Genomic DNA, 72,089 nt, shown 5'->3' on the forward strand with positions numbered 1-72,089 from the left:
ATATGATACTGACTGAGCTATTATTGGAACAACAATACTGTCTCATATGTTCGGTTCAGCCAAGGACAACAGAGATCAGGAAGTCTGGCACCTTTAAAATGAAAGAGAAGACTTGGACGTACCATTACATCAGTCACTGAGTATGTCAACTTTGATAATAAATTATAGATAATTATTACAGCCCTGTCACTGTGTACCAGCTGATACAGTGAACACTATTTATCCAAGCTTCAAGAGTAATAAATAATAATAAATCAGTAACCATCCAGTAACATGCAGGCAGGCAGGGGTGCCGCACCAAATTCTGGGCCCTGGGTACAAGGATTCACTGCGGGCCCCCCATGAATGTTCTTCATCCATTTAGACTGGGAACGCATTATTACGCATTATTTTGTGCTTTAACTATAAAAAATAGCAGCCAAGTGCCGCGCTGCGAGCTTGTAGATCTGCTTTTTTGAAAAATCGTGAAAATGTGTGCAAGTCTTTGAATATTTCAAATCCTTCTGTTTTTATGTCAGTGGTGCTCAAACTTATTCATGTGAAGGACCCCCAAAGTGATATGTATTTGACCACGGATCCCCATCTCAAAATATTTAGTTTCAGGGACCACCCAGAAAAAACATTTGAGTTAAAAAAAAAACTGAATCGAAATTCAAACTGAATCGTATGTACAAAGTGTATTTGCCAAGTTCAGGTGTGGAGTGGCTCCTTTAGCTTTAGAAATGGGCAGACACACAAACACTCCAGCAGATAGCCAGCAGGCACACTATTCTATTGAATCTGAAGCCCATGTCATATTACACTGTGATCGTTACAAGGACTTCCACTCTGAACTGTCTATTCCTTTCAATATCACAACTTTTGTGGAAGAACTTTGTAGAAGTTTTGTAGAACTTTTTAATGATCTTGATGATCATGATAAACGGAATGTAATTTTAGCTGGTAGGCCTACACAATGTGCAATCGAATGTGCCAAAGCATGTCATCTCATCTTAAAAAGAAGATTAGCTTTTCTAAGTACCGGTTTATAAACTGCCCCACTGTTTATTTTGTTTACTCTGTGTATTTGTATTTTAATTTTAATTTTGTATTGCTTCAGTCTTTTTTAAATGTGTAACTGTTTTCATGTGTTTGTACTTATATGTAATGTACGTTTTAATTGATTTTTTTGTCAACTTAAAGGTGTCTCACAACTCCTATAGTGAGTGGTCCTCATACTATGATAAATGGAAATATGCTGTTTGTTTTTTAAAATGTATGGTCTGAGGAGTGACACTTTAATAAAGTTTTCTATCCATCTATCTATCTATCTATCTATCTATCTATCTATCTATCTATCCATGGTAAAAATGTCAGCACTTGCGCAGGACACCGGGCTCAAATCCGGGGGAAGAAGAGTTTGTTCCTGGGGATCCCCAACAAAAATAAGGAACAGTTTCACGTAGGCCAGGGTTCCCCAATAGGCGGCCCGCGGGCCATTTGCGGCCCGTGGGGCCGCTGCTGTTATACGGATGCATACTTTTCAATCAATTGGTTCTTAACTTATTTTGTTTCAACTTTAAGGAGTGCATTTCTCATAATAATTATAATAATGGTGGTACAAGATACACTACACCACTATGATACCCAAGTACCTGTCAAAATACTTTATAAACGTTAAGGATGTCCATAATTACAACACCAGAGGCAGCGCCACAGATCACTTTCAACCCAGAGTCAAAACCAACAAAGGGTCAAACTCGTTCTTCTGCTATACCACCAAAATGTGGAAAGCCTTACCGAAGGCCATAAAGGAGTGTGGATCCCTAGCATCCTTTAAAACTGCCCTGAAAAACCACTTACAGGCTGCAGCCGTTCGCAACTGGTAAAAAGACAAACGTAGCCCAGCCCTACCCCCCTGCCCCTTCTTTGTATATACTTACTGTTTGTTCAGACTTACTGTTTTCTTCTTTTTATCTTTCATTTTATTTTTATTTACATATATACTGCATAGTACTGTGTTCTATTTGTCTGTCATTCAATGTTATATGAGATACTTAAATGGTTTCCTGTGGAAATAAGTTTAGTCTTTTCATGGATCTCCTTTTAGTAGACCTTGTACCAGTGAAATGTACCGTCATGAAACTGTACCTTTTCCTATGCAAACTTCTAATAAAGTCTTCAATCAATCAATCAAGAGCAGCAACAACACTAGTATATCTGAACTGTCGCTTGAGTAGCGGGAACGCCACCGTCAACGCAATGCTGTGGCCCTCGGCTTGGTACCCTATACATAATTCGGCCCTTGGGGAAAACTAACTGGGGAACCCTGACGTACTGTAGGCCAATAATAAGCCCCATTCCCCAAATTAGTGAAAATAGCTAAGCTCACAAAGCACCACACGTCGCTTTGTGAGCTTGTAGATCTGCTATTCTTGAACATCTTTACCAATAATGACATTCCCAAAAAATGGATGCTAGGTTGAAAGGTTAATTTCTTTGTTAATTCACCTGCTAGAACTAGCACAAGGAGAGAATATCTGTAGGCTATAAAATGACTGTTCAGATGTTTCACTCTCACCACTGTTATCTCCCACAGACACGCAGAGAATGTTAGAGAGGCAGGGGCTGACATTTCTAAAACGGCCTTTTGGTGAACATAATATAGTAGAGCTGTGACTCCTTGTGAGCTTGGAGATCGGCTATTTTTCGGTGCTTGATACCACAACGAACTAAGCATAATCAAGTCAATACTGGAGATGTGGCGTAATGGCATGGATTTCTACACAGAGAGGGCAATTCTTTGAACATAAGGACTGATTTATATAGGTCATGACTCGAGTAGCCTAAAAATGCTGTTTTCCTACATCTCAAAAGATTTTTTTTAAATTAAAATAATTGTATATGTTAAAAAAAAAATCACACCCGTGTGAACTGAGCGGTGGTTGTGTGTGTGTGTGTGTGTGTGTGTGTGTGTGTGTGTGTGTGTGTGTGTGCGTGCGTGCGTGTGTGTGTGCGTGTGTGTGTGTGTGAGAGAGAGAGAGAGAATATTGCAGTTGATGCTCAGACTAGACTCAAGAGCACCCTCTCTGGTCACTGAGTGGTAATTCAGGCTACATACACACATACATACATACATACATACATACATACACGGATACACGGATACACACACGGCCATGAAATAATCTCTCAGTTGAACACATTTTAAATGTGTGAAACTTTTCCACCCATTTTATATGAGTAAATTTATATATGGGATATATGTAGTCCCAAGTCAAATCTACATTCAATGCAATGCATGTTGTTCAATTAGTCCAACTCATTTTCATTAACTTAAGCCAAGTTAATTATATGAACTTAATTAATTTACGTTTGTCCAACTCAAACAAATGTTAACGTAAATGTGTTGGTTCAACTCATTTTTATGGAATTAAGCTAAGATAAATAAAATACTTTTACATTTACATAAGAAGAGTTCGGTTTCAGGTTTTCTTCTGGATGATTTGTTTCAAGTTTTACAATATCAACATACAGATGCATAATGGATATATGCAATAGCAGTGATTATTGAATAATCAGAACATTTAAGAGAAAACCAACGCAATAACCTCAAAGTTACCATGAGTTCTTCTCTTTTAGCCTAGCATGGGGAGGGAGCTCAAGCTTAAACTAGCAGCCTAGCAGTTAGGGTTAGGGTTTAGGCTCAAATACTGACAAATCAAATTCTGACATATGACAGTCATCTTGCCAAGGCAGACACATTGATATGATACATTTAGCATTTTTAGCTCCCGAAAGCTTAAACATTTCCCTGAAAACCTAGAAAAATGCTGTTCCCAGCATGCTTTGCATAACATGTGACCAACTTATTTGACCAATCAAGGGAAAGGGCTGGAGTCACTTCTCAGATCTGTAAAATGTACTTAATAAAATTGAGTTGGATTCAAACAATATTCTCAGAATGATTTCAGCCTTAAAAACTACTCAATAAAATTGGTGAGAGGCGTGGTTTATGGGACTCTGGGAGTTTTCATTGGAACTCATTTTCAATGTGTTTTTAAATTCCATTACTAAGATTTGAGTTACATGAATGTAATATAAATGCATAATGTTAAATGAATAGATTTTGTATAAGCACTATTAATTACATTTGAGTTGGAACAATTTAATAAAAATGCATATATTGTAAATGTATATATTTAAGGTAAGCACGATTAATATTTGTTCAGTTACATCAATTCAATACATTTGCATATATTATAATTAAATACATTTAAATAAAGCCAACATAATGTAAATGTATCACATCTGGCACTATTAATAATATTTGAGTTATATCAATTAAATGTATATGCTTATGCCTTGAAGTGAAGTAATTAAATAAAGCAAACATAATTTATATGTGTCACATTTATAGGGGGGTTGAATCAGTTTTTTGGGTGTGCTATGGAGCGGTCTACCACCGCTCAAAAAGAAATTACATAAATATATAGCGTACTGTATAAAACTAGACCAGGTCAACCTGGTTGTGCCAGACCCCGGTTCTGCCAACCCCTTGTCTGTCATCATCATTTATGACATCATGCCTTTTGTAGGCATGTCATCATCATGTCATCATCATATATACCCTTTATATAGAAAACCCGGACCGACAGACATTTGCTTATGTAGGCCTACCCATTTCATGGGTCTGGCAAAAACTAAAAACAATTAAGAAGTAGTGAAAATAGGCGATCTACAAGCAGCGACACGTGTCTGGTCTCGACCTGAAAGGTTTGGGAACCACTGATCTAAACCATAGAATTCTGTTCTAGATCTAATCTGGCAACAATAGCCTAGTCTTTTGGGGGGTCCCTGGCACAAAATCTTTTCAAATGCAAAATGTGTTAGCTTACTACAGCATCATTTGCGCTAGAAGAGGGGCATGTGAGAAATCAGGGGCAGAGGTTGCGAGTTGCGACGGTGCCGGAGATAAGAGTATAGGGCCAAAAGTGTGGTGTGACGTGACGTGGCGTGACGGACAGACGGACTGAAGGACTGACTGAAGGACTGACGGACAGCCGGTGGAGGTTTTCATAGAAACTGCAACCTGACCGTCGCAATACTTATAAACACTTTATCCATTTATATAATGGCTATTCTTTAATACAAATTTTGTCTTTTGGGGGTCCCTGGCACACAACATTTTCAGGTGGGGGTCCTCGGCCAAATATAGCCTATGGGCTTCATGCAACATAGAACACTGACTGATGGAGTCAAAGACTGTGACTGATTGGACACCTGTTGTTGTCATGGGAAGAAGAAGGCGCCACATCCGAGCAAATGACCAAATGTTACGTAGCCTATTGTGGGTCACATCAATCAAACGCGTGTGACATCACGAGCAGCATGGTGGCACCCTTTGTGTGTCGCGCTGCAGCAGCGCAGCCAGGGACACAAAGGGTTGTTTGTTGTGTAACTTAATTGAGTCTCTTTTTAGTGTTGCTCAAATAGGCTACGCATTATATATAGAGGACCGGTTTGTGTGGCGCGTTCATTAAGACATTCTTGCAGGGATTGGGGCGAGAGAGAGAGAGAGAGAGAGAGAGAGAGAGAGAGAGAGAGAGAGAGAGAGAGAGAGAGAGATCGACAAAGGGGGAAAGAGGGGGGGAGAGAGAGAGAGAGAGAGAGAGAGAGAGAGAGAGAGAGAGAGAGAGAGCGCTAGAGAGAGCGCTAGAGAGAGATGTAGAGGCTTTACATAATGACATCCATGCTTTTCACGTGAAATGCCCCTTTAAAAGCGCTGATCTTTCTTAGGTCACACCGAGGCACATTCATCATCAGCAGCGAGTGGATATAGGAGCTGGTCTGCGGTGGTTCCTAGACCCTAGTACACTTTAACGGAGTCTATAGATCGCCTTCATCCACCAGGATGGTTCAGATTTCCTCGTACCCTTTACCGGAGGGCTTCACGGAGTTCGATGTGTTCTCGCTGGGATCGTGTCTGCTCGTGGAGGGTGAGTGAGTGCTGGATGGAATGGAATCCGTCATCCACTGTTGTTAACCTTTGACTATACTGCACTGGACCTGTAATCTGTCTGTCTGCAGACTGACTCTGCACAGCTGTGTAGTGTGTGACAGTTGGGAGGATAAGGCATCCGCACTATTTCTGCACACAGCGTGCAGAAATACAATCACTTTCGATAATAATGTCAACAAAAATGAATGAACGGGACATGCACGTTGCGCAAGCATCGCTGCATGCGCGCACCGAGTCTATATCATGCCCATATTTTCCTACCTACTGTGTAAAATTAATTTTCATTTTACACAGGTAATCATCTTGGGTTTTCATTTGTCTATCTAAGGTCTTCTTGGGTTCCTCCTAAACGCGGTCACGGTCGTTGCTTTCTTCAAGATCAGAGAGCTGAGAACGCCCAGCAATTTCCTCGTGTTCAGCCTGGCCCTGGCTGATATGGGCATCTCTGGGAACGCGACCATCGCCGCTTTCTCCAGCTTTCTGAGGTGATGTAACCTATATTGTAGCGGTGTGATAAACACATGATGCATGCTTGCTGGTATGCTGTGTAGACAAAACAAGGTATCCAAAATTAAATAGACATGGAAATCATCAATCATTTCTCTTTGAGTTGACAGTTGTAAGGTGATGAATTGAATAGGACCACAGGACTACTGTTATTGTGTTATTACGTGCTGTTTACATTTCTGAGCTTGACTATTAAAGTATTCAATCAATCAAAGGCAATGCAATCAAACATGTTTACATTTTACTGTCAATAATGCAGTGGTTCTGCCAACAGTTTATTTTCAAGGACTCCTCATAATTCTGAGGGTGTACAAATCTGCTCTATTACTAAAGACCACTTTTCAAACCTTTTTTTAAACATTTTGCACAAAATAGAAAGTTATAGGTGCCACTCTCCTTGTATCCTCCACATCGTCAACATAACACATGTGCAAAATGTAAGATGATGTTGTATGTTGGTTTTCATGAATTCAAGGAGTTACAGTTCAACAGGGTGTTGGCCGCAGTGAGAGACAGATCCTGCTCCCATGCCTATCTCTAAAACGGATCATTGCGTGTTCTGATTAATCATGCAAAGATGAATACATTAACTGATTGAAGGTGAATCCTTTCTAACTGCAGGTACTGGCCGTACGGCTCAGATGGATGCCAAATGCACGGATTTCAGGGTTTCCTCACAGCTCTTGCTAGCCTCCACTTCATCGCCGCCGTCGCATGGGACAGATACCACCAGTACTGCACTAGTAAGTGTCCAGATACCACCAGAACTGCACTAATAAGTGTCCAGATACCATACTGTACTGGTAAGTGTCCAAATACTACCAGTACTGCACTAGTTAGTGTCCAGACACCATCAGTACTGCAGTAGTAAGTGGGCACCTATACCATTGACTAGATAGATACCATCACTACTGTACTTTATTTAGATAATTCAGCTCAGGATTAACCATTAACTATTCATTCAGGAATAACCATTTATTGCAATGATATTGCATATAGTTTGGCGGTATGGCTCTGGTGTGATATTACAGATGACCTGAGACAGAATCTGATCACAAACCCCCCCAGAGCAACGCATAATATACAGTTATTACATGCACATACCATTGAACCTTCAGTTGCATGATTTAAGATATTACTTAAAATAATCAATCCCTGGAAACACAGTACAATCCACAAATCAACACATGTAACTACATTCCATAGGGAGGAGGCCGGGGAGGTGGAGGGAATTCTTACCACTGACAGCTGTACAACCAGTAGAGACAGCTAAACATAAGAATGACTGTAGAATATAGGACTGCTTAAACAAACCGATTGAGATGTACTGTGAGTAAGCGGGCGTATATGAGGTAGCTTGTAGGGAATGTGAATGAACGTGAAGTGACAGACTGTATTTGTGGGAGTATGAATGAATTAACTTGTTAGCGAAATATAACGCTTTGCTGGATTAGTAAGTGACTAGATAGATACCATCACTACTGTACTATTAAGTGACTAGATAGGTGGTAGTGGGTCAGGTGTAGCACATGGATTAAAGCAAAAATACATTCTGAAAATTGACTGAAAAGGTTTGTATGGCCACTTGGAAGGTCCTATTATGTGATTTGTGAAGCAATGTGACAGGACTGTGTGTGTGTGTGTGTGTGTGTGTGTGTGTGTGTGTGTGTGTGTGTGTGTGTGTGTGTGTGTGTGTGTGTGTGTGTGTGTGGGCTTGCAAAGCTATCTTTGTGGGGACCTCATGTCCCCACAAAGATAGTAAAATCCAGGGAAAAAAACGTGTGGGGACAAATTAATACGTCCCCACAAGGTCTTTAGGGGTTAGGTTAAGGGTTAGGGTTAGGGTTAGGGTTTAGGGTTAGGGTTAAAATGAATGGAATGTCCCCACAAAGATAGTAGACTACTGTATGTGTAATGTCCCCACAAAGTAGCAATTGCAAACCTGTGTGTGTGTGTGTGTGTGTGTGTGTGTGTGTGTGTGTGTGTGTGTGTGTGTGTGTGTGTGTGTGTGTGTTAGAGAATGCACCTGTATGTGTGAATGTAAAGCAAAATAGTAAAATGCTTTGTGTAAAAAAGCTTGATATAATTGCACCATTTAGCATTGAAGTGACCAGACAGCTAGCTCGCACTGACCAGTCAGGAATGTAAATGGCCTGCATTTCTATAGCGCCCTTATCCACAGAGCTTTGCATTGACCCATTCACTCACCCCACGCAGGGGAAACCAACCATGTAGGCGTGCAGCAGATAATCAAATTATTTTTTTATTAAACTAGAAGCAGTGCTCTTCCGAGCACAGGTCTCCGCCAGGTCAGGTAGGTTATTGTGGCCTCCTGGTGGCGCTATAAGAGGCCAAAGTGAAAAGGGTGCCATGTCTTCCTCGGCCTTTCACGGCAATCGGACACCGCATTCATGATTTGAGGCATTTTGTTTGAAAAAATTGTTTTGCAAATGTCGACCTACTGGTGGCGCTATAACAGGCCAATGTGAAAAGGGTGGCATTTGTTCCTCGACCTAGTGGAAATGTGCATGCAAAATCTTACAGTAAGCTGCGTTCATGATTTGAGACATTTTGTTCAAAACGGACCAATCCTGCAAACTTAGGAAGCCAATCTTAGCCAATCAGGATGGAATATGAAAAAGCAAAGATATCCATCTTGATCACATGATTATCAAGACATGTGTACCGAGTTGTGTCAAATTTGGCTAACATCTGAAGAAGTAATACAAAGAAATGTGTTTTACATAAGTCGGCCTCCTGGTGATGCTATGAAAGGCAGATTTGAAAAATGCAGTGTAAAGGTTTTTCCTTGGCCTCTAGGGAGTGTGCATACAACGTTTTCACTGATCGGTAGAGTTCTAGGTAAAAAACACAAATCAGCCTGTATTAGCGCCACCATGAGGCTGATTTGAAAATTTTCAAGTGGCATTTCTTCCTCTGCCTAGTGGAAATCTGCATGGAAATCTTCACTGAAATCGCACTCTGTGTTCATGATTTGAGGTATTTTGTTCAAAATGGAGCAGTCCTGCAAACTTTGGAAGACAATCTTAGCCAATCAGGATGGAATCTGAAAAATCTGAAAGAGCCGTTTCGTTTAATGACTATCAGAGATACAGTTGCAACTCTACCATCATGCAAGGCAGAAAGCACGCTGGACACTATTGCTCAAGGGAACATTCTATTTCCCAGAACGCAGAGACGCCCGGGGACAGGCGCGCGGGAACTAATAAATCTTAGGGTGGGCTGGGCTGAGCTTGGAGACATGCACGTGCGGCGCGGCCACGCGAATTTTTTGTGTGGGTTTGGGTGATTTTTATTGCAGTTTTGGGGGACTTTTATTACGGTTTCGGTCGGTGATTTCCCCCCACGCAATGGTATAGCAAGGAGCCACAGACAGACAGGCAACACACACACACACACACACACTACAATGCCCTGTTCTGTTTCACCAACAGTGTGTTTCAAAAATATAAAACCCCCAGCCATGCAGAACAATAAACTACAGCGCAAAGCCCACATCAGAAAAGGGTTAGGGTCTGCACGGCGGCAGACAGTTTTGCAAATATAGGGAGAGATAGAGAGAGAGAGAGAGAGAGAGAGAGAGAGAGAGAGAGAGAGAGAGAGAGCACACATTATAAAGTCAATCTTCTTACCTTGTTAAAACCTCACTTTATCCTTGATAGCGAATGAACTGTCCATGATGTCATGCAATAATCCCTTGGTAAGTGTAAGTGATGTGTTGCAAATTAATGAAGCAAAACACACAGTCCACCATAAAGTAAACATGCCTGCACCGCGCGTTGTGATTGAAACCTGCTTCCAGGTAGATCTGCCGTTTCCCTAGCAACCTAAGCACAACGGTGGGGGCCAGGGTTGGGCAAGGAGGTAGGGAGCGCTTGGTTGTATCTTCTTGGACCGCGCGGAGGTGCCGAAAGTCGGGGGGACGAAGATTTACTATTCTATAACTCGGTAACGGCGCTGAGTCTGCTCATGCGACTGGAGGGGGCTCAGGGGGGGCTGACCAGGCACCAGGGGGGCTGTAGCCCCCGTAGCCCCCCCCCCCCCTTCCCGCGCTACTGCCCGGGGATATGCATGTACCCAACAATGGCAGTGGTTGAAACATCATCAAACACACATAGTCTATCAGGCACGTGCACACATAGACACCAAAGGGGGCTTGAGCCCCTGCCCTTTTATCTGTCTGTAAAAACTGCCCTTTCCAGAACATAAATGCAATTTTTACTATGGTGAAAGAAATGCAAATGCCCTCTTTCCACGCCATACCTGAAGGCAGCATTCAATAGAATTGCCTCCTCAAAACTCTCCTGAACTTGAATGCAGCATCTTATGTTGAAAGAATTGCCCTCTCTGTGTAGAAATCCATGCCATTGTGCCACATCTCCAGTATTGACTTGGTTATGCTTAGTTCAGTGTGGTATCACACACCGAAAATAGCCGACCTCCAAGCTCACAACGCGTCGCAGCGCGACACGTTGTGAGCTTGGAGGTCTGCTATTTGCTTCCACCAAAAGGCCCTTTTGGAAATTCCAGCCCCTGCCTCTCTAACAGTCTCTACACGTCCCTGTAGTCTACATAGACACAACATAGTCAAACCACTGTCTGGAATGCTCTAACCCGAGGCCATTAGCCACGCTGACGCCATTCTATCATTTAGATGACTCTTAAATATGTCCCACAAAGCATTCCTGTAACCTTTTCTTTCATTCATCGTCTTCTGCTCATGGTTCGATTTGTATTCATCTCTCGTCTATTACCTTTGTGAAATTCTTGTTTTTATGTATTCTGTCCTATGTTTGAGCTATAAGTTATTATCATTACTCCTACCATATGCAAGCAAACAGGCACACACACGCTCGCGTGTGTGCGCGCACACACACACACACACACACACACACACACACACACACACACACACACACACACACACACACACACACACACACACACACACACACACACGATAATGTATCTATTATCTAATTAACCCACGTAACCTCTGATCGGTCTACAAACAGTAGCTCCATTCAACATGCTTTCAAACACTGATCTACAGTAAATTCCCAGGTCAAATCACTTGAACCCTACATACTTTTTCAACCAGGGTCACAACGGGCAACACTTTGTGAGCTTGTAAATCAGCTATTTTTCTTTTTCTTTTATTCTTTTGAAATAATTATCCCATTCAGGCCGGGAACACATTTTAGTGTATTACAGTACATGTGGGGGCGGCATAGCTCAGGGGTAGAGAAACCGGTATTAGAGCACAAAGGGATCCCGAAGGGTTCCCAGTTCGAATCCGGGCTCCCCCTGAGTTAATGTCGAAGGGTCGTTGAGCAAAACTCTGAAACCCTAATGGCTCCCGGTGAGCAGGTTGGTGCCTTGCATGGTTTCCTCCGCCACCGGTGTATGCATGTGTGCGTCAATGGGTGAATGTAATGCACATGAATGGGTGAATGTAATGCACAATCTATGTAAAGCGCCTTGGGATAAAAGCGCTATATAAATGCACCATTTACCATGTAGTAACATGTTTGTTTTTGTAGGCAAATTTTTTAATAATATTGTTTTTTTCTGAAAACTTAGGTCAGGCCTTTTTGTTTTGTGGGAAATACATGTAAAACAAACAAACAAAAGAATATATGTATATATTATTTACCATAAAAATGGGTTTGTAACCCAAAAATGGGTCCTGAGTTGACCCATTGTTTGGGAAACACTGGCCTAGTATGACATGCTCAGAAGAGGGACGCTGTGGTTAATGATTATGAGCAGAGAAACAAACAGTGGCTGGAACCTGCCAGGAGGACTGATAGAAACTATTTACACTCTGACAACACAGAGAGAAGCCTTGGAGCGTGTTATGCTGCCCAGGGTGAAATATGTAGGCCATTTCTCCTGTTTATAGTGGGGTTTGTTATTGTAAATGTGGTAGGAAAGGAAAAGGGAAGTGGTGTAATTGCAGCGACCACAACAGCTCACAATTCACATTCGCTGTCGGGTCGAAACCTTATAGGCCTATGTTCCAAAGGCGTTTCTTGTCAGGAAATGGGTTTTCTTTTAACCTGTGTTCCAATGGATCCAATGTAGTTAGTTAGTCACAAGCCCGTAATACTTTTAATGTGTTCAATATTTATAAAAACCCGCAGACACACTTGTCTGTGTCTCAACCATTCTCCCTTTCACTTTGTTTAACCAAAGAAATCTCACTTACACCACTTTTAAGCTTGTACTCCCTACAGTATACTAGTAAGACGCCTAAAGGGCGAGGTCGCGCCACAGGGATGTGGACATCAGGGCTGTGGACATCAGGGATCTCCATATATGGGCATAAAAGGGATTTGTTCCCCTGGCATCACAGGGATCTCCATAATCTCCATATATGGGCATAAAAGGGATTTGTTCCCCCTGGCATCACAGGGATCTCTCTAACAGGGCATCATTAATATTGATGACATCAGGGAACTCCATACAGTATATGGGTATAAAAGGGATTCTGTTAGTTTCAGTGAAGCCAGAACGTGATGTCAGAGCGGCAAACCCATTCTGTTAGAGTGGTTCCCCTGACATCACAGTGACATCAGAGCATGATGTCAGAGCGCCAAACCCATAGACTGTAAAAATGTGTACACGTCTAACAGACGGACGCGGACAAGCTGTGACGTTTCTCATAGTAAAGTGTGACCTTTGGTCGCAATTATGGACTCTATGAGGTATTAAAGCAGAAAATGTGTGTGTTTCTCAGGGACAAAGTTGCAGTGGAGCAGCGCCATCACTCTGACTGTCTTCATCTGGCTGTTCACGGCCTTCTGGGCCGCTATGCCCGTCATCGGCTGGGGAGAGTACGACTACGAACCGCTCAGGACCTGCTGTACCCTGGACATCAGCAAGGGAGACAGGTAACAACACCTACAGCAGTGGTTCTCACACCTAGTCATGTCAAGGTTGCCTGGCTGCAAGCGTCAGACTCTTCACACACTACGTTTCACTTCGTTTTGGGAAAGAGTCTGATCCTTCGGGGGGAGACATTCCACTTCTGGGGGGCGGGCTAAAGCCTATTGACGACACACACACACACACACACACACACACACACACACACACACACACACACACACACACACACACACACACACACACACACACACACGCGCACACGCACACACACACGCTTAGAGCCCCCGACGGCGACGTGGCCTGACATTGCAAAAATATGTTATTTCTTATAACATATTATATGATTGCATGTTTACTAAGGGTGTCGAAAAAAATCGATATGAATCGATTATCGGTTTCAACACTAGCGATACGGCCGCATCGATGCGCGTTTACCCGGATCGGTCCAAATCGCGGCCGTATCGGTCGATGTATCGGTCCTAAAGTAATTAATCGGATTAATCGGATTTTAGCATTAAATAATTAACCTGCTGTGAAATTCTGAACTTACTTACTCATCGTTTACTGTTACAAATCATTACTTCAAAAGTGAGCGCTCTGCTAGCACAGTCAGTGCTGCAGTGAGTGCAACGGAAAGAAAAAAAAGAAAAAGCTGCCTGCTGCTCTGTCCTCCAAATAGAGCTGTGTTTCTACGTACTGCAGTCACTGTCCTGCGGAAAGCCGCAGATCTACAAGCCCACAGGGTGTTGCATGTGGATGGGTTGTAAACTTATAGATCTGCTACTTCCGATGCAGCGTGTATGACGCTCGCATGTGCGACACACAGCGACTTGTAAACAAACCAACAACGTGTTAGTTGAGTTCCATCACTATGGATTCATTATTCCAGTGGAGAAACGCAAGTTTGGATTTTATAAGAATGCGACAGTAATGGATTGGATTATAACACTTTTCCCAGTAGAACCCGGTTCTACTAGAACCATCAGAAGTCCCCGCGCTTGTCGACAGCAAAGGTAATAATCACAGCATCAGCTTTTATGGCAAAGGGCTACTATAGAGTATTGGTTTTCAAAGTGGGGTCCGGGGACCCCCAAGGGTCCTTGAGGGAGTTCTAGGGGGTCCTCGGCGAAATGATAGGAACCAAATGGACCCTTGGGTATGTGTAACTCAGGGGAGTGTACAAATGGAACCAAATGGACCCTAATGAACCCTTGGGTAAACTTAAGACAGCCTGATCCATGTCAAACTGGAGGTCCTTGACATTGACTTTTTTTTAGAACTACTGCAGTAGAGCCATAAGATAACAAGTAGACATGATGTGTGCCAGACTTCAAATGTTGCACTTATAGCCTACTTTATACTGCTGTTGTTACTGTTGTAAAGTGGATCTCTTTGAAATGATCTTATTGACTGAATAACAGCAGGCTCTTTTACTAGTTTTATTTGGTGATCTGATCTGTGGCATTGCTGAGGATTGATCTGATCTGTGGCATTGGTGAGGATGTATTTTAGTTTTTCAGTGTTATTATAGCAGCTTTGCAAAGTACAATTATTGCACTGTACTGAATGAAGCCTGAAGGGCCAGGCCTTTTGTGTGTTTGTTTTATATTTCTCCACCTGACCAACTGTAACTGCTAAAGTGAAGTTCTTAGAAATGGGTGTGTGAGACAGATTTTCAAACCATGTCAGTAGGCTTTGTAGTTTACATTAATTATTTTTTGTATCTACACGTCTGTGTCTATTTTATGATTTGTCATCCATCTTTCTTTACAATTTTCTGTTATTCCATGGTCTTTTATGAGATATCCATTATTTGAAGGTCAGCAATGCTACTTTATAGATTATAGCTTCTTAATTGAATGGAAAATTAATGTTTCATTAAAAATATGTATCAGATCACACCGTATCGCATCGAATCGTATCGAATCGTATCCAATCGAATCGCATAAAATCCACAAAATCGAAATCATATCGAAATTGCACCGTATCGAATCGTATCGAATCGTTCTGTATGTAAGCCGTATCGTTTCCGAATCGAATCGTTAGCCCATGTATCGGATACGTATCGAATCGCCTTGTAGGGGATGGATACACACCCCTAATGTTTACGTTACTGCAAAATGGTATTAAAACGTAATGAAACGGCACTATTGTATAGTTTATTAAAATAATTCGAGTTGAGCAGGCGTCCGGCTGACTCCGCCATGACAGTTTTCACGGACCAATCAGAGTCCACTAGCGACTCACGTGGGCAGAAGAGCATCAATCAGAGTCCACTAGGGACTCTCACGTGGGCAGAAGAGCTCTGAAGGGAGGGGGCTGGGACCGGACCAGCCTTGGGAATCCACCAGACGCCAAACCACGTGCCCCAAGCATACAACCCTGATTGGCCCATTCAAGCCGCCCGCTCCTCGGGCGAGAAGAAATAAAATATTTAATCTCCGGGGTCAGTCCACACTACACACCACCCACCAACAGGGGGTGGTAATGTGCGGACTGATTTATCAGGCTAATGTCAAGGACCTCCAAATCGATAGATATTAGCCCCCATTTGAAAAGATAACCCCATAAGAGAAGATTCTTTATAGCAGTGATCCTCCACCATTTTCATTTCAAGGACGGACACTTTGAAATGCTTTAGGCCACGGACCTCCATTTCTATTCCTGGGACCCCAATCTACCCCGTAAAATCATCTATGCCATCTATTCATTTAACTCTGCGAGCGTACAAATGGAACCAGATGGACCCGTAGGGGTCCATCTGGTTCCATTTGTACATGGTAATAATTTGATAATAGTTGGAATGTATTTCGACACTTAAAATATATTTTTAGTATAATTTTAAACTTGGATTACAACGTTATTTTCAGTCAGTTCTAACCAAAATGACTATTAGCTCAACGTTTTCCTTGCAACATAATCGATAAAATATGCTATAAATAATAATAATGTGCTGGGACTGAAAATTATGAATATAATGTAGGGGTGCCTTGGATGAAAGATACATTTGTAGGGGTGCCTTAATTGAGCCCAAAATGTTTGGGAACCCCTGCCATAGGGAACCACTGCTGATCATCAAATTATTGGCTCATTGGATGAAAGGGATAACTTTAAGGGTCCCTTTGGTTCCTGACTATTTGCTGGGGACCCCCTGGATCCCCTCATGGATCCCTGGGGATCCCGGGACCCCACATTGAGAACCACTGATCTGCAGTATAAAAGGAAGAAAACGGATCGTGCAGAACTGGGCTCCAGTTGAAACATAGTCTTTTTTCCCTCTTCTTTTTATCTGTTGTCTTCCTTTTGTAATTCATTGTGGTTTTTTGCTCAACACCTGCCTATGTTGGGTTTGGAAGTGTGTGTCCCTCCTGCTCGTCAATATCTACAGTATATACACACACAATACAGTTAACAACACACCATTCATACAACACATAGGATAAACAGTATACACTGTACACAATGCAGAGCTTAGGGCACTCTGTCAAATCAGACAAGTGACCTAGATTTATAGGTTTACTAACCCCCCACCGGCCGCCAACACGCACGCACGCACGCACATACGCACACACGCACACACGCACGCACGCACGCACACACACACACTCACTCACTCACTCACTCACAACAATGTGTTATGTTCGATGGCTCCCTTTCAAATATTGAGACACTTCAGTGTGGAATTCCATCAGAGTAGATTCCACTCCTGAGACACAATCGCTGACTCAATAACATGCTTTCAATCTCTTTAAAAGTATTACGCATGACTTATTCTCAATTTATTCATTAAGTTAGTACTTTGAAAATAAAGAATTCTTTTAATAATGCATTTGTTGTTAACCCTTGCTTTATAGTTTTTAATTAATTTCGTTGTCTTGTTATTGCATAAATTGTTTTATAATCCAGTTATAGTCTCCGTAAGGCCGAAGGCACTACAACAGCCCACTTCACGTTTGGCCTCTAACCCCTGAAGCATAGGTCATACAATCAACATCTTTTCCCCCTGGATTCCTTTGATCATGATGCAACTTATAGACCCTGTTTGTGCCAGATGACCTTTTCGAAATATAGGAAGCGAATCATCATTGAGTTGAAAAAAGAAAATGCACATTTTGCCTGTTTCCATTCACTGATAAAATGCGATTCTTAGAAGAATGAAATAAATAAGCTGTCGGACAGGCGCTATTTTTCCAGTCAAGTGAGACACATTATTGAACATTATTGAAGTCAGGGCTCTTCAGCCTATAGATTTCATAAAATAAGAGAAAGAGAGAGAGAAAGAGAGAGAGAGAGAAGAAGAGATCAAGACGCTCCACTCCACATACTATAGCTACTTCAACCCTGCAACAGCATTGCGCACGGTAACAGCTGATATATACTGTACAGGCTCATCACAGCACAGCACTGCAGATGCGATGTGAGCTTGGAGGTCTGCTGTTCTCGGCCGTTCTGTGCAGGTGACGCCGTCGCGGAACGTAGAATAATGACGAATGGTTTTACTTTTGAGCACAGCTTTGAACATAAGCGATTCAATGCATTTTAATTCAAAACATAATTCGCGTAGTGTTTCCATTCACTGATGCGCATTAAGTTTTTTCAATAAAGCCTCAAAATCCACCTCCTCCAAGCGCATAAATGTTTTTGCGAATAATTCAAGTTTATTTGAATTTTGAAGTGTTTCCATATAAAGATTTATGCTCAAAAGCCTTAATGCGCAAAAAACTGCTTTATGTAAACGCAACTAGTGTGTGTTTTCATCAAAACATACTTTGTGCTACTATTCCTACAGATTTTGTCCAAAACTCACAGAAATCGGTACATGCTCAGAAAAAACTAGTTACACCTGCGATAAACACAAATTGCTTTCTTGTAATATGGACCCTTATCCCTATGATCATGTGATCAAAATATACGAGTCAGAATTTTCAGATCCCATTCCAATTGGCTAAGATTCCTTTCCAAAGTTTGGGGGGGGGGGGGGGGGGGGGGGAATGTATTCTCTGCATTTTACCCATCTTATAAGTCTCTTAGGGGTTAATAGACTTGCTCAGAGACACATCGACACATAGCTGCCTGACCGGAAATCATGCCTGCGACAACCAGGGGCTGTGGCTCCCCAGGCATGCTCCCTAACCACTCAGACTTGCACACATTTTCATACCGGTATATAGTTAAAGCAGAAAAGAATGGTTAAAATAATGATACGTACTAATGTGTTCCAGGTGTTAATGGGAACCGTGGTGTGTTTGTGTCCTCAACAGGAACTACGTGTCCTACCTGATCCCCATGGCCGCGTGCAACAGTGCCATGCCCATGTTCGTCGTCCTGACCTCCTACCAGGCCATCGCTGAGAGGTTCAAGAAGACTGGAAACCCCCGGGTAAGAAGAACCACCACACAGTGTCCATTACAGCAGATTAGAACACACAATGGTATATGGTCACTGTCGGGCAGAAACCTTGTATCTCCAAGTTTCAAAATAGCATATCGTCGCTGTCGAGTGAAAACCTTGTATGTCCAAAACCGTTCGTTTTGCATTTACCATTTTAAAAATGATTTAAACTAGTGAAAACAGCCGATCTACAAGCACACAACGCCTCGCACCGCGAGGCGTTGTGTGCTTGTAGATCTGCTGTTTTCACTACTTTTGTGCGACGGCCTTGTATGATGAAGCAGGGCTTTACTTTGCAAAAGAACGTACAAATTTGAAACTTGGAGATACAAGGTTTCCACCCGACAATGACGATATGCTTTCGTAAATTAAAGCCCGCCCTACTTCATCATACAAGAGTGTGGCACAAAAGTAGTGAAAATAGCCGATCTACAAGCACACAACGCCTCTCATCTCGTTTTTAAAATAATATAAAAAAATGGACGGTTTTGGACATACAAGGTTTCCACCCGACAGCGATGATATGCTGTACTACATATCCCTGCTGTCGGGCTGAAACAATGTCCAAAATATTAACTTTCAGAAAAAAAGAAAAAAAAAACATGTTTTAGAACAACAGAATGCTACCTTATCAAAGTCGGTATGGTGACTTTATACAGGTACATTGTCAGATACTCGAATGTGTCCTTATATTATCATCGCTTTACCCAAATACAGCTCAAGGTTTTTTGACCATTAATGTGGAGACAAAAGAGTTATGTGGTTTGACCGACAGTTTTTGAGGATCCAATGGAGTTAAGAGGTTTAGTCACAAGTGCTTTTATTATACTTTTCATTGGTTTATATTTGTAAAACCCACACACAGACGTAAACGGTGTCCAACACAGACATAAAAAGGTAGACGCCTCTTCCGGCTCTCTGGTACCCGTCTCGGATTGATAGGCATTTTTGATTGACAGGCTTGGAATTCTTCTGTGTGCGTAACAGACACGGAAGGTCGGTAGGCAAATCAGAGGCGGGTTTGAATGGAAAAGTCCCGGAAAAGACGCGTTGTGATTGGCCAGTCGTTTTTTTGAGTGGCAGCCTGCCCTCGACACTTCCGCTTTTCTGCCTATCAAGTTGGACGGGTCGCTCCAATCAACTGCAGCGGTGGACGAGGTATCTAGCTTTTTATATCTGTGGTGTCCAATAGCACCAGGCACGTGCACACATAGACATCAAAGGGGACTTGAGCCCCTGCCCTTTTACCCGTCTGTAAAAAGTGCCCTCTTCAGACTATGAATAAGTACAGAAAATAGTCGACCTCCAAGCAAGCTTGGAAGTCTGCTATTTTCAATGTTTTCACCAAAAGGCCCTTTTAGATATTTCAGCCCCTGCCTCTCTAACATTCTCTGCACGTCCCTGAATAGCACTGATGATGCTCGACAGTGACAATATTCTACATGGTCAAAGTAACAAGGACATAAAGTATGTATTTCTTTGATACTCTTCAAAGAAAGGAGTGGAGCTGAGGTGTTCTCCACGTATTGCTTCGTTACATATCTTATCAAAGTAGAAAAACGTGAAGTATTGACAGTACGTGAGAACAACATGAGCCAGGAGTAGCATACATACGATACACACATACATCATGGCTAGAGGGAGGGTGTTTTGTGTTGGTTATGTATGAGGCTACTAGTGAAAAGGTCATTGTACACAATAGACACAATAGATGGATGTCCTCAGGGCCAAAGGCATACTGCTGCACTATACATTGCATAAGGCCCTTACTTACGGTCATCTGGGCTGGCCAGAGACACTTCTAGTCCAAGTACAAAGGCATATATGCTATTATTAGACATTCAGATATACAGCATGTTGTCTATAGTGTTGTTTACTCTTGTTGCACCAGCTTGAAATTGAAGTTAGGATAGCCACTTAAAACCTGCTATACTTGGCTGTCTTTGGTACCCAAATCTCTTGCTCTCCCAAATTTTGTTGAAAATGTTTGTCTTTAAAAATTATCGCGTTAAAGGACAACTTTAGTTTTTTACAACAAGGGTTCATATTTTAGATTGTAATTAGAGAAAAGAAAAGATGGGTGTTAAAATATTTTCATTTACTGCTTTATATTGTTTTAGCGTTTTTAGTATTTTGATTTCAGTGGGTGGGGGCATGCGTACAAGTGGCTAAATATGTCTTTTTAGACACAATAAGCCGGCAATCCTTTTGTTACTATTTACACCAGCCCCCATACGTCACATTTGCCCATGAAAGATGGCGGTGCATCTTGGGAATGGGCTTATTTTCTCTAAAAAGACATACTGTATTAGCCACTTGCACGTGCTGCAACGCGTTGTAAGCTTGGAGGTCTGCTATATTCAATATTTTCACTAAAAAAGGCCCCTTTAGATATTTCAGCCCCTGCCTCTCGAACATTCTCTGCTTTTCCTAGGAGTAGAATGTGAGTATTCTATGAGTTCATAACATTTTGCCCGCCCCCCACCAAACCATTATCCGAGGCTTGTGACCAGCCGTCCATATGCCAGTGAGCCCCGTGACACTGCATATTTCTCTCTCCTTTGCTCCGCTTGCAAAAACCTGCTCTTGCGCGCTGTTGGAATTTGTACATTGTGTCAGTGCAAGAGCTGAGATCCTACTTGCAGCTTGAGAACATTTTAAATGACTGTAAATACATCATTCTTATTTACTAATCTCTCTCCCCCCCATTTTCTCTCCCATCCCCTGTAGTTCAATGCTGGCTCTCCTTTCAAGGCCATGCTGTTCTGTTGGGGTCCCTACGGTGTGCTGGCCTTCTACGCAGCCATCTGGGACTCCAACCTGGTCTCCCCCAAAATAAGGATGGTGAGTTGATGCAGACACGTACCAAGTAGAACAGAACAAATGGAACCAAATGGACCCATTTTGGGTTCCATTTATACACCCTCACAGTTATGGAGTTTCTTGAAATTAAAACGTTTGAGAATGTCTGAAGTAGAAAATGCTCTCCTGTAGGTTGCACGCTGACACACAGGCCATGTTAAATGTTTAAAAACGTAGGAAAGAATGTGGATCTCGGGATCCACATACAGTGGGTCTCCACATTGGGTTTGGGTTTCATCACTATCGCAGCCCCCATTTACTTCGAAAATGTAAGTTAAAAACCTCTTAAGCCCCAGGGGGGTCCAGGGAAAAAATCCGCCTAAAATGTATGCCCAAATTGGAACAGTTGTGGACACAAAACTACCATGATTGTGGCTACTCTTGACTCACCAAATGTCAGCTAACCCCTGAAAATTCACAAATGCAGTTTAAAACATCAACTTTCTCTTACCAAATTGTCCTGCTGTGATCATTTACCTAGGAAAAGATGATTGAAAAAGACCTCCGCCTATGGAAATGTTGCCTTCTGAATGGTGAATGAGCCTCAAGACCTCATTGAAAACATATATAGTGAATGGAGAAATTGTTCACCAAGGTGTCATCAATTGATAGGCAAAATTGTATGAATATATTCCAAACTATGTAAACACTACAGATGTTTTAGTGACAGTAGTGCTGTAATATTAGTAATGTTAAAGTATAGGGTGAAAAATGATAAAAACGAGTAACAATAAGTAGTAATAATACTGTAATATGAGTAATGTATGGATGAAAAGTATGGCAGCTGATTACTATGCTGCAGGACCACTGCAACAATAATCAACAAAGAAATTGTAGTTTGATTTGGTCTCTATTGATTTATTGACATTTATTGACAGCTGTTCAGAGGTCAACACCTTTTGCCCCCGCCGGTGGGGGCAATGGGGTTCAAGAGGTTAACACAGTAACTGCCGTACCAGACTAAAATCGGGATTTCAAATCCAACTGTTGATTGCAAAACCTATATAACGTTTCCTATTGTAAACCGTTGCGTGCGGTATGCGGCACCCGGCACTGATGCAAAAACTCAAATTCCCATAATCCTTCAGGGGATGACTGGATCAGGAAATGAAAACCTCAATGAAAACCTCACACACACTCACACACTGATGGCAGAGGAAACCAATGCAAGGCTCCAACCTGCTCATGAGGAGCAGTTAGGGTTTCAGTGTCTTGCTCAAGGATACTTCGACACCAACCCTAAGGGTAGCCGGGAGAAATCGAACCGGGAATCTTCCGTTTACCAAGTGTCCGCTCTACAGTAGTCAGGGTTAATGTTATTTTAATTATATTCTCATTGTTGACAACCTTGTTGTGCACAAGGTAAATAGGAGGTAAAGACATCCACGCCCCTTTCGCTATCTCGCAATTCCAACCGGCAGATTCGTCGCACCATGGGTGCCAAACTGCAGCCGGAAGTTCGGTGGAAGACTGTGGAGCAGCCTCCCAGCAGCTCATGAAGTCCATGAACAAACACTATTTATGAAAAAGTGAGACCTTTATAACATACTCAGGTCAGGAAAATAAAAGAAGGCATGTCACACATTTTTTTCTGCTGTGTGGATTTTCGATGTGTGCACTGTGTCAATTTATAGCAGTATCTAAAGAACAAAAAGTATGTTTCTAAACGTGCCAAGTATCACGAGACTATCCACCATTTCCTGTCTGGGAACCAAATCTCGCGATACTTCGGAGACAGAAATGATTATTATTTACTGTTATTATTATTATTTCATTATGTACTGTGCACATCGAAAAGCAAGTGATTGTAACAATAGAACAATCCTGAACAGATTATTTGACAAAGGTCTCAGTTCATACCGGTAAATAGTTTTTGTTCCAGGTTTGTTCATGAGCTGATCAAGCCGGCTCCATTCACTGACGCGACCGCGGTTTTCCCAACGACCCTGAGCGCAACGGTGGGGGCGCGGGAGTGTGGGAAGCCTATTGCCCATCGGCGCCCACCGTTGCACTCAGGGTCATTGGGAAAACTGCGGTCGCTTCACTGACATGTATTTTATCGCACTTCCGGTGCGAGTTCTGGCACCCATGGTGAGCTTCATAGCCAGACATGGTGCATCCCCGTTGTCACGTGATATGATATCCCTACCTCCTATTTACCTTGGTTGTGCACCCGTCTCTGCAGATCGCTCCCATCCTGGCTAAGACGTCGCCCACCTTCAACGTGTTCCTGTACTCCCTGGGGAACGAGAACTACAGGGGAGGCATCTGGCAGCTGCTCACCGGGGAGAAGATTAACACGCCTCAAATTGAGAGTCCAAAGTCCAAATAAACTAAGCATGCCATCATAACACACACACACTCTGTCCTGTCCTGGTTTATCCAAGGTACCTACATGTTTGTGTGTGTGTGTGTGTGTGTGTGTGTGTGTGCGTGCGTGCGTGTGTGTGTGTGCGTGTGCGTGCGCGTGTGCGTGCGTGTACATGTGTTGTATCCTGTACAGTGGTAATCATTGTTTCTTAAGTCCCAGATAGTACAGTAGTGTACATTCAACAACCGAACAATATTATTGTCCATTATGACTCTATCAGCCACTGCAGAAGATTCAACAAAATTGTATATGTATAACCTTTCTTTTTCTTTTGTATTGTTTTTGTATTCATGACTACTGGTCAGACTTTCCTTTGAACATTTAAAAGACCATTCAGGTGTCAATTTGTATTATTCACTCACTCCTACAGCAGCGAAATGTCATGGGCAGTTGAATCCTTTCTCCAAGGACTATTCTTTTTACATTATCATGTTTAAAACACATGATAATGTAACTTTGACCCAAAACAGTTTTTTGTGTGGTGGTGGTGGACTATCTACATTTGCTCAAGCTACTGTAGATTTTTCATATATCGTACTGAAATGAATGGAATCTAAAGAACTACAAAATACTTTGGAAAATTGTCAGCTGTCATGTTAGTTATACCTGGAGTTGCAGTCAATGGGCTATTTTGAAAAATAAATCTCGGAATGGCGGGGTTTCGGAATGGCGGGGTTTCGGAATGGAGGCCTGTCCCCGGGCTAAACATGACAGACCACCGGTATGGTCCTTTTTACGTTTTCAAGAAGGCCCTTTAAGTTTTCAAAAAGAAAGTGGGACTGTGGTGCAGTGTCTATATCTTTAAGTGCACTTCTATGGTCACTGTGGAGATTTAGTGTTGTCTTTGTTATAACTGTTATTTATTACTTCCTGTTGACACCATTGTAGCGTTATTTATTGAGTGTAGAAAGTTATTTTGTCACCCAAGAGTCCAAATATTGACAAATATATACAGTTTCAAGGCTGAGACAGAATACCCATATGTACACAAGGCCGGGGAGATTATTTAAGAATATAGTCCTCGCCAACATGTTTTCTAAATGTCATTAGATTATACAGAATGTTGCGTTATTGAAACATTCTTAAATAGAGATACAGTATAATGAAGCATATAAAGTAAATAGAAATCAAATAATGGCTATTTCATAGAGGCAGCCATATGGTCACTGTTCATTGTGTAACAATACATACAGTATACTATACTGTATAACCAATGGTCCTAAGCTGAACTGTGAAAAATGTATAATCCTCAACTTAAGACAAGAGGGGCTTTCATGAAGCACACGGCTGTAAATCCAGGTCTGGTAGATTACTGCGTAATGGGAGGAGATGAATTGGACATGCTGCAAAAAATAAAAGAGAATATTCACTGTTTGAAAGACAGTTGGCTGTCTTTCTTTCTTTGATGTTCCCAATACCTTTGATGTTCCCAAACCTTTTAGTTCAAGACCCAAAAGAGAAATTAGACGTTTGCCCAAACTAGTGAAAGCAGCTGATCTACAAGCTCACAACGCATCGCTTCATGCCACGTTGTGAGCTTGTAGATGCGTTGTAGATGGGATATTTTCACTACTTCCTTCCTAAACATTTGTTTTCTAATTTATGGAATTTCTTAGATTTGTCTTTGATTTCTTCATAAAATTACTGAAAGAAATCATTGAATTTTGTCTTTAATTCATGAAATATTTAGATTTTATAATAATAATAATAATAATAATTAAAAACAAAATAAACTAAAACATTAAGGGACCCATAAAAATGTGTCCTTGAACCACAAATGTCCCGACCCCAGTGCTTGGGAACCAGTGCTATACTATAGGTAGAAGTAATTGCCTATAACTTTATGATCCACTGCAAGATTTGGTGATTTTGGTCTGATATTTAATTGGGTCAAAGTTTGCTTTCATCCAGCCCGTCTTATGACAGCACTGTACTTGCCTCTGAACAACACAAACCCTAGTGTCCCTATTCTGGGTATTTGATAATAGACGTTTGGCAAAAAAAGAAAAAAAAAAAAGATCTATAAGCTCACAATGTGTCACATTGTGAGCTTGTAGACCAGCTTTTTTTTTTTTTTTTTGCCAAAGAGATTTGGTGTAGAAGAGGGCTGACCCCAGGGCGACCCCGGTCAACACAGTATAGGCCTATACGTTTTAACTGTTAAATTCTATGTTTACACTGAATGTGCATTATATCAACATCATGTTACCTCACAGAAATACCTCATAACATAGAATAGTAGCCTAAAATACTTTTCATAAATACTTTCTTAAAGCCTCACTATGTATTTTTTTTGATGAATAAAATGTTAATTTGTCCAATCTGTATGGCAGAGTACGTTAATACAATACAACTTATACGACTTGGGTGGTTGTATTTTGTCTCCCTGCTCTTTGGAGACATTTAGATCGTGTCAAAGGTCATGTCTCACCTATAGACACAGACAGGATCTGACACGGATTGTGACCTGATGGTCAAGATTCAGTTTATCCCGTAAGCAAGCAAGCAGGCTCTATTAGCTGGATGGTAAACATTTTCAGCACTTGCGCAGGAAATCGGGTTCATATTCGGGGTAGAAGAGGAAAGTTACATGGTGCTACTTTAAGATATTGTCTGACCATAGGTCAAACTAACCGTATATTACATAGCCATGGTTATCATATAATCAACACTTACAACATATAGTAGGTTTTAAAAACCAGCCGAGAACAACGTCGCGGCTTTGCATTAACGTGCCCAAGCCAATGAAGAATGTGCTCAAACACAGTGGACTAGGCCTACAGCAATGTACTAACGAGACCACCGTCAATGCTGCTGAGCTGGAACTGAAAGGGGCAACTTTTTTTAGCGCTTATTTTACAAATCCTTCTTTCGACAATCAATGCTGTCGCATGGATGCGATTAGTGACATAATCAAGTGCCCCTTATAGCACAAATACAGGCTTATTGACACGAGTGTGCGCGCACATGCACAAAGTATAGACCTAGTACAGAAACCTCAGTAAACGTGAAAATATTTCCTTTGTGGTTTATGATTTCATCATATCTGCCGTATATTCACGTATATGTGTCTTGTGCAGTGAATTTCCCTTGATAAATCTAATACTCTTTCCAATTTTAATGTTCATGGCTGAAATTCTTGACAATTTGTAATGTTTTTTTTTGTGTGTGTTGAAATTGTTCCCTTTCAAATGACTTAACCATCAACAAAGAGCATTATGTACCGTATGTCGTACCGTATTTATGGAAATCATATCAAATGTATGGAGCCACAGATTCTTATCAATAAATAAATAAAATCATGAAAATGTGTTTATGTGGACAGTCTGGATACAATCTTTTGATTTAATGAGCTCTATGGATGATTAGGTATAAGTGGTCCGTTGGCCTGTTCAACACTGTACCTTTACGATTATTGACTAATAATAATTTTATAAAAGTATTCAAACACATACGGCATCTCAAAAACTACCGCCTGGATGACATTTGATGTTCACCTTCATGGAACCTGGAAGACACCTAAAGATACCTCAAAATCTAACAGGCATATTTGCTATGAAACTTGCTGAGCACCTTCATGTTAAGTGTAGGATGAAGGCTATAGTGCCACACTCAAGCCTAAAATGTCCATTTGGCTGAAATCTCATGATTTAATCAAATAACTGATTTTGGTGTGACCCCATGGCCTTTTCTCTAGCTCCAGCCTTGTACACTACAAGCTGGGTGTAATGAGCAGTACTACAGCCTCAAGTCAAGGATCTGCTTAGATATCAGTTGCCAGAACATTTCCTCGCCGGAACGTTGTTTGGTGTTTTGGGGACTTGCCACACATTGAAAAGGCACATTCCTGGGGTCACTTACAAACCAGCAGTGCACCGCAAATCTACAACGACCACCAGATTGGACCAATCCAGGACAACTGGCGTATAAGTATAAGTGAGGCATTCACTCGTTTAGTGTTTCTCTTTGTACTTCGTCTAGACATGATGTCTCCAAAATATATCGTCTCTGTCTCTGTGAAAACCTCATTATGTCCAAAACTGTTTATTTTCAGGAAAGAATAAATAAAAAATAAAAATTAACAAGCTCCATCCCTACATACTGTACACAGGAGTGCAGAATATAGCCGAAACCAACTCGGGACACCGGCATCCTGCATTGTATGTGTGTACGTATAGATGGCCTCTGTAGATTTCCACGTTTCTGATGATGTGGTCCTCCCATGAAATGTCATCAAGTTCATTTCGCAGCATTCTTGTGCATAGACTCCATCCAGGGCCTGTTCCTGCAGTGCCGCGATGCAGCCATGCCTCGGCCCTCAGCAGAACTGATTCTACTGTTTGAACAGTAGAATCAGAACTCTGAGGCCATCTCGAGGTCATCTCCCATCTCGCATTTCCCCACGTTCCTCATCCCATACAAGGCATTCCAGGCCATTCAAGTGCCCTCCAGACCTCCATTCCAGTACACATTCCACTCCACTTGTGCAATGCATTAACCACTTAAGCCCTATTTTATATATCCACTATTCTATAATAGGCTGAAGTATGAAGCCTGTCCCAGATCTAGAAAGACCAGGGTTCAACGACAACGAATGGTTCTGACGCAACACGGCATGGATAGAATATATTAGACATTCTAGAAGCATTCATATAGCACCCTATATGACTGTGAATACAGGTGCAAGCCCTCCGTTGGTGTTGCTAAGCAGCTTCATTGACGACAGCCTTCCATCCCCAGAAGAACGGATGGTTGCATAAGGTGGTGCGTGCCGTGCAGCACAACACCGAGCCTCACTCTCATCAGCACCATTCTCCTTCATGACAGTCCGAGTCAGTCAACGTACCATATATACTCCCTATCTGTCTCCCTAATTCCTGTCTACCTGCTGTACTATCAATCAGAAAATCCGCAAAGAACATAAGAAAAGGGCAAAAGATCACATTACGACATCAAGTAAAAGTATCAATAGTGCAATGCAGAAATACTCTGTTACAAGTAGAAGTCTGTTATTCAGAATTTACTTGAATAAGAGTATAAAAGTATTGGAATCAAAATGTGCTTAAAGTGCCAAAAGTACTCCTGAAGCAGAAATCTCCCATTTCATGTTTTCAAAATGTATAAAATTACAAAACATACATTGACCACTATTTAAAAATAGCATATCTATAAGCTCACAACACATCGCATTGTGAGATTGTAGATCGGATATTTTCAAATAGTGGTCAATGTATGTTTTGCAATAAGAATGCAGACCACAGATTCCTAGAGGGTGGATTCTGAAGGCTCGTAGGGGCGGATTCTGAAGCGGAGGTGGATCCTGAAGGCTCATACTACCCAATAGAATAATGGCACTAATGTGCACGTTCCAGGTAGGGAGTGCTCCGTTGTGTTCACTTGGACCGTGCAGAGGTGCCAAAAGTCGGGGTGACCAAGATTTACTCTTCTGTCCCCCATGGTTTACACATTCTAATAGCGCTAAGTCTGCTCATGCAACCTTTGCACCGCTCAACACGGCGACTCGCTCACTGCCGCTCGTTCGACGGTGTCTCACAGGGCTAAAGGTCGCCTGAGACGGCGCGCCTCTGTCATGGTCAATAGAAAACAAGCGGCCCTTTACAAGAACCTAACCATACTGGTTTTAGGATTCTTTAGAATCTGGGTCCGTTGAAGGCGGATTCTAAAGAATCTACAGTCCGCCTCCAAGAATCCACCTCCTGCCTGGGTTTCTGTGGTCTGCATTCTGACCAAGGTTATTATAGTAAACGAAAACTAACTAAAAAACGAAAAATAGAATGGAAAAACATTTTAGTAAACGAAAACTAACTGAAACGGTATTGTGTGTTTACAAAACAAACTAAAATAAACTAAAATTATAGAGAAAATCTCCTTAGTTTTCGTCTTTTGTCTTTCGTGGAAATAAAAAATAAAAAACACCAGTTGGTGAGGTCAAAGAGAGAAGTCTAAACATTCCTGCCACTCTCAACAATATGATGTTTGGTTGATTTTCTTTATTAGACAATACTTTTTCCGGAGCTTTTTTAATCTCACCCCTGACAAATACCACATTAAGACTAAAACTAACACTAAAACTAATAAAAACTAAACTAAAACTAAGCATTTTCAAAAAATAAAAACGAAACAAAACTAGCAACCTCACTTTAAAAACTAAACTGTTATTGAAAACAAAACCTCAAAACTAATAAAAATAAAAACAAATGGAAAAATCCAAAATTATAACCTTGATTCAGACAAGTGTGGAGCACGTGGGCCCTGGCCCGCCAGCGTTCGAATCCAACCCGAGGCCCTGCAGAGATGCTATTTGTTACGCAGCTTCTAATTCTTTCTTTTGATGCAATTACAAACAGAAGATGTGAGAAGCAATTGTTCTTCAACCAACCGAACCCTATAGCGTCGCTATTCTGGGGTAAACATTTGGGGAAAAATAGAACTTCTACAAGCTCACAACTTGTGAGCTTGTAGTCACAAGCTTGCGGTCACGGCAGGCCGTGGCAGATGGCCGTCCACCCTAGAGCTTGGTTCTGCCTGACGTTTTCTTCTGCCTGCTTCTGCCTGAACAGGGGCGTCACAAGGGGTAGGAAAGTGGGACTGAGTTACTAGGGCCCAAGGTGGAGGGGCCTTAATTATTTTATACTTTAGCTATTGAAAAATAGCAGATATACAAGCTCACAGCGCGGCACCGAGTGCAGCGCTGCGAGCTTGTAGATCTGCTATTTTTGAAAAGTCGTGAAAATGTGTGCACATTTTTGAATATATGTATTTTTAAGCGAACATTTGTGAATAAGATTTTGCTTCTGGGGGGTCCCTGGAACTAAATATTTTGAGATGGGGGTCCGTGACCAAATACATGTCATCTTGGGGGTCCTTCACATGAAAAGGTTTGAGCTCCACTGACAAACATAGGTTTAAAAAAAAAAAAAAAAAACTCAGAAGAATTTGAAATATTCAAAGATTTTCATGATTTTTCAAAAATAGCAGATCTACAAGCTCGCAGCGCGGCACTCGGTGCCGCGCTGTGAGCTTGTAGATCTGCTATTTTTCAATAGTTAAAGCACGGGGGCCCCGCAGTGAATCCTTGTACCAAGGGCCCAGAATTTGGTGTGACGCTCCTGTGCCTGAATGCTTTCATTCTGGAAAGAATGCTTGCTCGGGTCGGGGCAATGTTGGGCCTTTGTTCTATGTGTAAAGTGTCTTGAGACAACTTGTGATTTGCGACTTGTGATTTGGCACTACAATTACGTTTATTTGAATTTAATTACCATTAGTGCGACAACACATTAAGCTCTATCACTTCATCAAATGCCTGAACACCCGAGTTTCTGCTCGGCTACCATCGGACTACTGAACAAGGCATGAAGGCCGCCTGCATGAGATGGTTTTTAACTATAATATGTGTGGTTTACCTTTTGAGCTGACCTGACTTTTTTTTACATTACCATGCTGCACAAACTGGTCTTTGAAACATCACCTTAAGAAATATTGAACCTGCAATACTACTATAACTAAACAACTTACTCCAATCCAATTCTTTTAAGAATTAATGTGCTATCCAAAACATGCGTTTACCACTTTCACTGTTATATAATGCATTAATGATTGTTGATTGAATATTGACTACATTGTTTAAATGTATTGTCCAAATGAAAAGCACAAAGTAACATCATGTGAGACTCTTTAATCAAGCTTGATGAGCTATGTTGTGTTTTCTACAAAACGATTAAATATTGAATATAATTGCACCCCTGTCATTTACTACTTACTAGAAATGATGTTAAATGTCAGTCGGGTGCTCAGCCATGCCACACATTCTATTCTATCTATACTCCATTGAAGAGAGAGAGAGAGGAGAGAGTATGTTGAAGTTACAGGAAGATCTTTGCTGACCAGAGCTGCCCTCAGAAGAGGCTTTTCAATGAATTCAAGCCAGGAGGAGGCATTGGTCACCAGTCACCACACCACACCACACCACACCACATCACACCATGTACTGCAGTCTGCATGAAACAAATAGAGTTGTTACTAGAAGCAGTGCTCTTCCGAGCACAGGTCTACACCATTGATTGATTGATTGATTGAAGAATTTATTAGAAGTTTGCAATAGAAAAAAGTACAGTTTCATGACAGTACAAATCACTGGTACAAGGTCAACTAAAAGGAGATCCTAGAAAGCCGAGGCTTATTTCCACAGGAACCACACTTTTAAGTATCTCATATAACATTGAAAGACAGACGGATAGAACATAGTACTTTATCTAGGATAATATCAGTTTCAAAAGCATAACATCAAATACAAAGGCAGAAAAAGAGAAAAAAAAAGAAAAGAAAAAAAAAGGGGGGGGGGGAGCATGGGGGCTTATTCTATTTACAAGTCACGGGTAGCAGCTGTCTGAAGGTGACTTTTCATACCAATTTTGAAGGAGGCTAGGGATTTTCTCTCCTTTAGGGCTTGTGGAAGGGCATTCCACATGTTGATGGTGTAGCAGGAGAATGAGTTAGAGCCTTGTTTAGTGTTAAATCTACGTTGATGATGATTAGTGGAGCTGCCTCTGGTGTTGTGATCGTGAACATCCTTGACCTTTAAAGGTCCTACACCATGCATTTAAAAATAATTTATATAACACTGTTTGTGTCCCAAAAACGTTTTTGAAAAGGTTTGAGGCTAAATTACCACTCCTGAATACAGAGCCCCTGTCATTTCTGCCTGGCTTTCAGAGCATTTTCAGCTGCAGTACCACCTTGTCCTGAGTGGGAGGACTGCGCTATTGAGCCAGTTTTGGCCCCACACTCCTCCCCACCTCCTGCTCAGCAGGCCTGCCCACCCCTCCCCAACCCTCTCCCAGCTCCTCCTGCCTCCTTCTCAGGCCTGCCCACCCCTCCCCAACCCTCTCCCAGCTCCTCCTGCCTCCTTCTCAGGCCTTGTGACATCAAAAATCTGACATTTCACAAACAACAATCAGGACCGTTCTGAGACATGCTAACATAGATCTGCCCATAAACTGAGAAAGACACAATGGTCAGAAATAGGACTTTGTGAGGATAGAAGTTGCTGGTGGGACACCAAGAAAATACATAAAAATTGGAAAAATGAAAATTCATGGTGTAGTCCCTTTAAGAAGTAGTTTGTCAGGTACTGTACATGGGAATCTTGGAGGTGTAGTGTATCTTGTACACCAGGCCCATTGTAAGATGCTGTACTCTGTCAGCCACTTTGAGCCATCCCACGCTTTCGTGGTGATGATCGGTAAGGTGGGTCTGAGTTTGTTCAAAACTGACCAATCCTGCAAACTTTGGAAGCCAATTGTAGCCAATCAGGATGGAATATGGAAAATCGGACATATCCATGATGATCACATGACTGTAGAGATACTGTCTACCGATTTGTAGGATGTGTGGACAAAATCTCTAAGAGTAGTGTACAGTGGCATCCAGGGAGTGCGTGTGCTCATTTTGGCAGCAACCGGGCCAACGGCGCCGGAGATTAGCTAGTAACAAACTGGAGGACACACGGACGCACGCACACACGCACAAACGGACGGACAGGGGCGAAAACATACTCTCCCCCATGCCTTCGGCTGGTGGAGACAAAAAGAAAGGAGACTGCGTCTGTCTTTTTAGACCACCCGTGGACATGGGCAGCCATAGACAGTGTTTTAAATCTGGCAGTTAAAGAGTCCAACATCATGTCATCATGTGTTTAATCCTGAAATGGCCGATGAGTGTCCATGCAACAGCCAAGCACCCTGTTGAAGTGTCCTTGAGCAAGGCATTGGGCACCGTTCATTGCTCATTTACTTTGAAGTATAACTCTGGAAGACTGTCTTAAAAATAATAACAGTTCAATGTACAACTTCAATGTGTCTAACTTTTATTTTCCTCCTCAGAAAAAAAAGAAGAAAAAAAAAAGAAAAAACAGAACCAGGATACTGAAGGTATTTTAAGTACATCAGTCCGGACACTTTTACATCAACCCAAGATGTTCAGAAAGGCACGGGTCCAGATCACAGAGAATCAATATCATTTTTGATATTTGCCCTTTGCGCCTCACTGCGTCAATGACAAAACGTGCCTTGTCATTTCTCATTTCTTTCCCAGCGGCCATCTCCAGCTCAGCTTCGGTTAACAGCTTAATTTCAAAGAGTTTGTCGAGGAGAATGTTGAGACTGGCGTCTGAAATGCTGTCAATGAACCTGCTCCGCCCAGGAAACCATGTGTCTTCTGTTTCAAGACTCCGTGTGCACTGACCTTGTTCACTTTGTTGTCTTCTTATAGCGGGAGATGAAAAGTTGATACAGCCTTCCCACGCACAGACAGAGCTGTTATTGCCTCTTAGAAAGAGCTCAACACTCTTAAACCTTTTCTTTAAAGTCACTTCAAAAGTTGAGATGAAATTGGGATAGGATGATTCATCAACTTCAAACTTTGCCTTACAGGTTTTGGGTTCAATCGCAATAGAATCATCTTGAGGGGAAGTGGAGAGGTTATACTCTTTCTTTAGGATTAGTTCACAGGGTGGCTTTGGAATGTAAATCTCTTCTCCATATATTTTCCTCCTTTTGTTTATCACTTCATCCAGCACAACATTCCTAGGTAGCAGCAATACATTCAGAATTGATATGGGTTTATCATCATCATCATCAATCGGTGGTGTATAAAACAGTGACACCAATGCCTGGACAGGACTGGGCCCGAAGAACATATCTTTGATGATACCAAATATAGATAATTTGGTTACATCTATGATGACATGAGTTTCTGTGATCGTATGGGGTTTGATCAGCTCAAAGCCATCATCATCCATAACATGGACAACAGACAAGGATTTGCCTGCACCCGTGGAGAGGATCTCACAATGTGGAAAGTGTAGCTGACACACAGACCCCTGAGAACCATTTATGTCAAACAATGTTCCTGCAGGCCTCTTGTCAAGCTGGGATAGAAGCCTTCGGTGCCATGGGACTGTCCTGTAAGTCACATCTCCCTCTGCCACCATCTTAAACACCAGGTCGGTCAGACTGCATTGGAAATGTCCTGTTTGGGTAGAGTGGAACCTGTAGCTTTCCTGGTTTTCTACAACAATGATATCAGGAGTAATTTTCTGTGTTTTGCCCAGTAGTGTAACATCATTTAAGCTACTACTGAGATCAGTTTCATCTTGGAGCTCCAATGAAGGATGTGGAGAGTACTGTGACTCTGTAACAGGATGTTCTTCCATCTCAACATTCAAAGGAATAGTTCCCTGAAAACAAAGAAAATTAAATATATTCAAGGATATGAAATAAACATAAATAAAGAGTATCAAAATAATTAGGTGTTTAGCAGATGCTCTTTTCCAGAGTGAGATAAATATACTGTACATAGAAGCAGAGAGAGTGTGGGTCCTCAGTATAGGATCACAGGTAAAGAACCTAGGATCAGTTAAACCAGCGGTTCTCAAACTAGGGATCGCCAAATCCAGAAATGTTCTTAAAATGCGCTTTTTTTTACCCATTAAAAAAGGAAAATGCCCAGGGTTTTACCCCCCAAATAAAGTGTTCTATTTACACGCCAGTCTAGGAATAATAATACAACAAATGTTTACTATAAGAAATGTGGTTTTGCATTGAAACGGTATAGAATTCACATATAATCACGCCTGTTATGTAACACAGCTTGCCGCATAACCGCAGCAGCGTGAGCCCTAGTCTCGCAACGTGGATTGTGGAAACGTAATGAACAAACAAATATTCTAAAACAGCTAGTTCCATTCCATTCTGATTGGCTGGTTGCCGTGGTATATGAGACTATAACCACCACCTTGAATCAATTTATATCAAAGCCAGGTCAAGTGCGTTATTTCTTTCCACAGTGCCGTGAGGCTGAACTAGAGAAGCGAGCGTTTGATTTTCTCTCAAATCCTGCCGTGCGGGTGTTTCTAAGCACCGCCAGCATGCGGACAGTGACAGAATGGCACCGGGCGGGGCTCGTAAAGGCGAAAAGCGCCTCTATTCTCCAGGCACATACTCGGAGTCGGCTGTTAGTTTAGGTTGCTAAGCTAGCGTTTTTGATGTGATGTTCACCCACATAAAAGCTAAATCTGGATGAAAATAAACATGTGTATGGATCGAATGTGGTTTTAACATGAGACTCATCTAACACATAAGTGTTGTTTCCCTATTTTTTGGCAAAAAGAATGACGTGACTTTATAAAAACACACTGGCTTCCATTCCTGGGATGCAGGCGGCTGGTAAACAAGGAAATGTCTCTTCCTGGTGGCGGAAAAGTGTACTTTTTTCTTTAAATAATGGAATGCTATGATTTTCATGTTGCAATATTGTGACCGTTTTAGAAAAGCAATAAGCTACGCGAGGCTTGTGGTTACCGGGGTATTATACACCGGCTGACAGGGTCAGAAACACTCGGCTGATGCCTCGTGTTTCCCAACGCCTCTCAGCCGGTGTATACTACCCCGGTAACCACTCGCCTCTTGTGGCTTATTGCTTTAATAAACAACTGTAGACTACAAACAGACTTGCAGTTCACCGTAAACACATGGAGATGGAACCGATAGCTGCCATGTCTGCAAGTGCAGCGTCTGTCGGCAACGGGCATAACCTACTCTGTGTAAATAGGACGGCTGAAGTGTGGATGGCGTGACCGCATCAACACGTAACATTAGCAAGTTTAAGCTCTTCTTTCTTTCTCTTTAAACTGGGTTCAAGTCGACGGGAGACGGACGTGTAAGTTTTGGAAAATCCAATCGGAGGATTGCACTGTTTGTTTCCTGGCGAACCCTTGTCTTGTTATGTCTCTTTGTCAACATATGGTTTGTGCTCTGACGGACTCCTCTGAGAGTCCGAGTCTGTGCTCTGTGCTCTCCACCAGCCAGCACTGACCACACACACATGCACCCTGGCCTGCATGTGTGTGTGGTTCGCGGCCTAACAGGAGCGGAATTGGAGTGTAGGACGGTCCACGCTCAAATGAGCTCTGTGCTGCGCTCGCTTAACCGATAACCAAATTCCTAACGGTTAAACGGTAACGGTTAACTGTTGGCGATCCCTAGTTGCGACCCAAATTGCGTCCGCGGGAAGGTAGCCTGGCATGGCAGAGGGCTTTTTTATTTAAATTTTTTTGCACTGGCAGATTCCTCTGGTTTCCAGGCTAGTGCGTAGTTGGGATTGTGCATTGATAACCATTTTTAAATATATATTTAAATATAAAAAAAAGGAAAAAAAAAGAGAGAGAAAATTAGCCATTTGGGGAAATTGCAAGTGTGGCTGCCCAACTTGTTGGGACGGATAATATTAAGGACGAACGGTAAGGACCATCAAACATTTGGTTGAATATGTTTATCGCATGGGTCCAGAGATCATGTGTACCGATTTCTTTGAGAAAAAAATAAAATGTAGGAAAAGGAGCAAAAAGTGTGTTTTGAAGAAAATTTAAAATGGAGGAAAATCTGGGCGCAGAGAGATTCATCACATCCCAAGGAATCCAGGGAAAAAGACATTTAGATTTTCCGAAATACGGTTCAAGAGTTATAGGGCAAAACTTAAAGTGGTCTGTTAGCGCCACCATGAGGTCGAATTATATATATATTTTAATTACTTAATTTATGTAATTATTATGCTACTAACCTCCCCTCCAAGTTTTGAAACCCTTTCCGAGAGAAAAAAACAGGAGAATTTTCGATTCCCATAAGTCAAAGGGGAAACTTAAGTCACTAATAAATTAATATCAATTAAAATATACAACGTTTCTCTTAGAAAAATGCAAGCACACGATTCACGATGAAGCTGGTCGATTTGACATATGGCTCGAGTGCATGCCGCAAAAAATGTGGGAGGAGTAGTGCACCAAAATAAAGTTTATCTGGAAGAATAAAATCGGACAAGTACTATTAGGACAACCACACTAATAACTAAAAGCAGTGCTCGTCCGAGAACAGGTCTCTGCCAGGTCAGTTAGGTTATTGTGGCCTCCTGGTGGCGCTATAATAGGCCAATATGAAAATGGTGGCATGTGTTCTTCGCCAATCTTAGGCCTTTCACAGCAATTGGATGCATAATTTGAGGCATTGTGTTCCAAAAATGTGTTTTGCTAAAGTCTACCTGCTGGTGGCGCTATAACAGGCATGGCATTTGTTCCTTGACCTATTTTGCATTTCAAATTTTTATGGAGAATGGAGTGTATTTTTGCAGAAACTCGCAAATGGCAAGAAACCACTCCATTCCCATTGAAAAGCAGAATCCACCTTCAAACTTCAAAGTCAGAGAAGGTCATAAAAATAGCAAAAATAGCTGATCTACAAGCTCAATGTTCTGCAAATCCCCTGAAAATTACTGTCTTGCCAATGGCAGGACTTGTGAAGTATTGACTACATCTGTAAGTTGGCCTCCTGGTTACAAAAGGCAAATGTGTAGCCTCGAGGGAGTGCGCATACAAAGTTTTACACTGATCGGTGGAGTCAAAGGTAAATCTGAGGTGGCATTTCTTCCTCTGCCTCGTGGGAAAGTGTGCCCAATTTCACCAAGATTGCACGCTGTGTTCATGATTTGACTCGAGGCATTTTGTGCAAAACTGACCAATCCTGCAATTGTAGCCTATCAGGATGGAATATGGAAAAGAGGACAGATCCATGTCGATCTCATGACTGTAGAGATACTGTCTACCAATTTGCATGATTTGTGGACAAAATCTGTCGGAGTAGTGTCTAATGCTACATTCACACTGAGAGAATTCAAGCTAATGGTTGGCTAGGTAATTCAATGTATTCTCTATGCAAACCAGCTTTAAAAATGTCCAAGCTTTTTTTCCAGCTTGGAAATTTGAAAAGCTGGTTTGCATAGAGAATACATTGAATTACCAAGCAAACCATTTAGCTTGGCTTTTCTGTATGTGAATGAGGCATAAAACTGTGTTTTGCATACATCTGACTATAGAGATACTGTGTACTGATTTTCAGATTACTGATTTACTGATTGGATAAATGTTCCACTTATCAGTAGTTAAAGGTAAAAACACAAATTGGCCTGGTATAGTGCCACCATGAGTCTGATTTGAGAAATTTGAAGTGGTATTTCTTCCTCTGCCTAGTGGGAATGTGTGTGCCCAATTTCACAAAGATTGCATGCTGTGTTCATGATTTGAGGCATTTTCTTCAAAATCCTGCAAACTTTGGAAGCCAATTGTAGGCAATCAGGATGGAACATGGAAAATCAGACAGATCCATGTTGATCACGTGACTGTAGAGATGATGTCTACCGATTTGCATGATTTGTGGACAAAATCTCTAGGAGTAGTGTACATAAATGTGTTTTGCAAACATCAGCCTCATGGTGGCGCTAAAACAGGGCCATGTGAAAAATGGACGGCAGAGGTTTTGAATTGGCATCCACGGAGTGTGTGTGCAGTCTGGCAGAGAACAAGCCAACGGCGCCGGAGATTAGCTAGTAACAAGACGTACGGACGGACAGACGCACAGACGGACGGACCGGGGCGAAAACATACTCTCCCCCATGCCTTCGGCTGGTGGAGACAACCAGTGTAGAAATATGTAGTGAAATGATTTGAATGCTTCATTATACTGAAAGAACAACAACATTGCACATGACATCGTGTGAGCTTTTAGATCTGCTACTTTGGCATGTGACACTGGCCTGCAACAAAGTAGAAACCTACTTCATCTCTCACACTCATCACATCAGAGTCTGCCTGGCTGGGAGCTATACTCATGGTGTCATATCCTGAAGAGGGCGCTATTGGTCCATGATGTTTGGTCAGCCAATCAGAGTCCTTGGCAGGTGACCAGCAGTATAAACTTCCTGTTCCACCACTCACTGCAACAGAAGACAACAGACAGCAAGACATTTACAATGACAATTAAAAACACACCTAGATGTGAAAACATCTCTACATGTCTCTGATAGGTTCGTGTTCAGACAGTCAGAGGCAGTCCCATGTTAACTCATTTAGTGCCCCCAACTCCTCTGATTTCAGTAAGTAGCTTGTGCCAGCCTTTTTTGACCATTTTGGCACTACTTCGCTGAGCCAAAATAGAATTTCAAAATTAGGAATTTATAAGCAAATTTCATTTAGAATAAACATTAGAATGTTTACTTTCAGCTGCAAAAGAGAGCTTGTAAAAATCTTGTATAGATTTTTAGTTAGAAGCCCGGAAAGAAACGCGCGTACCCCCAAAATGTCCCCTGGGAATTAGCTTCAGGAGATACAGCCATTTGAAAAAATAAAGGTTATTTGAAGCTGAAACAGAGGATTCCTGAGGTGTTATCAAACATGCAGCACACGTATAGAAACTGTAAAATGCCTGCTCTTAGCCTGCAAGATATTGAGTTTCGATGTTGTATTATTTTGTCGTGAGATGCAAAAACGTGCGAAGACGTAGGACTTTTTGACCCCACATTTTGCTGCATTCAGTGCAAGTAAAGGGGCCCTATAAAATACAGCAGATGTCACTGTTCACTGTATGCTCTTTATGCTCCTTGTCACTGCTCTGTGTGCAGTCTGTCAGGAGGCCAGCAGGTGGCAGCAACACTTCACTCTCACTCACTCACACACACACACACACACACACACACACACACACACACACACACACACACACACACACACACACACACACACAAAACACCATTACAGAAAGGGCGTGTCGGAGGGGAACAAAGTAAACACATATCACTGTCACATGCACACATGCACACACATGCGCGCACACACACACACACACACACACACACACACACACACACACACACACACACACACACACACACACACACACACACACACACATCCTTTACATTAGGGCAGGCCATTAGACTGTCAAACTTCATTCTCACTGTGACTGAGGCAGAACACAAGCACATGCACACGTGCACACACATGCACACTTATCATCTGCCTCCATCTCACCCTGTCTTGACATATATATATATATATAGAACCAACCACACAAGCCAGGCAACCATGCACATGTCTAAGTGACATGTCATGTATGAACACACATAGTGCAGATATACGTGTGTATCTATTACATATTACAATTTCATGTTCATGACAGACTAGCTCAGTTGATAATGCACTCAGCTCTCATATGCAAGGACGTGGGTTCGAGTCTGGTGAAAACATAATTATACCAATTGTATACTGGGAATTGCTGAGCACGGCTGAATCCAAGAAAGACATGACGGTTTAGCTTACTTAGTTTGGCACAACCCTGTGAGCTAAGCAGTCATTTACGTTATGTATAAAAAAACAAATAATGCAGATCTGTGTTTATCTATTACATATTAGAGTCACATATTTATGACTCATTAGCTCTGTTGATAGTTTCCTTGCCTCTAATATCAGAGGTCATGAGTTCGAGTCTGGTAAAAAATATTATATTGGGCTTGCCTGGCCTCTCCTGAACTTGAATTCAGTACCTCCAAGCTCTTGACAGATTGGAGGTATACAGCTTCTAGAGATGAGCAGAATCATAGAAACTATAGGCTTGTAGAAACTCTGAGTCACTCCAGAGAGACAGTGTACTACATGGTCACACTGACTCATTTTGACCAATGATGAAAAGCTCCCTTACCTACTGGGAGAAATACAACAATGATCAAACAGCAGCAAGATTTGTGAATTGTTGGGATAAAAGGCAGCTAGAAACACAACCACCCTAAGGACTACAAACCATCGATTGACATCTAGGCCTATTGCACGTATGAATATGAAACACAGCTGCTACCTTTATTTCTTAGAAATAATGCTGCCATTTGTTCCAAAAGCTTAGATAGCTATGTTTACACAATGCTGTACCCCCTCCAACTGTATACGGTATATGTTCTCCATTTTCAACTGTTTTTACTTCCTTTGGCAATGTAAACCTGTTTTCTCATGCCAATAAGGCTCATTTGAATTGAAAATTGACTCTTTTTGAAAATGTAAAAGTCACAATGTGCCACAAACCCTAACCCTACAGTACGCACACAAACTGTCCACAATCAAACTATGCTATTCACACACTGAAGGCCTTCATGCCTGAATGCCTTGACAATGCATTCAGACATGAAGGCCTTCAGGTGTTTTCCCTATGAAGTGGACCTACAAAACAAATATAAAACATCCTAGTGTACATTTCACAGCTCATCCTCATCTACTTTTCAGGCCTAGAATCAAGAAAAGCCAAGAACAACAACAAGCACAGACAGAAATATATTTCTACTGCCATTTGGCAGCCACTTTTATTTATAAATAAATATGTATGAGGCCGAACAACCCGTGCAAAAGACAATAAAGTGCAAACCATGGCCTTTGAGAAAGAGATGAAGCAGGGACCACCACAACATTTTCATAGATTCCATATAGCAAGGGTCATCAATGTTTTCAGTCCAAGGACCCCTTAGTTGAGAGAGAGATGAAGCAGAGACTCCCCCACAACCTTTTGCAGATGCCATATAGTTTCATTGTTTGACAGCACAATCATATCAGTGTATTTTGGATTCATGTCAATTTGTGTTTTCAGACATTTAACCACTTGAGCCGTCAATACTTTATAAACCTGACCTAAACCTGACCTTTCACTCTGTGCTTAGTATGCTCTTTTTCCCGTGCCGAAAATAGCCGATCTACAAGCTCACAACGCCTCACAGTGCGAGGCGTTGTGAGCTTGTAGATCTGCTATTTTTGGCTAAAGTTCTCAGAATATGGACTCTTGGGAAATAGGGAAAAAGGTTTCTATCATTCCGTTTTGGAGGACCCCCTGTGGTAACTCTGAGGACCCCCTAGGGGTCCCAGACCCCCTGTTGAAGACCTCCTGTTGAAGAGGCTTGCCTGGCCTCTCCTGAACTTGAATTCAGTACCTCCAAGAGGTATACAGCTTCTAGAGATGAGCAGAATCATAGAAACTATAGGCTTGTAGAAACTCTGAGTCACTCCAGAGAGACAGTGTACTACATGATCACACTGACTCATTTTGACCAATGATGAAAAACTCCCTTACCTACTGGGAGAAATACAACAATGATCAAACAGCAGCAAGATTTGTGAATTGTTGGGATAAAAGGCAGCTAGAAACAAAACCACCCTAAGGACTACAAACCATCGATTGACATCTAGGCCTATTGCACGTATGAATATGAAACACAGCTGCTACCTTTATTTCTTAGAAATAATGCTGCCATTTGTTCCAAAAGCTTAGATAGCTATGTTTACACAATGCTGTACCCCCTCCAACTGTATATGTTCTCCATTTTCAACTGTTTTTACTTCCTTTGGCAATGTAAACATGTTTTCTCATGCCAATAAGGCTCATTTGAATTGAAAATTGACTCTTTTTGAAAATGTAAAAGTCACAATGTGCCACAAACCCTAACCCTACAGTACGCACACAAACTGTCCACAATCAAACTATGCTATTCACACACTGAAGGCCTTCATGCCTGAATGCCTTGACAATGCATTCAGACATGAAGGCCTTCAGGTGTTTTCCCTATGAAGTGGACCTACAAAACAAATATAAAACATCCTAGTGTACATTTCACAGCTCATCCTCATCTACTTTTCAGGCCTAGAATCAAGAAAAGCCAAGAACAACAAGCACAGACAGAAATATATTTCTACTGCCATTTGGCAGCCACTTTTATTTATAAATAAATATGTATGAGGCCGAACAACCCGTGCAAAAGACAATAAAGTGCAAACCATGGCCTTTGAGAAAGAGATGAAGCAGGGACCACCACAACATTTTCATAGATTCCATATAGCAAGGGTCATCAATGTTTTCAGTCCAAGGACCCCTTAGTTGAGAGAGAGATGAAGCAGAGACCCCCCCACAACCTTTTGCAGATGCCATATAGTTTCATTGTTTGACAGCACAATCATATCAGTGTATTTTGGATTCATGTCAATTTGTGTTTTCAGACATTTAACCACTTGAGCCGTCAATACTTTATAAACCTGACCTAAACCTGACCTTTCACTCTGTGCTTAGTATGCTCTTTTTCCCGTGCCGAAAATAGCCGATCTACAAGCTCACAACGCCTCACAGTGCGAGGCGTTGTGAGCTTGTAGATCTGCTATTTTTGGCTAAAGTTCTCAGAATATGGACTCTTGGGAAATAGGGAAAAAGGTTTCTATCATTCCGTTTTGGAGTAACTCTGAGGACCCCCTAGGGGTCCCAGACCCCCTGTTGAAGACCTCTGATCAAGGGTCAACGTTTTCAGGCCAAGGACCCCTTAGTTGAGAGATGAAGCAGGGACCCCCACAACCTTTTGCAGATTCCATAGTTTCATTGTTTGACAGCACAATCATCAGTGTATTTTGCATTCGTGTCAATTTGTGTTTTCAGACATTTAACCACTTGAGCCAAATACTTTATACACCTGACCTTTCACTCTGTGCTTAGTATGCTTTTTCCCTTTCTACACTGGAGCCGGAAATAGCCGATCTACAAGCTCACAACGCCTCGCAGTGCGAGGCGTTGTGAGCTTGTAGATCTGCTATTTTTGGCTTAGGTTCTCAGAATATGGACACTAGGGACTAGGGACTAGGGACACTTCTATCATTCAGTTTTGGAGGACCCCCTGTAGTAACTCTGAGGACCCCCTAGGTTTCCCGGACTCCCTGTTGAAGACCTCTGCCATATAGTGTCCAGAATATGGACAGTTCAAGTGCATGTCTCACAGAGATTTGGAGGACCCCTGTAGTAACTCTGAGGACAGTGTAGAATAAAACATTTTCATGTGAAGGACCCCCAAAACGATCTCCATCCGCAGTGTTTACTCCCAGTAGTTTTTTTTTGTATGGTAAACATCAAAACACTGCGGATGGAGACCTACAAGACAGACCTTGCACCAGTAGCGCGTCTGAGACCTGTTCTTTATGGTGGCATGGCGCTTCTGACATACCCTGCATGACCTTGTTGGGTGCTTTTTTTTGGTTCCCGGGGCTTGGGGGATGTGCTCCAGGCCATGGCCATTTAGGTTGCAGGTCAGCCTGCTGCCGGGGTCATCCCTGGGGGCCCTAGGGTTGAGGCAACGTGGGCCTGCCTCCTCCTCCTCCTCCTCCTCCTCCTCCTCCTCCTCCTCCTCCTCCTGGTCTCCAGCGACGTCCGCTGCCGCTGCCTGGTCTCCAGCGACGTCTGCTGCCGCTGCCTGGTCTCCAGCGACGTCCGCTGCCGCTGCCTGGTCTCCAGCGACGTCCTCCTCCTCCTCCTCTCCCTGGTTGTCTCGCAGGACGCGGTATGGATGCCCATGGTACTCCCTCACATTGGTCCATCCGTCAACGATGGTGAGGATGTATTGCATGAGGCATTTCGGCCTTGTTGCCTTACATCGGTAGAGGACAAAGCTATTGAACAGGGCGATTTGGAACAGGTAGAGGCAATACTTTGTTGTCCACTTCACAGTCTTCCTCGTCATCAAGTAATATTTGATGTTCTGGTCCAATTGGTCCACCTGAGAAGAAATTATGGAGGACATTTTTTTTTATAATTATTATTATTATTATTATTATTATTATTTTTTATTTTTTTTTTTTTTTTTTTAATTTTATTTTTTTTTTTACACAAAAACAGCCATATACGGCGCTCGGGGAGCAATTATGGGTTAAGGTCTTGCTCAGGGACACATTGACACATTGCTGCCTGACCGGGAATCGAACCAGGGACAACCAGGGGAACTGGTTCCCCAGGCAGGCTCCCTAACCACTCAGCTATGGTCACCCTAAACATTCTGCACTAAAATCATGCAAAGCGGTCCACAGCATCTCTAAAGTCATGTTATCAAGATGGATCTGTCCCATTTCCCATATTCCCTCCTGATTGGCTACCATTGCCTTCTAAAATTTGTGTATGCTATCTCCCGATTAGGGAGTCTTACTGGTGTTTAACCCATTTAGGCCTGAACACATTATGGCGCAATATTTTATGCTTTAACCAGTGAAAAATAGCAGATATACAAGCTCACAGCGCGGCACCGAGTGCCGCGCTGCGAGCTTGTAGATCTGCTATTTTTGAAAAATCGTGAAAATTAGAATTTTGACCCGATTCTATAAGTGTCTTTTGAATCCTTCTAAGATTTTTGGAAAAAACCTATGTTTCTATGTCAGCAATCTGGCCAGCCATCGTCAAATAAAAGGTCCTTTTCACTTGACTGGAGCTCAGTTAGTCTGTTCTTGAGAGACTACTATGTCAGTGGTTCTCATAATTTTTCATGTGAAGGACCCCCAAAATGGTATGTTTTTGGCCACGGACCACCATCTCAAAATATCTAGTTCCAGGGACCACCCAGACGCTAAATTTGAGTTACAACCGTTCGCTTTGAAAATACATATATTCAAAGATTTGCACACATTTTCACGACTTTTTCAAAAATAGCAGATCTACAAGCTTGCAGCGCGGCACTCGGTGCCGCGCTGTGAGCTTGTATATCTGCTATTTTTCACTGGTTAAAGCATAAAAGATTGCGTCATAATGTGTTCAGGTCTAAATGGGTTAAATATTGTATTTGTATAAATATATGTAATCGATTACTCACCCCCTTCATCCACTTATTGTAGGCCAGGACACACTCCGGTTTGCTGATCTTCTCCTTTTGTCCCGTCTCTTCATCTCTTTCCTCCACAGTGGACATCACATCCTGGTGTATGGTGGACACCATCTTCACCAGCTTCTTGTCCCTCCAGACAATGACCATCGTCGTGCCATTGTGACGCATCACATGCTCTCCGACTTTCAGGGAGCCCAGGGCCATTTCGGCGGTCTCTGAGGGTTCGCCCCGCCTCTTGCGCAGCGTGCCACATGTATGCGTCTTCATCTCAAGGAGTTGGGCTGACGTAGTTATGGAATTGTAATAATTGTCCATATACAAGTGATGGCCACGCCCCTTTAGGTCTCCCAGGAGGTACTTGATTGTATCCTCAAGTTTGCCCTTCTTCCCGATGTACGGCTTCATGGAGTAGCAGTAACCGGTGGCGGAGTCTGACAGGATGTAGGATTTGATGCCATATTTGACTGGCTTCATGGGGTTGTAGACCCTGAAGTTCAGCCTGCCCCGCCACAACAGTGTGCCCTCGTCGATGGCGATGTTTTGGGAGGGGTAGTACAGCTCTATGAACCTCGAGGACATGTAATCGAGGATTGGCCTCACCCTCCAGATTCTGTCCACATCGTCGTTACCATCCTCAGCGAAATGTAGGAAACGGGTGATCAGTTGGAACCTGTTCCTTGACATCGTTCTGGGGAAGTGGGGGGTTTGGATGACCGACGATGTGGACCAATACATCCACATCTGGGGAAGCTTCAGGACACCAGTCAGGAACCTAAGGCCAAGATAGTTTTTCATCTCCCAAAAGGTGACTGGCGTCCACTTCCAGACCCTGGAACCTGGAGCGTCCTCTCTGCTGACCTGTAGTGACGATATGAACATTTCATGTCACGATTAGTGATCAAAGAAATTACCATATACAATATTGCGATAATCAAAATATCCCCAACATCCATTATCCTGGGGCGGAACATTTACCAAAGAAATCAGTGTGTGTGTGTGTGTGTGTGTTTGAATAAAGCCCCCACTAAAATAGTTAGTTTGAATTATGACACCCCATACATACTTGATCACCGCTCAAAAACAGCAGATCTACAATAGTCCAGTCAAGCTCAAAGTGCATTGCAAGACAGTGTTGATTTTGTCGAAAAACTATGACGAAAGAAACTATGACGAAAATGTTTGTATAAATAAAAACGAAGCTGTGATGACTAAAACTAAGACTAAATATATTGACAATTTGGTCAACAAAATAAAAACTAGACTAAAACGTTAGGGAGGGACTAGTGGGGGAGAAAGTAATTTGGTTGCTCTAAGGTGACCCGATCTACAAGCTCACAACGTGTCGCGCTGCGACGCGTTGTGCCTGAACATTTTTAGTCACATTTTAGTCGACTAAATAGCATAAGATTTTAGTTGACTAAATCTACTGTTCATTTAGTCAACTGGAATGTATTTTTGCAGGCCTTGATGGCATCGTAATGACTGATTTTACACTTGGTTGCGTGCTGAAAATAGCCGATCTACAAGATCACAACGTGTCGCGCTGCGACGCGTTGTGAGCTTGTAGATCGGCCATCTTTTGGCAAAGAGATTTGGTAGAGTGAAAAAAGACTGTATCAAGTATGTCATTTCCAGGTCTGTTTCACCTATTAGAGGGTAAATGTTACCGACCTTACTGATGCACCAATCTGCATAGAGGTTTGTCTGCTTAACCAGGTAGATGATCAGCTCATCCGACATGATGAGCTCGAAAAACTCCATTATGTTGGCGTCAACTGGCAAGGCAGCAGCATCTCCTAATGGACCAGGGGATCCAGTAAAGGGAATGTTCCTTGGCTCCCAACCATCAGACCGCCACCTCCATTCAGGACAGCGTTTACCTGTAAATTATAGAAATATAGAATTACTATTATTGCCATAACCTACTTTTGCTATGCTCATACCATTTGTGCATTGTACTTTGTAAACCTCTGATATGACAATAAACATGGTTATGATGTGTAGAACATGTTTTCACCTTTGGCAGTAGAGGCAGAGCGAGACCGACGTCCACGGCTGGTCGACTGACCACTGGTTGCTGGCCGCCCTGAAATAACAAATTCATTTATGTACATCAATGTTGGGGGTCCATCACATGAAAATGTTTGTGCAACACTGTCATAGAAACATAGGTGTTTCAAAAAATCTTAGAAGGATTTAGAACACAGGTCTTCAACAGGGAGCACTCTGTGGATACCAGATCTACAAGGACCCTGTTTGAGGACCCCTTGGGGGTCCTCAAACAGGGTCCTTGAGGACAACATCAATTCAACGCAGCAATCTCACAGTGTGGCACAGTACAGCTGCTACCTTTGAATGCATCTTGAGAAGAAATAATGCTGCTATTTGTTCAAAAAGCTTACATAATACACAATGCTGTATATATAAATGGTAAATGGTGCATTTATATAGCGCTTTACATAGATTGTGCATTACATTCACCCATTCACACACACATTCATACACCGGTGGCGGAGGAAGCCATGCAAGGCACCAACCTACTCACCGGGAGCAATTAGGGGTTCAGAGTCTTGCCCAAGGACCCTTCGACATTAACTCAGGGGGAGCCCGGATTCGAACTGGGAACCCTTCGGGATTTATACCCTTCGTGTTCTAATACCAGTTTCTCTACCCCTGAGCTATGCCGCCCGCCCCTTATATGTTCTCCATTCAGCACAAGTCAGCAATCAAACTATGCTATTCACACACTGGAGGCCTTGTGAGCTTGGAGGTTTGCTACAGACCTCCTGGCAATGTAAAAGCTCTGGAAGCATGTCTTATGTGAGCACATCTCATTCTCCATGCAGCAACAGAACAGATAACATGGGCCTTTTTGCATACTGAGGGCTCCTGTGTAATGCATTCCTGAGGTTTCTGTCTTTATTCTGATGTGCAGAAAGTGTTTTACCTGTGTTCCCAGCAGTAGAGGCAGATCTTGCACGGCGACCCCTGGTTGGCAACAGGCCACTGGTTGATGCCGACTGGTCATCAGGTTCTGAAATAACAGTAAAAAATATATTTAGGACTATGTACAACAATGTACGTGTTTGGCTCCATTTTGTGATCCCACTTAGCTAAAAAAATATATACATTATAAAAACTCACTATCTTTTGGAGGTGACATGTTCCTATATTTTGATATATATATACTTTGCTTGATTCTAGGCCTGAAAATTAGATGAGGATGAGCTGTGAAATGTACACTTCATGAGCTGTGAAATGTACACTTCACAGCTCATCCTTTTCAGGCCTAGAATCAAGCAAAGCAAACAAAACAAAAAGCACAGACAGAGTCCCTAGAGTCCATATTCTGATAACTTTAGCCAAAAATAGCAGATCTACAAGCTCACAACGCCTCGCACTGTGAGGCGTTGTGAGCTTGTAGATCGTCTATTTTCGGCAAGGGACAGTCTCTTTGCATTACAAAGGAGCCCTCAATATGAAAAATGACCCATGTTGTTGGGTGGTTGTGTTTCTAGCTGCCTTTTATCCCAACAATTCCCACATCTTGCTGCTGTTTGCCCATTGTTCCCCCATGCAGGGTATGTTTGAAGAGCGGTGACACCAAAAAGAACAGGGCAGAGTCACGCTACTGGTGCAAGGTCTGTCTTCAACAGGGGGTCCTGGACCCCTAGGGGGTCCTCAGAGTTACTACAGGGGGTCCTCCAAAACTGAATGATAGAAACCTTTTCCCCAGTCCATATTCTGGTAACTTTAGCCAAAAATAGCAGATCTACAAGCTCACAGCGCGTTGTGAGCTTGTAGATCGGCTATTTTATGATGTACATAATGTACATAATACATAATGCACATTCCTGTGTGCAGAAAATGTTTTACCTGTGTCAGCAGAAGCAGCAGCAGCAGCAGCAGCAGCAACAACAGAACCATCTCTGGCGGTTGGCTGGACATGAGAGGCACCTGAAAGACACACACAATATAAAAAGTTTAGATTCAAAATGTGCTCATTGCAGACTGTTGCAATTCCCTGTCACTAGGTGCCACCTGTTGGCTGTGAACAGATTCACATGCCCATATAGCTGGCTGTGTTGCACTGTCCCCTGTTGGTTGGGAACTCGATTCACATGCAGTCATCCATCTATGAAATGGATCTGATAAAACAATGTCTAAAATAAAGCCAGGTGTCCGTTAGATCTAGAGATTGTTTGAGACATTGACTTCTTATTGTCGGTGTGTTTGACTAAACACAGCGTTATCACAGAATGCAGAGAAGACAATCCCAGTAAATGAAAAAGAATAAAATAAATTCTTTCTTACCTCCATCGGAGACCGGCTTTGGAGGGAAGGAGATATGAGATGAATACTCCTCATCAATATCTAAAAAAACAGACGATATTTGAGTCAGTGAATATTGTATGTAAAGCGCAAAAGCAGCGCCGTTTGAGCGTGCAGATCCGATGGGATCTTTTATCCCAAAACCAAAGCAAATGAAGTTTACTGTACCTATGAGCTCATATTGAGTCAGTGGAAAAAAATGTTAGACCTACAATAAAGCCATTTGCGCAAAGCGGCGCCGTTACGCAGATCCAATGGCTTATTTTATCCCAAAAACAATGGGGAAAAAAAAGAAACCTTGCAAAAATAGCGAGGAATGTGGAAACATTACAACGGCACTATATTCGTTTGATGTGATCTAAAACGCGATAGATACACCATGCATGGATACAATGGATACATTGTATCCATGCATGGAAACCTTGCAAAAATAGCGAGGAATGTGGAAACATTACAACGGCACTAGATTCTTTTGATGTAATCTAAAACGCGATAGAGACACCATGCATGGATACAATGTACGCGACAATTATTCAAACATGATACAAATCTTACCATATCTCAATTGCGCAACATCATCACGGGAGGGCTCCCAATCGACGTCCAAATCATGGTCCGAGTCCGAATCCGGGGGGATGGGGGCCTCCAAGACCGCTGTGCGGGCTCTGCCACTCCGGCGAGGTGGCTGGCCTTCTCGCCCGGAGCCTTCTGCCCTGGGAGGCGGCGGTGCTACTCGAGGCGCGGGGCCTGGGCCTTCGTCTCCGTGGCCTTCTCGACTGGAGCCCTCTGTCCTGGGAGGCGGCGGTGCTACTCGAGGCGCGGGGCCTGGGCCTTCGTCTCCGGCCTCGTCAGATATCTCGTTGTCCGTAAGATCACCCCCGACATTACGAGCAAGCACAGCGAAGAAATCTGAGATCCTGGACTGCTGTTGAGGACCACCATCAGATGAATCCGCTCCGCAAGAGCTTGTCGAGGAGGCGCGTTTGCGCTTTGGCTTTTTTGGTGGCATGGCTACACTACACACACCAAAAACACACAGGGAACTGGGGAAGGAGGAACGTAAAGACGCAAGACACAGACAGACTACAGTAACACTGACTAACAGACTAACAGACTACAGTAACACTGACTAACAGACTAACAGACTACAGTAACACTGACTAACAGACTAACACTTACACGAAACACTCAATAAAACTATCTAAATAAAATCCTAATCTAAACACAAACTATAACTAAATCTAAAACTACTCACTCACCACACACGACACTTTTTTTTTCTTTTTCTTTTTTTTAGACACACAAACGCACGCACAAACACACACACACGCACACCAACTAATCTAACCTAAAAATACCTAAACTAAATGCAACAAAACCTACCTAATACTACTTCTACTACTACTACTACTATAAACTAAACTATAACTGTCGATCACTGGCTCTCTAACACTGGCTTTCTCTCTCTATCACTAGCTTTGTCTTGCGACTCCACTGTACTCCTTACTCCCACGAAATGAAAGGGGGCGGCTCCTGACATTTTATACACTTGGTCACGTGGTTTCTGGTCGTCCTAGAAACCATGTATGCATGGATCTTTGTCACAACATAGTTCAGACAGTACTCTATTGGATTATACAATAAAACACATTTTGCGCGATATCGCGCATTCGGCACTGGGGACATCAAAGGGAATTTTGCGCGACATCACGCAAATGGCACTAGATGAGTTAACACTCGGGTGACTAAAAAACTACCACTCTGACTGCATTTATAGGTCAAATTGACAGGTAAATTCTTTAATTTTTTTGCCCAGGAGAGCAACACCACCTCCCTGCTGCCAGCGGGGGTTCTATTGTCTGTTGTTCTATTGACAATAGAACCCCCGCTGTTAGCAGGGGAAGAGGTGTTGCTCTCCTGGGCAAAAAATTGAAAGAATGTACCTGTCAATTTGACCTATAAATGCAGTCAGAGTGGTATAAATGTATATTATTTCATACTTAGGAAATGTTTCAGAAGGGGAAAAAAAACGAGAACATATGTCTTAAGTATTTAGAAGAAGGGGAAATTTCTGAGGCCGCCACACACATTTGCGACAGCTATCGTGTCAGAATGAGGGGTGGAGGGGGGGATCCAATGCATTGTCAATGGAAGGTTGTTTGGTGTTTTGTCGTTGCCGTGTCTCAACCTTGCATTGACAATAGTACGGCGCCCCCAGTGGCCATTCTCAGACGATGTTTCACGCATATGTGTGAGTCCAGCCTTAGACCTTCACGGGGAGAGTTATTGCACTTTGCAATCTCAAAATCGGCCAAAATGACCTGTTAGTCACCCATGTGTTAAGAGAATAACCCGGAAGAGGCGTTAGGTTTGTGACCGAAAACGCATTATGCCTCTGTGGGGTCACAAGCTCAAGTGTTGAATACAGGTTCATGGTCCAGCACTGCTGTACTCTCACCCGGCAGTGATACATCATGCACTAACCAATGGGACAGACCCAAACGCAGGAAGAACGTCACTTTGTTGATACTTACATTATCTGCTCAAGTGTGAAAGGTCAAAGGTAAGGGAGTAATGCTGCTATAGGCAGAGGCGTTACGCATCCTTATGATCCTTCATGTGTGGCTGCGCCCTTACTCACATATGAACCATAATGACATTTTCACCATTTCCACACAAAAGATTAGCATCTCACACGCACGCACACATGCACACGGGAATAATGACAATATGCTGCAGACAGTCACAGCATATTGATACTCACTACTAGGAGGAAGCAGGTCCATGCTGTTCCTTCTCCTGACAGCTGGCAGGGTTGGTTCTTCTGGCTCCGTCACCACCTCCTGCTCTCTCTTCCATTGTTTTTCTGTTACTCTTATCAGTATTTCAAACGTATCGTATCGTATCTGCCTGAAGTGTCCTCTGTTCCTCATCACCATGTCTTCTATTTTCACCATCAGCTTTTCTACTTCTGAAATGTCCCACTTGAGGCCATCCAGAACATGGTACCTGTAGCCACATTTCTCCAGGAGCCACCTCAGAGGTTCTCCTTCAGACTCAATGTACTCCTCAACACGTCTCCGTCCCAGCCACCATCCCATCATGAACAGAACCAGAGCGTCTCTCCAGACTCTGTCCCCCAGCAGCTCAATGTGTTCCTCCACTGATCTCCTGTCAGCTTCAGAGAAACTGGACATGACATTAACAATCACCAGGACAGCATGGGGTTCAGGAAAACACAGAGTCACACCGTGCAGAAGGACGTCTTTGGTCTGTGATGGAGGTGTAGTTGACCAGTCTGGACATTTCACCACACTCACTGTTCTGGCAGCAACTCGTCTCTGTTGTCTGACACATTGTGTCTGTTCAGTCTGGGTTTTAAACTCCTGGAATATGAGGTGTAATATATGTTAGTCATAATAACTAAAACATTTATTATATTCTGACTAAGTTCTGTTTCCCAATCTTATCCAATCCTATCCTATCCTATTCTATCCTATCCTATCCAAAGCATAGTAGCATGTCTCTCTCTACTTTACATGATAGATTACACACATGATGAGCATCTGTTTGTTGGACTCCATGTTCATTTGAAAATGAACATGTGTGTGTATTGATCACTGACAGTTCATTGATCAGATCATGTCTCAAACATTACTTTACTATCACATTCATATCATATTACTTTACAGTTTACTTTGATCTCATTCATTATAACATCATGTTCAAATCATATTTCTTTACGGTTTACTTTGATCTCATTCATTATAACATCATATTCAAATCATATTTCTTTACGGTTTACTTTGATCTCATTCATTATAACATCACATTCATATCATATTACTCACCTTCCATGGAGTTTCTGTAAACACAGTCTTCTGCAGAATGATGTTTCCAGCTCTGCTCCTCTCATCCTGCTTTCCACCAACCAACATCAGCCTGACATCTGCTAGACTCTGATGTTCTCCTGACACACACACACACACACACACACACACACACACACACACACACACACACACACACACACACACACACACACACACACACACACACACACACACACACACACACATTAGTTCACTGAACCAAATTAAATATAGCATCTCTATTCTGGAGAGAACAGTAAGTGAAGTTCACATCACGTTGCGACACATGGGGAGCTTGTAGATTGTCTATTTTCAAAGAGATTTGATTTATAAGAAAAACAAAAGGAGTTGACCAAGTATACACCCATGTGGGACCCCTGTCAAACAAGTGGTTAACATTGAATTAAAAATGTAATAATAATAATAACAAATTAATTATTATTGTATAAATTCAGCTCCATGAATTATGTAACAATGGTGACTAAACTTATCAAAGAATATCATGTGTGTCAGGTGGAAACCTTGTATGTCCAAAACCATTACTTTACAGGAAATGTAAAAAAGAAGCATGTGTTCCAATGGATACAATTTAGTTACAACTCTTTATAACCTCCCATCACCAGTGTTTCTACCTCGGAGGAAAGCCTGGTATTCGTTTACAACGGGCCGTGTGACCCGGTCTAGACGTGGCCTGAACTGGAAACAAGCGTGTTTGTGTTTGTTTCCTCAAACACAATTTAAATGCGAGAGAAGTGTAGTTTTGCCAGTCACTATGAGTTGGACTAAAAGATGGATAAACCAACAAACTTTTCAAAAAATAAGCAATACTACGCAACATCAAGGCTTTTATTGGGTTGGCCCTAAAATTATGTCCTTGAGCGCAAGGAATTGTTTTTTGTTCAAACTGTTTCCGGTTTGGTAGTTCCGGCCAAAGTGTAGTCCGTCTGATGACTACAACATAATGTAGGCTGTTTCCCCTCCCGACCGGATCAGAACCCCGAAATGAAATATCTTTCATTTGTTCAATATGTATAAAACACACACACACACACACACACACACACACACACACACACACACACACACACACACACACACACACACACACACACACACACACACACACACACACACACACACACACACGTTTTATAAACATCACCTTCAAACAGGGCTTTCAGAGCAGTTCTTTGTCTGGGTGTCTTGGTCATGAATGTGTGGACACGTTCCTCGATGTTCCTCTTCCTCTCTGACATCTTCTCATCTCCATCGTCTTCATAGTGTCCACCAGTGTTTCCTGACACCATGTCCTCTATCTTTTCCAGAAGCTGTGTGACCTGAGTGACATCTGTCTTCTGGTTGTTGAGGACATGATACCTGTTTCCACATTTGTCAACAAGCCAGAGGAGGTCTTCTCCTTCAGCCTCAATGTGATGTTCAATGCTTCTGTCTCCCAGAAAGTCTCCAGAGGTGAACAGTATCATAGAGTATCTCCACATGCTCTCTGGCTGAAGTGACATGTGTTCCTCTAATGCTACTCTCTGTGCTTTGGTGAATGCTCTACGAAGAGAAACCGCCAGAAGAACAGCATGTGGTCCAGGAGGACAGAGATACACACTGTTCTGGATCTCCAGTTTGTCCATTACTGAGGTGTCCTGTAGTGGACTGTTGTAGACCCAGCTTGGTGAGTCCACCACTGTCACATGTCTCCCTGCTACTTCACCCTGTCTCACCTCACACTGCACTGACCTCTGACCTATTGGACTAACTTTAAAACCACTTCCTGTCAGAATGGTGTTTCCTGCTGAACTCTTCCCAGAGGCCTCCTCTCCCAACAACACAATCCTGATGTCAGTCAGTCCTGTCAGAAAAAAAAACTTTACTTTACTTTCACTTTGATGATTATTTATTTAAACACTTATGATAGGCCTATACACTTTTATAAAATGTTTTTCATTCTCCGTTTCCATTCAGATATTTTGACAACAAATAGTTAAAATAGCAGATCTACAAGCTCACAATGTGCATTGAGACCTTGTAGATCTGCTATTTTCACAGTTTTGAATGTGTATTTTTGTTGTGGTTGAGGAACAAAGCAACAATGTCCAGGTAATTCTATGATGTTGTTAATATGTAATAATCAAGTTAAAATAACACTAAGGTGTGTCCACTAGAGGTCAGAAGAGTACAGTGATGAATGCAGTGACATTATTACCTAGAGTCATGTAACAGTGGAACAATACATCTACAATACACCTGTGTGTGTGTGTGTGTGTGTGTGTGTGTGTGTGTGTGTGTGTGTGTGTGTGTGTGTGTGTGTGTGTGTGTGTGTGTGTGTGTGTGTGTGTGTGTGTGTGTGTGTGTGTGTGTTTGTGCTTGCACACTCGTTTGTGCACGCGTGTGCAGATCAGCTTTACGGATTAATTATTTTATCAGATTATCAACTATTTTAATAATCAATTTCATTAACTAAATATGTTTACTTTAACTGTTACAGGATTTTTTTTCCTTGTTATCTGAGAGCCTGGTGTTGCCGATATCATTGATATATATTGGATTTTTCCAAACGCGTTGTGTGCATCCAGTAAATGCTACGCACTGAAACGAGTGAAAAACCTTGGTGTAAACTGGCCGTCACGCGCGTCAATACTGCGATGCTGCGCAGCCGCCCGCGTCTGGTGTGTGCTCCTCTTCAGACAGACAGACAGACAGACAGACAGACAGACAGACAGACAGACAGACAGACAGACAGACAGACAGACAGACAGACAGACAGACAGACAGATAGACAGACAGACAGACTAATACAATATTATTTCTTAAAGTAAAACAAAACATACCAACAGCTTTTGAAAGTCCAGTTGATTGTTTCTGAGCGTCTGCCCTCTTTTGTGCTCTTCTTCTGATAGATCTCTTCATCTCCTTCAGTTCCTCTGAGACGTGTTCTTCTGTCTCATAGTGACCATTACTAGTCACCATCTGATCTACCTTCTGCAGCAGCTCTGTGACCTGACTTCCATCTCCTCTGTCACTAATGTTAAGAACATGGAAGCGGCCCTCACATTTCTCAGTAAGATATCTTAATTCAGAGTCAGATCTAATGAGACCACGTCTCATGTTGTTTTTATCAGCTACAGTGAACACCACAATAGTGTGTTTCCATGCTCTGTCACTAAGGAGAAATCTCACATGCTCCTTTGCTGACATCCCTGTTCCTACATATTGGATGTCCAGTCGCACCACTAGGGCAAAGACATGGGGACCTGGAGGACACAGATTCACACTCTGTTGGATTTCTAACTGAGTCAGTTTTGGGGTCAGATCTAGGGGAAGATAAGACTCCCATCCTGGAGTGTCGACTACACTGATCTGTCTCCCTGACACTAACTCTTGTCTCATGACACTCTTAGATGTTCTGTTTGTCTTAAAAACATCTCTGCCTAGGATTATGTTTCCTACTGAGCTCTTTCCACTGGGTTCATCATCATCTCTTCCCCCAATCAGAACAATTCTCAGTTCTGACGGGTCTCTGTTCTTCCCTGGTTGGAAAAATAAACATAATATTCATAAAGATCACAGATGTGACTAAACCAGTATGAGTTTGTTGGTTTCACGTGTTTTAATAGAACTCACCGCTGATTGAAGCTGAGGTTCCACTGGACATCCTGTCTACAGCTGTTGTTTGAACTGTAAAACAGTAACATTACAGTAAGTCACAATAATCTGCTGTTATTGTTGTTTTTTTGTCATTACTAGGGGTGTAACGATATAGTAACTGCATCGAAATATCGTTTCTAATTTAAAAAAATCGTATATAGTATATCGAAATATTGAAATGAAAACAGCAAAAAATCTAATCGCATCATTTGACTTTGTATCGAATCGAATCGTCAGTGCAAATAATTGATTGTATCGATACTACCTACTTGTGCATTGTATTTAGGATTTTTAATAAGAAAAAATGAAAAAGAGGGGTTTAATTACTTTTCCATTCCATATAGCTACTCTTGGTCTATCGATAAATGTGTGTAATCTCTGTGTTCATGTCAAGGTGCAGGTTTGGCCATATGTGTTGAAATATAATGTCCATGTATTTGACAGATAATCACTGTGTTTACTTATTTATATCCATAATAATACGTGTTTCCCTTAAAAAGCACTATCCACACTTTTCACACAGATTTAATTCCTTTGCAAAATCATTTTTTCTTTTAAATCATTGAATCGAATCGTATCGTATCGCCATGAATGAACCAATATCGTCCACATATCGTATCGTCAACCATGTATTGATGCGTATCGAATCGCTATTAAAATATATCGTTACACCCCTGGACACTCAAACCCAGTACTTGAGTCAAAGAATACAGTACATACTCTTGGTCATGTTTGTAATGGAGTTAAAGTGAAGTTAAAGTAAAGTTAGTACTTGTTTAAAAACACAAGTACACAAATAACACAGTGTTGCATTGCTGTGTTAATAATTAGACATTTGCAAAACAATTCAGATATTTTCCAGGCATTTTCAAAGACAATAAATATTAAAAATAGCAGATCTACAAGCTCATAACGCGTCGCATCGAGATCGTATGCACCGCTTAGTATGCTTTTAGATCCGCTATTTTCACTATATTTAAAAAAAATCACACTCGTGTGAACTGAGCGGTGGTGTGTGTGTGTGTGTGTGTGTGTGTGTGCCCCCGTGTGTGTGTGTGTGTGTGTGTGTGTGTGTGTGTGTGTGTGTGTGTGTGTGTGGCCCCTGTGTGTGTTTGTGTGTGAGTGTGCCTGGCCTATGCCTGGCCTATCCTGAACAACAGCGCCCCTCCCTTAACATGTGTGGTCAGAAAAGGTTACTGCAGGGCCAGGCTACATACCCGGAGACAGACAGACATACAGACAGACAGACAAACAGACAAACAGACAAACAGACAGACAGACAGACCCACACACACGGCCACGTATAGGAGCGTTGTGACCACCGCTCAAAAAGGGGTTTAGTGGTTAGTGCTTACTGTGCATGAGTCTCAAAAGTACAATATTTTATGTATCTAGTGGAAGTATCCCAAAATGTAAATAAAATTCTAAAGTACAGATACTTTAGATACCGATATACTTTAGAAGAAAATGTACTTAGTCACTGTCCACCACCGATACCACAACATACCGTAATACAATATAATAAATATAGACTAACAGACTAAATGTGTTCTCCATCAACTATCATCCTCACATGTAACGCTTCTCTGACATTATATTAGTGTGTTGACACTAGACCTACTGATTTAACTGTTTACACTATATTTGTGTGTTGACACTAGACCTACTGATTTAACTGTTTACATTATATGTATGTGTTGACACTAGACCTACTGATTTAACTGTTTACATTATATTTGTGTGTTGACACTAGACCTACTGATTTAACTGTTTACATTATATTTGTGTGTTGACACTAGACCTACTGATTTAACTGTTTACATTATATTAGTGTGTTGACACTAGACCTACTGATTTAACTGTTTACAGTCTGGATTCACACATTCAGCCTCTAACTCATTATTACATTACACTGAACTGACCACACAGCTGCGTGCATGTGTGTGTGAGTGTCTGTGTGTTCATTGGATTTTAAATTGGGTTCATTTAGACAATAGGTTAATACTAGGTAATAATAGATAATTAATAGGCCTTACAAATCCTTAAATTGTCACTTCACTGTCATCTGGGGACACCCTGGGGGTCCCGACCCACATGTTGAGAACCACTGCATATGTGATAGTCAGTCAGAGCACATTCCTCACTGTCTGTCATTTACTGCATGGAAACATTGACCTGTTGGAATGTAATCAGTGTACACATCAATGTGAAACCATTTCAACCCAGATCTACCGACAGGATTGGTTCATCTCAACAAACTAATCTCAGAAGTTAAAGAAGTATTTCACCCCCAAAATGACATTTTTTCTATTGATTACTCACGCCATGGAGATAATCAATAATATTTGTTTGTGTTTGTCGCATTCCAAAGACAACAAACTGGTTATAGTAAATGGGGACCCATCTGGAATCAATGGGGGTAAATATTGTTATCAAATTATTGTCTTATGCGACAAAAACTAAAAAATATTGAACTCAAGTCTCCATGGCGTGAGTAATCAATAGAAAAAAGTAATTTTGGGGTGAGCTATATCCTTTAAGCTACATTGAATCATGTTGACTCTTTTGAACCCAAAATATGTTTCATGTCAATATTCAAGTCTACTACTGCTACTACTAATAAGACGCCTCAGGGCGACAAGCTCGCGCCAAGTCCTGGCCATGTGGCCAGTGATGTATATCGGACCAGTTACCCATATATGGAGACCCCTGGTACCCTTATATGGAGATCCATACTGTATATGGAGATATGCTGTGAGAGCTCAAACATGCTTACTCAGTTATTCGTTATGTGAAAGTCCTATGACGTCTATGACATCTGACATCATGCATAGAATCCCTATTATGCCCATACATGGAGAACCCTGTCTGTAGAACCAGCCACACAGATATGGGCTGTCTTGGCCATCTGTCTTGGCCCTATATGGATTCTGTTAGTGTGGTATGTGGCCGATGATGTGGCCTCTATATATGGGCATTCCCATATGAAGTGCTGTTAGATATGGGCTTAATATTGATGACATCAGGTAATCAGGGAACAGAGCGTGATGTCAGAGCGGCAAACCCATTCTGTTAGAGTGGTTCCCCTGACATCACAGTGATACACGGAGACACGATGTGCCGTTTCACATACTAAACTGAGACCTATTAACATATTGAAACTAGAAAATATTGTTCCTTCAAAACGATTGTGGGATCGCTTCAAGCCAAAAAACAATGGCTATAAAAGTACAAAATGTCAAGATCGCAGGCAGTGCTCTCTTTGACGTTAATGACGCAATCAGACGCTGCATGCATGATTTGAGGCATTTTGTTCCAAAAATGTGTTATGCAAAAGTTGACCCGCTGGTGGCGCTATAACAGGCCAATGTGAGAAAGGTGGCATCTGTTCCTTGACCTAGTGAGAATGTGCTTGCAAGATTTCACGCACATTGCAGGCTGTGTTCATGATTTGAGGTGTGTTTAGCCACTTTATCGCTGCTTGCAGCTATATTTATTATTAATATTATTTAAAAAAAAATTGTGCACTTAATAGGCATGTTAGATAAAGGTCCCTAGATTGCGTGTAGAATGTTTCATGCAAATTAAAAAATCCCAGGCTAAAAACGGGTTTAAGCATTTTACAAACTGCTCAAAATTATATAGTGCCCCCCTTTGGCTATTTGGGGTAAGATTGGTTTCAGTGATATTTGAACTAACCCTCTACACTATTTTGTCATGAAAATGTGACTTCGCGCGTATGTGAGGCAGAAGAATAATTTGCATAAAACTGCAATATTCATTGAATTATTAAAAAAAATGTTTCAATTTAAAAAAAATCGGACAGATCTTTAGATATCGGTCCAAAGTTCATGTAAAAAAAGTTCTGTGCACGTGACGCGAAAATCCCAGGATAAAAACATGTTTAAGCGTTTTACAAACTGCTCAACATGGCGGAAAATCTAAGGGCGGAGCTTACTTAACAATGACACAAAATGTCTTCCGTTTGAGTCAAGGCACGCGTGTAAGCAACTTGCATGTCTTCAAACGAAACGAGGCATGACTTATGCCCGTTTAAAGTTTGAATTTTTAAACGCTTTGTATAGCGCCCCCCTTTGGCCAATTGGAATAAGATTGGTTTCAGTGATATTTGGACTAACCCTTACATCTTTGCCAAATGCCATAAACGTGTGACTTTGCATGTATTATTTAGAGGCAGAAGAATAATTTGCATAAAACTGCAATATTCATTGAATTATAAAAAATATATATTATTTAACGTACTAACTTCTCACCACATAGCCTGTGTAGATATCGGTCCAAATTTCATGTGAAAAAGGTTTCGTGCATGTGACGCGGAAATCCCAGGAGGAGATAGATTTTTACTGTTTTTCATATATTTCAAAATTTTGGGAGATCTAAAGGTCAAAGGTCAAAAGTCAGAGTGTCAGAAGTCAGAAGTTGTTTGTCAAACAGAGCATGAGCTATACCTGTTCAAAGTTTGCACTTTCAAAGGCTTCCTACAGCGCCACCATTTGGCCGATTGCTGTAAAAAGTAATAGCACACGTCGCCACAGTAAGCTGAACACATTGATGTTTGAATATCGATTTTCGGTGTAAGTATGTAGGAGTAGAAAGGTGCCAAAGTTTTGAGGAGAACTTGATATGACTGACTTGTATGATAGATAAATAATGACAATATCTAAAGTGTGCTCGCCTTTCAGGCGAGCCCACAATAAATAACATTTCCCTCCCTGATTATACAACTCAGCAGTTTATTGTCTTGCAGCTAATAAGGCTCAGGCCTCACTGTCAGTGTCACTGTCAGTGTGTCTGCCTTGTTGTTCTAGCCCTCAGTGGTGGAAAAAGTATCTTTCAGCCCTGCAATGTATAAATACTCTGTTACAAGCAAAAGTCTGAAATGCTATATGTATTTGAATAAAAGTACAAAAGAATTGGAATCGTACTCATATGCAGAATGGCACATTTCAAGTTTTGAAATGTATTAGTCGGGGACCCAGTCCCCAAAATGGGAGGGGACCTGTGATTTTCTGCCGTACTTTTTATTTCTGTTTTATCTATTAGTTTGGTCATTAACACATTGCCTGCCCCACGTTTTTTATTAAACTCTTCCAAAACATGTCAGGGTTTTGGAGCATTTTGACTAATTTGCAATGAATATTTTGGAAATGTGTTTCTATGTCTATGAACAAATGGAGTATACCCATTTGTTCATAGACATCTATACTTTATTAAAAAAAATAAACAAGAGTTTAAATTATGTTCCATGATTTTCTATGAATTTATTAGCGACTACTGCGCCAGCCCCAAATGGCCTAATTTGTTTAAAAAGGCTAGAAAAAAGGCTTTTTATGAAATAACATGAATAAGTCTCTTATTGGGTTGATTTTGTTGTTTCAAGCCAATAGATGCAACTGTAGCACTGTGCTCAGTCTCAACACACATGCACACATACACACATACACACGTGCACGCGCACACACATGTGAAGAAGGACCATCCTATTTGAAAGGAACCCTGTGTCATGTGATTTCTTAACAAAAGGAAACACTTGTAACTCATCTCTACATCTTTGCATAATCTTTTCATGTGACTTTTTTTTTCTTAACTAATGAGCAACACATCTCTACATCTTTGCATAATCTTTGCAGCATGCCGTGCACACTCTCTCACACGCACACACACACACACTTTGGCAGATCAATGCAGAGAAAAGTTTGCTGGATCAATGCACACGTGCATGCACAGATTGCACACACAACTGGATACAATTATTTTACCCCTTTTTGAGAGACCTTTCAGCGGGGTGCGTTCTTTCTTGTCCAGACCATAGACTGGTCCAGACAGAGGCTACTACGACCAGTGGATGACCAACACAGGGACAACACCGGAATCGTGTTGGATCATTTTGTTTACTGTTGTTTAGCCACATGGATTATAGTTTTACGAGCCAGCAGACTGTTTGTTTATCAATGGAATATCTTTACGAGCCAGTAGTGCACTGGGGGAGGAGGAGGTGACAGTGTATCAGGTAGGATCAGGCTACACCCTGGTTTTTTCATCACAGGGGCAGGCTAAACCCTGGGTCTTTCATTGTGTTGTGTGTGCAGGGGTGTCGTGTCGCACCAAAATCTGGGCCCTGGCTACAAGGATTCACTGCGGGACCCCCATGATTGTTCTTCATAGGGGGGATTTCAAAAATAGCAGATGTACAAGCTCGCAGAGTGCCGCGCTATGAGCTTGTAGATCTGCTATTTTTCAATAGTTAAAGTATAAAATAATTATGTCCCCTCCACCTTGGGCCGTAGTAACTCAGTCCCACTCGCACTCCCCCCTTGTGACACCCCTCAGTCTTCCTCCTCCTCTCCCACTATAAATACAGAGTGTCTTCACCTAAATACACTCAAATCTAAACAAATTCTACTGTCATCTCTAGGTTATCAATCAACTATCTAAACTCTAACTCTAACTATAAATATCCTATATTCAAATCTCAACCGAGCCTCCCGAGTCCCAACCGATTTTTTTTTTTTTTTTTTTTTTCCTCAGCTGGCGGCTTGTGTAGTCGCGTCTCTTAAACTGCTGCAGACTTTTCTCCCTCTCACTCTGTTGTATTTGGATTGCCTGATAACATGTATTTCAATGCAGTTTTTTGACCTTTTTTCTTCATTCACGTGAATGACCTGGTTCCCTTTGATGTTGCCCTACTGTATTAAGTCACAGGCAGCACGAGAGCACCATCAATTGTAAAACAATGAAAAGACTATAGAACGTTTATAAACGGGCTGGGCGGTAAATAGCTGGGCAAAATAGAACGTTTATAAACGGGCTGGGCGGCAGATGAGTTAAGGTCCACAGAATGAGAGGCCTGCTCTGCCGGAAACATCGCGAAAAAAAGTTATGGCCATTTGTATATTCACTGTCCAATTGACTCCACTAGAAATATTTAAAAAATTAAAAACATCTGCTTTAATTAGCACGTGAGGGGTCAAATTAGGGGTTCTTCATGATTCTGAATCCATTGCAAGCATTTGTTTTGCATAAAAAACATTGCTTGGGTTACTTTTCGGCAGCCCAAAACTGTGAAAAGTGGAAAAAAAGTGATGACTCATCACTTTTGACTGTTTTGGGGGGTTGATATCTTGCCCAAGGAATGTTTTTCATGCAAAACAAATGCTTGCAATGGATTCAGAATCACGAAGAATCCCTAATTTGACCCCTCACATGCTAATTAAAGCAGACTTTTTTTCTTTTTTTAATATTTCTAGTGGAGTCAATGGGACAGTGAATATACAAATGGCCATAACGTTTTTTCGCGATGTTTCCGGCAGAGCAGGCCTCTCATTCTGTGGACCTTAATGACCAACCTAATAGATAAAACTGAAATAAAAAGTACGGCAGAAAATCACAGGTACCCCTCTTTTCTTTGAGCTTTTGGCCATGTGGGTCCTCGACTATATACATCTTTTGAAAATAGAAGATCTACAAGAACTGTAGATCGTCTATTTTCAAATGGCCGAAATGTATAAAGGGCTGAAATGGTTAATAATCAAAATCTTCAAAGTAACAAGCAACAAAAGCTTTCAAAGTGTATCAAAAGTACAATATTTGTTTCTGAGATGTACTGGAGTAAAAGTAAAAGCATTGGAAACCCGAAATATTCAAGTAAAGTACAAATACCTTAAAATTGTATTTAAGTATAGTACTTGAGTAAATAAAATGCACTTAGTTACTTTACACCACTGTTAACCTTACGTTACCACCAAGCTGACTGCAGTACCTCACATCACCACCAGGCTGACTGCAGTACCTCACATCACCACCAAGCTGACTGCAGTACCTCACATCACCACCAAGCTGACTGCAGTACCTCACACTGCAGTACCACACATCACCACCAAGCTGACTGCAGTACCTCACATCACCACCAAGCTGACTGCTGTACCTCACATCACCACCAGGCTGACTGCAGTACCTCACATCACCACCAAGCTGACTGCAGTACCTCACATCACCACCAGGCTGACTGCAGTACCTCACATCACCACCAGGCTGACTGCAGTACCTCACATCACCACCAGGCTGACTGCAGTACCTCACATCACCACCAAGCTGACTGCAGTATCTCACACTGCAGTACCTCACATCACCACCAAGCTGACTGCAGTACCTCACATCACCACCAAGCTGACTGCAGTACCTCAAATCACCACCAGGCTGACTGCAGTACCTCACATCACCACCAGGCCGACTGCAGTACCTCATTTCACCACCAGGCTGACTGCAGTACCTCACACTGCAGTACCTCACATCACCACCAAGCTGACTGCAGTACCTCACATCACCACCAGGCTGACTGTAGTACCTGCGGAAAGACTATTTTCTTACTGTTCAGTGCTCTGATCTGATCTGGAGCCCTCCTACTGTATCTGGTCATTTGAACATGCACCCACACGCACGCACGCACGCACGCACGCACGCACGCACGCACGCACGCACACACACACACACACACACACACACACACACACACACACACACACACACACGCGCCTGCCCACCCGCACGCACACACGTCTGTCTGCCCACCCACACGCACACGCGACTGCCGCCCACAAGCACACACGCCTGCCCGACCACAAGCACACACGCCTGCCCAGCCACACACACACAAGCATGCACACACGCACAGGGTGTACAGTAAGTAGCCTACAGCAAACACACTTTCCATATCCTTTCTACAGACCCAGATCAACCTGCAAAGTGAACTGATCCCAGTCCAGTCTATAATGTTCAGAAGCACACACTGCCACACCCATCCTAGTGTAGCGTGACCACGATCCCGACCGGGAGATGAACCCAGGCCACATTATAACAAGGTGCGTACGTTACCAGTCAACCAAAGAGCTGAGCTCAATGTCCGAGAGTAACGCAGCATCCTGGGAGCCTACACTAGTGAAACACCTGATATGATCTGTTTTCACAAACTTCTTCCAATAGACCACATTTGTATTTAATAACATTTTAAAAGCATCATCTTACACTACCAGTATGGTTCTATTGTACAATGTAACACCATCAAACGTGTGTTTGTTTTTTCTTGCCCCAGCAGAACTTTGATGAAAGGGACAGAAAGGTACAAATAGAATCACAAGGGGATCAGCAAATGGCGACCGCAAGGTAGCAATGTGCAGCACCACTGTTGGTCAGTCATCGTATTCAGTAAAAGGGATACACTTGTGGATTGCCCTACCAACTGAAATAAAAAAACTAACTGACCTCAAAATAGTTTATGAAAAAGTTAAATGTTGGTTAAAGTCAAACCAAGGCTGCGAACAGGCACATTTTACAATGTTAATGTAACTGCTTTCTGACTGTAATTTGGGAATGTTGTTGATTTTGTACAGAAGTTGTCCTTTTTTTTTTTTAGATTTAGAGCTACATGCATGTACTTTTTGTAATAGACTTTTTAGGTATATATTTGTATATAAAGGCCAAACCAGGGACTGGGGTAGAAAATTAGCCTTTGGCTATAAACCCTATCTATATACAATGCAACGGTTTCATGTTTTTTATAACTTGATACATTGTTTTTTGTATTGTCCCTGTCAAATAAACATGTAAATAAATAAAAACTGGTTCAGTCTTTACCTGTCAATGAGTCCTGTTTGTCCACGGTCGTTGTCAGTAGAATGAGCTTTAGTCTATAAGTTGTTTTGTAGTTGAACTGGAGTCTCACTGTGTCAGATGCAAGATTAATTTATCTGTTTAGAAAGAAGAGGCGTGATGGGCGGAGAGAGAGAGAGAGAGAGAGAGAGAGAGAGAGAGAGAGAGAGAGAGAGATAGAGAGAGAGAGAGAGAGAGTGACACACACACACACACGCACGCACGCACGCACGCACGCACGCACGCACACACACACACACACACACACACACACACACACACACACACACACACACACACACACACACACACACACACACACACACACACACACACACACAGAGAGACAGAGAGAGCAAAGTTTCCACAGAACAGTGAGGGTACAAGTTGGTACCTGATATTAAAATGTTTTATATGTCCTCTGGTGAGATGAAGTGGTGAAGCTGGGGTGCAGAGACACACAGAGTGTCAAACTGGTTTCCTACCCACATAAACATCTGATCATGTCCAAATATGACACAACATCATTAGAAAAGAATGAACTGGAAAACAAGAGAAATGAGAGACATCCAAAAGACTGAAGTGTCAGACTGAAGGCAGCCAGGAAACCAGGGGTCATCAACATGTCCGCACAAGGCCAAATGCATGTCCGTGGCAAGACTTGTCCATGTTTGTGGCACATCTTGTATTTTGGTTATAATGTGTACACAATCTATCCTACATATTTTTAGGGTTAAATACATTTTGGTGATTTGTGTGCTGACATGCTCATTAATATGTTGCAGGAGATTTGCTGTGATGATATCTGTACATGATTGCATCAGGTGAGGATGCAAGACAAGACAAACAGCTAGCTAGTTTGCTAATAGTTGCCTTAATGTTTTAATTGTTCCACTGGCATACCTGGCTTACATCACACCAGCATGGGATTCCGAATGAAGCATTCAACTTCAAAGTGATGATTCTCCCTTAGTATTGACCCTCTGTCTTTGAAAAATGGCAAGGATAAAGCTCAGACTACATGTTGTTCATTGTACGTTGACATGCACTTCCTCAGTCATTATGTTCCCCAGGTTCTATGTTCCCCAGGTTCTATGTTCCCCACTTTCTTACAACCTAAACCTACCCCTAACCCTAAGCCTAACCCTAACCTCACTAAAACTAATGCTGTGAGGTGGGGAACATAGAGAGGGGAACATAGAACGCGGGGAACATAGGGAACATATGTCACTAGAGGGAAACAACGAACCTGGGGAACATAGTGTGGACCCCGTAGTTCATTGTCAGACTGCATCTGTTCTACAGCTTGTTGGAAAACTTAAAGTTGCAAAAGAGAAAGATGAACGATGAATGCTTTGAAAGAATAGTGAACTAGTCTAATGCTTTAACTTCCCATTTGATGAATGCCAAGCAGCCTAACCTTAACTGATGTAACGTCAACAAATGTAAGAGGAAACTCAATACAATGACACTGGTGAATTTGCATCTATCAATGGGAAGGTCTGTTAATCTTGAACAATGACTTCTTCATTTCTTACAGGTTGTTTAGGACATTATAGCCTCATTGTAAAGGTCAGGCCACACAAATAATGTTCCCCTGGAGACTGTTGTGTTGCTGCCCATGAGCAAACACAGACTGAGACAGTAGTGAAGGGAATGAGAATTAATATTGTTCTGGTGTCTACATCAGGGGTTTTCAAAGTGGGTGACAGGGCACCCTGGGGTGCCGTGACGGCAGTCCAGGGGTGCCGCAAGATAATTTAACTTAAAAAAACACTTAAAAAAATGTTAGTATAATTTTAAACTTACAGTACAAAGTTATTTTTAGTCAGTTCTAACCAAAATGGCTATTATCTCAATGTTTTCCTCACAACATAATCGCTAAAATATGCTATAAATATGAGATGCTAGGAGTGAAAACTATGAATATAATGTAGGGGTGTACACAGAAAAATATTTATAGGGGTGTCCTGAGCCAAAAAAGTTTGGAAACCCCTGGTCTACATTGTCCAATCGGCGTCTAGACGGAATATTGTATGTTATTGTTCTGAAACTCAATGTACTCCTGATATTGAAAACAAAGGCAAAGGAGGTACAGCAAAGTTAAAAACGTGTGGTGGGTGCTCCCAGGATCAGTGGGATGAAACTCGAAAAAAGAGGAGAGATCCAAGCACTCAAAAAGGTTAAAAGAGCAGGACGGACGGAAAAAACAAGGTACTTTATTTCATTACAAAATAATAAAAGCCAGAAAAATAAAAATAAAACGCTAACACACTGAGGGCTCACATGCGAAAAAAGCGCTTTTATTGCACCAAATACAGGTTGTGACGTTTCGAGCACACTGCTCTTCTTCAGACGTCTCCTCTGTGTGCTAGCGTTTTATTTATTTTTCTGGTATCTACTCGTCGCTCAGCACCTGCCCAACTTGGGTCATGGATGTGCATGTCATCTCCCTTTTTTCATAAAATAATAAAAGCCGACATGTTTCGACCACAAGGTCTTCATCAGCTCATATATGTCGGCTTTTATTATTTTGTAATCAAATAAAGTACCTTGTTTTTACGTCCGTCCTCCTCTCTTAACTTTTTTGAGTGCTCGGATCACTCCTCTTTTTTCAAGTGCTCCCGATATTGTTTTATTTCTAAATTACAATCTGTCAGCTGCGGATAATCCTCCATCCGTCATTGCTCTTGTAAAGTACCTGTCCTCAACCATGGAGTTCTAAAGGTTTGAATCCATCACGGTGCAAAAGGCTTGTCAAGCGTCTAATGTATATGAACACAACTGGCCTGGGATGGGAAACCGGGATCCGGAGGAGGATCTTTGACACTGAACTTATCTTTATCTCCTTATCATGTTATAAAATGATGAGTATCTTGTTAAAAATCTTTTTATTTTCATCCCCTTAGAAAAAAAGAAAGAAAGAAAGAAAGAAAGAAAGAAAGAAAGAAAGAAAGAAAGAAAGAAAGAACACATTGTGTGCGTTGTTGGTTTTATGGACTTGTAGAGACAAAGTAGGCTGCCTCCATTAGTCACTGACCTCAGAGGGACTCGGCCCTCATTTATCAATGGAGTGTAAAAAACTGTGTATTTTTTCCCCCAAAATTTTGCGTAGGGCAACGTTTGCGTGGCATTTACGAAAACGTCCTAAACAGACACACCTGGCGTACATTTGATCCCAGCGTTGATAAATGCGCAGGCTGAAATTTAAATAACACGCCCTTAATTATTCTCGAAACAAACCGATTTTACGACTAGAACGACCAGAATACGACCTAACAACGAAAGGAAAGCCAATAGAAGAGAGTTTACTCCACGCTTCAAGTTCACTCCCATGTCCGCGTCCCACACAGACCACGCACACATGCACGCACGCACGCACACACCACCAAGCCCAGCAGCATTTTGGTTCACTGTGGAACCATTATTACCATTTATTTTGTATAGTAAGCTTGCAGCCTACATGAGTGACACCACACCAGTCATTGTCACAAATGGAATATATTAATTTAACCCAATATTACTCGTGGTTACAAAAAAAAAGAAAAAAGAAAAGAAAAATCATGTATTCCCGAAACCACGGGATGCCGTGCATGCGATGTTACTGAGAGATACTGACAAGGAGGCAGTTATAATCTGAAGGTTTGAAGCGTCGGGTGGGTTTTATCCTTAATACTTATGTATTAGTTGGATACCTCACGGTCCACAAAAAGAATGTCACAGGCTCACCACGTCGGGTTTCATCATTAACTCCAGCATTAGGCCTACTACAGTACTGTAGCGACTGTATAAATTGAGAGACCCCACAGTTACGTTTTGGAATTGATTGATTGATTGATTGAAGACTTTATTAGAAGTTTGCATAGGAAAAGGTACAGTTTCATGACGGTACAGTTCACTGGTACAAGGTCTACTAAAAGGAGATCCATGAAAAGACTAAGCTTATTTCCACAGGAAACCA

The 72,089-nt window shown here is 42.0% G+C and overlaps 1 protein-coding gene across 1 annotated transcript; it reads left to right on the forward strand.

Annotated features, from left to right (window-relative positions):
• The first annotated feature begins 5,695 nt into the window (after nucleotides 1-5,695).
• rgra (retinal G protein coupled receptor a) lies at nucleotides 5,696-27,359 on the forward strand. Its single transcript, XM_080739870.1, has 7 exons — nucleotides 5,696-5,978; nucleotides 6,330-6,486; nucleotides 7,130-7,251; nucleotides 13,272-13,425; nucleotides 18,685-18,802; nucleotides 21,545-21,658; nucleotides 23,862-27,359. Exons 1-7 carry the CDS (start codon nucleotides 5,894-5,896, stop codon nucleotides 24,006-24,008), a joined length of 897 nt encoding a protein of 298 aa, XP_080595996.1. The 5' UTR covers nucleotides 5,696-5,893; the 3' UTR covers nucleotides 24,009-27,359.
• The last annotated feature ends 44,730 nt before the right edge of the window (nucleotides 27,360-72,089 follow it).

Source organism: Nannobrachium achirus, assembly GCF_963921795.1.
Source record: "Nannobrachium achirus genome assembly, chromosome: 13".
Taxonomy (NCBI): domain Eukaryota; kingdom Metazoa; phylum Chordata; class Actinopteri; order Myctophiformes; family Myctophidae; genus Nannobrachium; species Nannobrachium achirus.

Bases quoted from the DNA above. Each gene is read 5' to 3' on its own strand.
- rgra (XM_080739870.1), top strand. From the start codon at position 5,894: ATGGTTCAGATTTCCTCGTACCCTTTACCGGAGGGCTTCACGGAGTTC. The intron at 7,252-13,271 runs GTAAGTGTCCAG...TGTGTTTCTCAG, and splicing joins ATACCACCAGTACTGCACTA to GGACAAAGTTGCAGTGGAGC. The intron at 13,426-18,684 runs GTAACAACACCT...TGTCCTCAACAG, and splicing joins GACATCAGCAAGGGAGACAG to GAACTACGTGTCCTACCTGA.